At 43.5% G+C, this 72,089-nt stretch overlaps 1 protein-coding gene and 1 non-coding gene across 2 annotated transcripts; one reads left to right on the top strand and one right to left on the bottom strand.

The window, feature by feature from the left end:
• Positions 1 to 5,971: 5,971 nt before the first annotated feature.
• On the top strand, positions 5,972 to 49,551 carry LOC147423812 (protein COFACTOR ASSEMBLY OF COMPLEX C SUBUNIT B CCB4, chloroplastic-like). Its single transcript, XM_086502067.1, has 10 exons — positions 5,972 to 6,234; positions 47,427 to 47,538; positions 47,643 to 47,809; positions 47,905 to 48,004; positions 48,088 to 48,161; positions 48,460 to 48,635; positions 48,780 to 48,850; positions 48,925 to 49,008; positions 49,119 to 49,182; positions 49,313 to 49,551. The coding sequence occupies exons 1-10, from the start codon at positions 6,209 to 6,211 to the stop codon at positions 49,330 to 49,332; spliced, it is 894 nt and encodes a 297-aa protein (XP_086358193.1). The 5' UTR covers positions 5,972 to 6,208; the 3' UTR covers positions 49,333 to 49,551.
• A 4,986-nt stretch (positions 49,552 to 54,537) lies between these two features.
• On the bottom strand, positions 54,538 to 54,640 carry LOC147423813 (U6 spliceosomal RNA). Its single transcript, XR_015186709.1, has one exon. It is a non-coding gene; the product is annotated as a U6 spliceosomal RNA (small nuclear RNA).
• Between the last annotated feature and the right edge of the window lie 17,449 nt (positions 54,641 to 72,089).

Below are 72,089 nucleotides of genomic sequence, written 5' to 3' on the forward strand. Positions count from 1 at the left end.
ATCTCCAAAGCCTACATAACCAACTCAAATTCTAGTTTTAGCATCTTGTATTGATAGACAATCAGTCTTCTTATGAAAAGCTACAATTTTTTTAATCTTTGGAAAAATTTGAAGGGCATTTGGGGAATTGTTGAAATTTGAGGCGTATTTGGGGTATTTTGGTAAATTTTTCCCAATTTTAAGCTATTCTCTCTGTCTCTCTTTCTCTCTCTCTCTCTCTCATCGTCTCACGCACAGAGTTCCAATTTCCGCCTATCGCTTCTCTGTCTCTCTCGAGTCTCACACACGCACACACACTGTGCCCATAGCATGCAACTGCGGTAGCGATCATTTATCTCTCTCTCTCTCTCTCTCTCTCTCTCTCTCTCTCTCTAGTTTCACACACGCGCACACCGTAGACTGTTGTGGACAACAGCGCGTCACAGCAGGTCTCTTAACTCTCTTAATCGTCGAGCTCGCCGGTGGCTTCTGCATTGCCCACAGACACACACTACACGTACGAACTCATATCGTGCACACTGCAGGTGACTGCACATCACTTCTCGGCGCTCATTCTCTCTCGACTCTGGAGTCTCTAGGTTCTCTCTCTCTCTCTCTCTCTCTCTCTCTCTCTCTCTCTCTCTCACACACACACACACACACACACACACACACACACACACACTTGTTCAAAGTGTTGCTTACAAAAAAAAAGAGTATATCATAAATAAGAGCAGATAAACCGCCTAGGTTCCTCTTACATCACGGTTAAGCCATCCATTACATGATCACACATACAACTATCGCAATAGAAAGATATGGGTGGTCGTTCAGTAAGGGGCAGGATACGATTAGCTAATGCCACGCTTAAACCTCTAGTTCGGGGAGAATAATCAAAGTATCCTCGTAAATAGGGGCCAAAATGAGGACATAGGAAGAGCTTGTGATGAGGAATAAACTGTGCCAGTAGGAATAATCGCTCTGAGAACCTGCACTTCATAGATTGCTCAATGTAATAGTACTTCGGACCTAAACCCATGGCCTCTTTTACCATTGCCAAACTAATGTTCTTCTTGAAATGCTCTCGACCCCATAATGTTACTCTGGTGAGTTTATCTTGATATGTCCACCACTGTGTTTGGGCTACAGATGTTCCCTGGTTCGGAAAGAGGATGCTGGCATATTTTTTGACAAATGATCTGCGAGCTAACTCATTAGACTGCTGCACGTGTTGGACTGCAAAAGCTAATATCAGATAAGTGTTTGTTGCCATGAAGGATAAGTGTAAAAAAGCATACTAACTTCTTGTACTAGTGTCTGATGCCACTCCAATGGCTTCCTTTCTCTTATACTAAATAGGGTATAACTCTGCTATGCCCTGACTCGGGTTAAAACACCAAACAATAGGTATGTGGAAGATATGACCTATCCTTGATAGGTATAGGGAATAATGTTTAAGAATCTTATGAATACCTTGCATGTAGTTGCTTATGAAGTGATATAACCTAGTGTTTAAAACCCTTCATCTAGTACATATGTGATGATGCCACTCCTGGCTGGGCTCTATACAAAACAAGGAAATACCTTAAAACACCTAACTTGGGTGTAGGAAAGCTTTTTTTATAAAGGGACTTGGAAATACTAATAGGCAGGGACTAATTGGTTCTTAGTACCTAAAAATATCATCGGGTATGGGGCCTTTAGCCTACCAAAGCTGTAGATATCTGGAAGATATGACTTAGCCTTGATAGATATATGGAATAATGTTTGGTTTTTCCTCTGAATACCTTGCATATAGTTGCTTATGGTATTTTTTTGCATATAATCTATTATCAAAAAACCCTTCATCTAGTACGTGTGTACTAATGCTACTCCAGGCCTGCTCTATACAGTACGAGAAAATACTATAACTTGTTTGGCCTAATCCCCTTAAAAAAAAGAAGAGAAGCACACCTAACTTGTATTGTATAGATGTTGTGGTCTTTGTATAAGGAGAACTTTGAAAAATGTGTAGTACCCTTTGAAATACTAACTGGTTGTCTACAATAGGATTGGAATAATAGTTTCTTAATAACATCATCAAAATTGGGCTGTAGCCTACCAGGGTATATTACCTTTTGTCTACCGCTCAGAACTTCAATGGTGCATGGGAATGCTAGCTTAACATGGTATTTCCTTCTTAAGGGGAATTGGTAACTACTACTTCTCATAAAAGTTTAAATTGGACTAAGAGTGGGTTATTATCTTCTGCCTTCGAGATACTTATTACTGACAACCCACACCCTGCACGGTTGTTCGATCTACACGCCATGCCTCGGCGACGATTGTGCTCGTTCATCTGCTTCTGCTTGGCTTTGTGCACATGTGTCATCCTCTCGTAGCAGTATGACAGTATGCATATCTTCTGGGATTACGGGTTGATGAATCCGATCTTGTACAATACGCTCTATATTGACACCAAGTCTATATAAAGTTGTGAGTATTTGCACTCACTTGGCATTTGTTTACTGTATATGGTAAGGGAATTTGTAAATGTTTTTACATTGAGGGGTGAGAACTGTTCTGCACTCGGATAAAATTGTCTTCTACTATCATGACAAGTGGGAAGGAAATCATCGTGGGGGCTGGACTGCCTACTACTCCGAGTTCACATGTCGAATAGCTTGTAGCTTTGTCTGTGTGGAAAATACTGTGTATTTGTTTTGGTATTATGTTTTGATTCTGATGTGGAGATAATCTTTCCATACATGTTGTTGGGTTCTAACTTACAAACTAAATGAAGTACGTATTAAGAATGATACCCTATGGGACATAGGATTGCTGTGGGTGTTTCTCCTAGCTCATGACTGGTTCGTAACTATAAAAAACTATAAAATGGTGCTTTGTTTTTATGATTAGGGGCATTTTTGTGATACATACCGTGGGGTTGTGGATCTGAGAACTGATTGTATTGTACTATGTAAGAGATCTGCTGAAAAAAATCTGGGTTAAAGGGGACTATCTCTACCTCTGTCGTATTCTGTCTGGTTTTTGATTGGCTTCTAGAAAACTTCAATATATATCTAATTGCAGGGCGAAGCCTGTGTGTTTTACAGGACATGATGAAAAAAGTGACACCTTTATGAGATTTTTTATGGGTAAAGAATCAGGCTTGCACCGTTAAAAATCTGTTTCCATAATATTTGAATAGCTAGGAGGCCTATCTTGACTTCTAAAAATAGAGATTAATGACATGGATAGGGTTTTGTGTCTCTATAACATAAAAGGCCGATAATTGGGGCACTCATGGATAGATAGTGTACGATAGGATATCTCTTAAAGCGGAAAAAATTCTGCTCTAAACCGGGATGGAGCAATTTTTGCGTTCCGGGCATCATAGAAAACCTAATTACGACCATATTAGTGACCCTGATATAAAGGTCCAGCCCGTGATCATTTGTATATTTGCCCTAGCTATGTGGTATACTAACATGCAGTAAGGCATCTCAACTGAGGACTTTTATTCAAGGATAGCTCTATTCTATGATAGAAACCAATATTCTAAACGGTTCTCTAAAAAATAGGGTAGTGGCCTTAACTGGCTGCTGTATAGTTCAGTAATAAACTACAAAATTTGGATCAAAAATGTGGTGAGCTACTAAATCCTAGGTGACTAACATGGTGCACTAGGAGATGATTGGCAAGTATTCATTTCTATATATATACTAAATTTTACTTTGCTCTCTAGTAGGAAGGAACGTAATATTTTGATGAAAATTTTTCTTCGATGATCTGGTTGTGTATGGAAGACTTGATCTCGGTGTAAAAGTATTATAGCCTGTATTGCTGCTGGGGATGCCGTCTATCTTGTGTCGGTACTGTGTGCTGAATACTTTAGGTTCATTATACTCTTGAAAATGATTGGTTAAATACTTTAAAGACATCTCAATGCTTTATAGCAAGGAAGTGAGCTACGTATTCCTAAGCAAGAAATAAGCAATATTGTGTGCATATTACAAACGTGGCTGACCTTGATTCTGGGAATTTGCTGCCTTATGCTGTGATACCTAGATCTCTACTTATGTTGTCTAAAATCTTAACGGTATGTACTGGGTTTTAAAATTGAACAAAGGCCTTAAGAAATTATGATAAAAATAAAAAAACCCCCCAACGTATGTATGTAAAAGAACCCTTCCTCTATCACTTCTAGAGGAAAAATATCGAGTATTTTACTGCATAAAATCTGTATGAGATACTTTTTTCTAAGTGTATATATATGGTGTTGTGAAGAATAAAAAGAAGAAGTATGAGATACTTTTTTCTAAGTGTATATATATGGTGTTGTGAAGAATAAAAAGAAGAAGTATAGTATCATGTGAAATTATTTTCAAAGGATCATATGGAAACACATAAAGAATTATTTGTTTTATCATTGTGACATGGATAACAATTGGGATGCCTATGCATCACCTGTATACGGTAAACAATTGCTAGCTGAGCGTTTTCTTGTTTATTATGGGTGCAGGTGAGGGCTACCTTTTTTGATTAAAATAGACTATTCTTTATGTTTTGGAATTGATGCTCGTTCGAATGGGGAGCAGCTCTACTACCATTCTTAGGGATTATATTTTTCCTATGATGTATTCTAGGTTACTGATACCATACATATAATTTATTTTCAAACATGCAAATAAATTTTTGTGCATAACCCTTATACTTGTCTAGGATCTGGTTGTCCGTGAACACTTGAGTTCGTTTGCGTGTATATGTATTTAAAACAGCAACACACACACACACAATGTCACACATACAACGTAAACGTGGATTGCAATTGCAAGTGTCCTTTCATCGACCTTGTTGGAGAGTAGGTTTACTAAGGCTGGGTTCAGACTGAACCGGCGAAAGAAACAAGGTTTCCTAAATGTGCCGCCGCCTAGTGTGAACAGTGTGGAGGAGGAAAAGTGAAAAAGAAAAGGGGGTTGAGAGAGTTCCAACTTCCGCCTGTCGCTTCTCTGTCTCTCTCGAGTCTCACACACGCACACACATTGTGCCCATATCATGCAACTGCTGTAGCGATCATTTCTCTTTCTCTCTCTCTCTCTCTCTCTCTCTCTCTAGTTTCACACACGTGCACACTGTAGACTGTTGTGGACGGCAGCGCGTCACAGCAGGTCTCTTAACTCTCTTAATCGTCGAGCTCACCGGTGGCTTCTGCATTGCCCACAGACACACACTACACGTACGAACTCATATCGTGCACACTGCAGGTGACTACACATCACTTCTCGACGCTCTCTCTCTCTCTCTCTCTCTCGACTCTCGAGTCTCTAGTTTCTCTCTCTCTCTCTCTCTCTCTCTCACACACACACACACACACACACACACACACACACACACACGATGTCACACATACAACATAAACGTGGATTGCAATTGCAACTGTCCTTTCATTGACTTTGCTGGAGAGTAGGTTTACTAAGACTGGGTTCAGACTGAACCGGCAGAAGAAACAAGGTTTTCTAAATGTGCCGCCGCTTAGTGTGAACAGTGTGGAGGAGGAAAAGTGAAGGGAATTGAGAGAGGCCATCAACTCTTCCGGGGGGGAGGGGGGGGTCGGAGAGTTATCCTTGCAGAAGAAGCAAAAACCAACATGTGGATGCCATCTTTGGGCTCAAAAAATTTAAGCCACCTTCGGCGGCCTCTCTCTCTCCCCCTCTCTCTCTCTCTTTATCGCATGCAAAGAGGCTTGTTTTAGTTTTGGACTTTAGCCTTCAGGTTGTAGATTACGACAAGTGTAAAAGACTCCTCTTTTCGCCATATTATATTAATAGATAGTAGATTGAACTTTAGCCTTTACGACAAGTGTAAAAGACTCCTCCTTTCGTCATATTATATTAATAGATAGTAGATTGAACTTTAGCCTTCAGATCGCGGATTGTGACAAGTGTAAAGGCCTCTCCCTTCCGCCTATTATGTTAGTAGATAGATAGAAGTATAGATGGTTATGCGACTAGGCTAGAAATCGCGAGGCTAGTGGACGATTGAGAAGACGAGAATTCAAACGAGTATCTCGATTCTTTCTTCTGCCTCACAGGACTAAAGGCCAACCAAGCAAGACTAGTTGTATTGAACAGTGTTCATAAGCAATCGGCGAGAGCAAGAGCTCGCTACACTCCCCCGGGCTCTCTTCTCTCTTTTTCCCTCTCTCTCACAAAAGAGCTCCTTGCCGAGGAGAGTTGCAGGTCATTTCATGGGGTACTCATCGTTGAGCTGCAGGTACTCTCTCTCTCTCTCTCTCTCTCTCTGGAGAATAGCAGGAGTTTGCAAGATAATGTCAAGAAGCCAGCAAAGAGCTTCTAATGAAGGTGTAAGATAAACTGTTGACCCAACCTGTAGACCTGTAGTCCAAGAAGAGGGTGGAAACAGCTCTATGGATGAGAAAGTCATCAACAGTGTAAAGAAAAGTTGGACCGGGAGAATTCTGTTTACACATCAGATGGGCGGGGGAGCCTTTACGCACCAGCTCGTCTCTGTCATGGAGAATCGTGTAGTCCATTGGCTGAGCAATGCAGGTGACCAATCAAGTGCAAGCTTGGCATGCCGCTTGATGTTGGACAGACAGTCTTGATTGCGTTGCCCAAACTGCTGTCCATCCTGCCTCTTGCACATCCAACCCTGTTGTGCTTGCTCTCAGCCATGTCAACATGCGCAGGCAGCCGGTGTTTAAACACCCTTATTATCAAGTTTCACGTGTTCAATGTCATGGCCTATTTATCACATTGTGTTTGTGAGAAGTACATGGCAGCATTTATGGAGGTCAAACTGATGGAATATGCAAAGGTCTGTGCTGTACTGCGCGGGAACTTTCTACACGAAAGCATTATCCAACTTTTGTACAAGTATTTGAGGCATCATTCATGTATCCCTCATGGAAAAAAATCCGGAGTTAAGGCTCTTCATGTCCTTTTCATTTGCCATCTTGCCCTTGGCCATTATAATAGACTTTAGAGTAAATCAATGAGGTGAACAAGGTGCCATGAGCAGGCCTTACACTTTTTGCTTTGGGCAGGGATTCTTTCAGCTTTACTCACACAATCATTAGCCCTCACAATTTTCTTGTGGTCATTTGCAGCCAGAACCAAGTAGTGGGTTGAAGGTTGAGCTCGCAAATGCTGTTCTTTTATATCAAATGCTTACTAGTACTTGTTACAAGGCTGACTTAAGAATTTCAAAGTCAAAATCAAATGTTTAGATTCGAAATCTTGAATCTTTGAGTCAGTGTTTGCCTTCAGAGGAATGAAGTTCTGAAGATGTTTTGTTGCTTAGCCTTGGAGCCAGAATACTTGATGAGCTTCTTTGATGCATGCTGGAGGTGCAAGACTGGCAAGAAATAGAAAGAGTGGATCATCATGTTGTACCGGTAGGTGCTCTCATGGACATGTGTGCCAAGTGTGGAGCTCTTTTCCGGGTGCATTGCTATAGTACCTGGCCACAAAGATCTGGACCAATGCAAATTGAGGGCCCTCTCCCATAAACCGGCCCGTAGGGCGGCAGACTTTTGCTTTCACCCAAAACTTTACTCTTGGCAAATAAAACCTGTGACGGGAATTAACACTTCAACATACACGACTTGAAAGCTAGTTTCACCACTCGTACCTTGTTCAAAAATGCAATGTAGCCCAGTTTCTCGGGTGATTTTCTCTTGGTGACCCCATCTAAGCATTGTGCCTTCATTGAGTTAGTTTCCTAGTATCCACCAACTTATTAAGTGTGGCGAGGGGACCTAAATGACTTTGAATTGAGCCTAGACATCCTTTTACTACTGGAATTCCAGTGCCAGCCAACTTCCCGTCCGTGGGTGAAACTACTATTTCACACTGGCCATACGATGTTCGGTCATTTGCAACTTCAAAAAGAGGGTCTCAAAAATTAAACGAAAATCATCGGAAAGAAACCAACAACTAAGGTTAGCAGTTGCCACGTCCTCGTGACACCCCATGCAATCACCTATGCTGGCATTTTGAAGGCCTCTAGAAGTTGCCATGGGCAATGAGATTGTAGTGAAAGGATGCAAGAAGGACGAGATTTAATATATTATTCTTGCATCTCAAAGGCCTGGGCCACTATGGAAAGATGTTTTGACACAAGCAAAAAGTTATGATGAGTTGCTAGTCAAGGGTTGCTATAAAAGCGTACGTGCTTGGCATTGCTTTCATTGTATTTTTTTGAGTTACTCGGACGTTCGTCGATCGCCAAAGGAAGTCTGCCCCAGTCATAGGCTCACATCAATGATCTGCTGGGTGAGCAAGCGAAAGCTTAACACGTTTAAACTCATGGCAGGTGAGACATGGTAGTTCTGCAGAAAACTTTCTTTTTTCAATACCATGTGAACCTTATTACTTTTGATTTCTATTTGCAAAGAAAAAGAGGTGTCCATCAACATCGTGTTTGGAAATGCTTTGGCTGACCTGATGCGAAATGTGATCAGTTTTTGGCTATTTCCAGCTGAGGCAAAGTGTTAAAGAGTGTACGGCATTCTTGTTGCTTCACCTTGGTGTAGGGCATACTTGTATGGCTAGTGTGTTTTCCGGGCTACCTCTCATTGCATAGCATTTAGGCTGCATCTTTGTCTGGCGACCCAGCTGAACTTGCAGGTAGGGGAAAAGGAGGAGCAGGGTGCTTTCAAACTTCTCAAAATGCTCCAGGCTTCAAAGCTAGCGTCAGGGTACCTTTCTTTTCATGCACCACTTTCGAAGCATTCCATATGATTGTTTACAACTTCAAATCAGCATGGGTTTTGCGTAGAAAATGATTCACCAGCTTTTAGGTTGCCCTATGGAGTCACAACCATAATGATCATAGTCACATTAGTCAGCACATTTTGGGACAAAACGGAGAGGCAATACTCGCGGTAGAAGCAACCTTGTCTACTGCTCTATGGATATTGTCCGTTATCTCTAGAAAGGGGTTTTGCTTGTATGTGGAAATTGTTGCTCGAGCGCTTATCCTGTAATCTCTCTTACAACACAAAGTAGAAGAAGCTTGATAATCCATTCAATCTTTCCATAGACTGATGCACAGAGTGTGAAGGAAGTTTTGTTACTTTTCCATCGACCCTTGCATCTCATAAGCTTAATGTATGCTCTGCAATACCACAACTTCAAGCAAGAGCAAAGCGCTCTTGTTAATTTTTATCAGATGATCAATATTTTTGTTCTCAGAATGATTATGCTGGCTATTGGATGTAGAGGATGTCCTGCAAGCCTCAAGTTGATAACATAAAGAGGTTCAGGGAAGATTATGAAAGTGGAGCACTTGAATGTGCAGGTTCTTCTCTTTACCTCTTCTTTCTGTTTGAGTTATGGCATCTCACTGGATTCGTCCAGTCGGTCCAAGTTCCTCCTAGGGATAGGTGTCAGGGAGTGAAGGCCGTTTTGTGGCTGTGCCTTGCCAGAGTGAGGTTTTTTTCTCATGTCGGATGTGTCTAGCCATGTTTAGCTCAAGGTTTTGGCTTGGTTCCATGGCCATTCCGCTCGAGTATTTTTCCTAGCCTTGCATAGTTTTTTCCTATAGCCCTATTGGGCTTTCGGTGCCCCATTCTCCCACTTTTCCCATTTATAGGGTCGTGAGAGTTGATTTGTGCCTGGCCGAACAACATGCTTGGGAGCATTTTTGAAATGGGCCCGTAGGGCGGTAGGCGTTGGCTTTCACCCGAAATTCTTTACTTTAGACACACACAGAGAAACCGTGCAAAGGAAACCTGTGACGGGAATTAACACTTAAGCACACACACGGCTCGGAAGCTAGAATGCTCCGAGCAGATGCCGACAACCTGTAGGCCTCAAAATTGGCGCCCCTTCCGGTATTTCTTTATTCTTTAGGAGGGTAAATTACAAAGTAGAGTCCTGTAAATCCCTTTACGTGTATCCCGCTAGATACCATCTGTTTTGGCTAAATTTCGACAGCATAACAATCCAAAAACTTGCGCGAAAACAATTCCCCTGCTGGAACTCACTTCCACTGGCGTATACCCTCTGATTCCTGCCCAAAAACAGTAAATTCAGCACGCTGTATTTACTGGTTTTGCCCTGTTTTCAGCCCCAAACAGTCCCCTAGCTGTCCTTTGCCAGTGGGGCACGATTCCCAAAGGTTGTGACGGCCGTATGGTTGAAAAACAGTCAATTTACAGTGCATACACAACGCTGATTTTACACTTGTACGGTGAGGTTATGACCCTCACTGGTGCCTGCTTTGAAGTAGCAGTTAGCTACCCCTGTTCCTGCTCAAGGAGGCTCTTGCCTCAGCACAAAAGCATGAACCCACACAGCTGTACATTGGTCAAATGAGGAGCCCTCTTGCGGGGCATCACATAACTGCACGTAGGTGGGAGAGAGAGAGCAATGTGTAGCATGTAGGACATCTCTCCTAGCACCACACTGTACATGAGAGGGAAAGAAAGCACTCCATAGCTCTTAACCTGTGACAAAAACCAAATGAGGCCTCTTCCCAGCTTAAAATTCAGCGCCACTTCTTCTTGCACGAGGAAAGTGGATAGGAATGTGCTACTCGGCGCATTTACAGACCATTTTCCGTTTCGGGGTTGTCGCCTAAAAATCTCCCGACTGGCTACCCAGTTGAGTTCGCGGCAGAGTTGTTAAATGTTCCCTTGGTCATACCGAAGGTAATGACACGAACACATTTCATGGCCCAAAATAGTAGTTCCCTAATTTCTAGAAGATGCTCCCGTTGGGCTCCCACTGTTCATCTGACCGTCTACCCTCATTGGGACCTCATCCAAAAGTGCAATGTGGCCCAACTGTCGGATACTTTTTGTCGGTAGTCCCACCTTGACTTTATGCCTTTATTGAGTTCACTTCCTAGTATCCACCAACTTGCTAAGTGCGACGAAGGGACCTACATGATCTTGTTGTGAGCCTAGACATCCTCTTACTTTACGAATTCCAGTGCCGACCACTTCCCGTCTACGGGTGAAACTTCCGTTCACATTGGCCATACAATGTCTGATTGTTTGCTATTCAAAAAGAGGGTCTCAAAAATAAAACAAAAATCATTGGAAAGAAACCAACAACTAAGGTTAGCAGTTGCACGTCCTCGTGACATAGTTAACAGCTGCCACGTCCTCGTGACATACCCCCCTCTTGAAATCGCAAACGTCCTCGATTGTATATCATAACAACACGCCATTGATGATCTTGTGCTATTAACACTCTTTTATCATCGCATGTATCCGCAAGAAAGGTCGTAACACATAGATACAAATGACTTAATGAGATCTTCATACTTTTGTCATTTCCCTCTATTACACTGAATTCATATATACATTCGATGTACTGGCCCTATCATTACTCCTCCTTTGCACACGTTGGGTTGGGGCATAAGTAGGTTGTAACCCAAAGGCTTCACGGTAAAGCTGCAATACATTTGGTGACTCTGACAGTTCATGCTCTTCCATCCACTTTGCATCCATAGGCGGATAGTTCTTGAACTTTCACCAAATAGCGTCTTGCAACTTGTCCTTTAACTTTTCTGTCCTAATGTGCCAAAACTTGCTCAGGTACCAGGATCTCATCAAGTTCCTCAACTTCTGGCTGATCCTCATCTGGCATATCTTCTGGCACATCACCCATGAAGGGTCTTAGAAGACTCACGTGAAACGCATTATGAATCTTCCACGCATTAGGCAATTTCAGCCTGTAAGCCACATCGCTGATCTTGTCAAGCACTTGAAAAGGCCCATAGTAATGCATACTGAGCTTAGGAAACAGCCGTTCCTTGCCCTTCATCTTCTTTAACCTTGCCTTTTCGAACCTTAACAGAACCCAATCACCAGGTGATAACAGCAATTCACGACGGTGACGATCAACAGTCTTTTTCTGCTTTGCCTGAGTCTTCTCCAAGGCAACTTTAATTTTCTTATACATTTCATCCATGTTCTCAACATATCGATCTCCCTCAAAGATCTTGTCCTTTGTATGCAAAATGGGAGGAACCTTTTTACCGCCTTCAACAATCTCAAAAGGTGCCTTGCCAGTAGACGAATGCACCGTATTATTGTACGCATACTCAAGCATAGGCAAATACTGTTCCTACTTACCCTTATTATCTAACACATAGCATTTCAGCAGATCTAAGACAGTAGAATTGACCTCTTCTGACTATCCATTAGTTTGTGGATGAAACGAAGACGAGAACTTGAGTGTAGCGCCCATGTTCTCAAACAATCCTCTCCAGAACAAACTGGTCATGCAAGGATCACGATCACTGACAATCGATTGTGGCATACCATGGTACTTAAACACATTGTACGTAAACAAGCGTGTCATCTGATTAGATTTTATCTTGTTCCTGACAGGGATAAAATGGGCCTGCTTGCTGGACCTGCAGATAATGGTCCATATACCATCGTTCCCTGTTGGCGTTCTTGGAAGATCAAAGATAAAGTCCATAGCAATGCTTTCCCATGGCTTATCCGGAATCGGCAGTGGTTGTAACAGCCCTGGTGCCTTTTTCGTGTCAAACTTGACCTTTTGGCACACTATGCATGCTCGCACAAAGGCATCCACATCTCTCCTCAAGGTAGGCCAATAAAAGAATGTCTCTACCGCTTTAACTGTCGTATCAATACCACGATGACTTGCATACAGTGGGACATGACTCTCTTCCACCTTATGTCGCAAACAAAGTCTGCCATGCATCATCATAAAACCATCTCTGAGGAGGTAGTGCTCATGATGTTGCCCCTCTTGCAACTGTTCAAAGATCCTTGCAAAATCTTCATCAGTAACATAATGTTTCTTCATGTCATCTAACTCATGATGATAAGGAATTGACACAGCTGAAATTTGTGGCTTCCTTGATAACGCATCAGCCACAACATTCTTCTTGCCTTCCACATGCATAATCTGGAAGTGGAACATGGAAAGAATGTTTGCCCATCGCATATGCTTTTCGGATAACTTTGACTGTGTCAAGAAGTACCACAAGGTCTGATGATCTGTTTGGACAACAAAATCAACACCTAAGAGGTAGTGCTTCTAGCTAGAAAGCGCATGAATCACGGCCAAGAGCTCTTTCTCATAGACTTGCATAGTCCTCTCTGGCCCTTGCAAAATTCGGCATTCATAAGCTACTACCCGTCCATCTTGCATTAGCACTGCTCCGATGCTACTGCCACACGCGTCACACTGGACCACAAATGACTTCTTGAGATCTGGCAAAACAATTATTGGATCTGAAGTCAACTTTTCCTTTCAGAGACTAAAAGCTGAAATCTCTTTTTGGGTCCATCTGAAAGTGACCTCTTTCTTTTGCAAAGCGTGAAGAGGAGATGCTATCTCTGCAAAATTCCTAATAAACCTTCTATAGTAGGAACATAATCCCAAGAAGCTTCCGACATCGTGCACAGTCTTCAAGTCTGGCCATGTCTTAATAGCTTCGACCTTTGCGGGATCCATTCTGACACCATCCTTTGAGACTATGTGGCCAAGAAAGTGGATCTCTTCCAAGAAGAATTCACTTTTCTTAGGATTGACAAGTAGCCTGTGGACTGCGCAGCTCTTCGAACACAATGGTCAAGTGACGCCTATGCTCCTCTTCATTCTTCGAATACACTATCATGTCATCGAAGAATGTCCCAACAAACTGTTGATGCGAGCAGAAAATCCGTTCCATCATTTTGTTGAACGTGGCAGGAGCATTTGTTAGCCCAAACGGCATCACTAGAAACTCATAAAGACCAAATGTCGTTATAAACGCAGTCTTGTGCACATCCTCTGGCCTTATACGAATCTGATGGTACCCATTCTTAAGGTCTATCCTGCTGAAAATTGCAGCACCCTCTAAACGATCGAGAATATCATCAATCGAGGGATAGGAAACCTATTCTTGATGGTATTCTTATTCAACGCACTGTTGTCAATACACATGCGCCATGAGCCAGCGCCATGAGCCATCCTTCTTCTGCACTAGGAGCACTGGGGAGCAAAAGGGTGAAGAACTAGGCTGAATCAGCCCCTTCTCTAATAACTCCTCAACCTGGCTCATAATCTCTTTCTGTTGTGCTGCACTAACCCTGTAGGGAGGTCTATTTGGTGGGCTACACCCTGGCACCAAATCTATCCGATGGTCCTCAGGTCTCTCTAGCGGCAATTGCGACGGTAATGAATAAGAAAAACAGTCACTAAACTTTTGTAAAAATGTTGACCTTTCTTTATCTAACACAGATAAATTTGACTGATCATTATCTGAGACATCACGTGCAAAAATCAAGTACACAGAAAGATGATTCTTTATTACAGAAGTGATAGCAGAAGCAGATACAATAGGGACAGACTCCCCTTTGAGCTTTACATCCAAAACATGAGTTTTGCCCCTATGCTGAAGGGTGATCGTCTTGCTGAAGACATCCAGCACGCCATGTACTTTAAACATCTAGGGAATCCCAAGTAGCGCATCGCACCCTTCCAATGGCATGATATAGAACTCTTCTGTGTCCACATATGACTGAATATGCAGACGCAGCTTTCCAATAATGGGAGTAACACACTCTGAGTGGCCAGGACATGCCAACCCTGCCTCTGCTGTGTACCCCATCTCAACAGCTCCGATGTCCAGCTTCATAGCTAACCCTGGTGAGATAAAGTTTGCTTTGGCACCTGGATCAAAGAAGATGAGTGTTGTCTGATCCCTAACTTTACCCCATCCCCTGCATAACTCACTGACATTTGTACTAGGCCTATCACCCACCATGTCTGGCACCAAACCTGTCGTGGGTTTAGGCTTCTTGCCTTTCTGGTCTTCTTTATCATCTGAGTCAGTTGGTCTTTTCCTTTGTGGATAATTGGTAGCAAAGTGACCAGGCTGCTCGCATATAAAGCATTTATTTTCAGCCATTAAGACCTTCTTTTCCTCGAGCGACTTGCGCACAAAAGGCTTCCTTTTTTGTTTCTTTGCCTGTGCTCTAGAAGTCCCGGTTGAATCCTTGTCCTTGGTGGCCTTTTCTGACCCCTGTGACCCTTCAGGAGCCGTTTTCACAAAGGGCTTCTTGGCTGAATTTTTCTTTTGTTGCCCTCCTTTCTCGTTGCTCGGAAACCCACTGTCCTCTCCTTTCAACAAAAGGCAAGACCAGTGTTCGCAACTTCCATAAGCTGAGTGAGGGTAGCCACTCTGTTCTTGGTACAGTAATCATGAAGCCCTTTAGGCAGCCCACAACAATACTTCTCTATCTGCTCTTTCAATGGCACAAATATGTAGGAGGTCACTGAGAGTAACGCTTTACAATACCTCCGATTGTACTCCAGCAAGCTCTTGCATGAAGCTGAAGTAAGCTGGTGCCAATCTGTCATGACGTCGGCTTCAAATTCGTTTGACAGCCAAGCAAATGCAAACATTTGCTTGAAGTAAACCCAAGTGGCGGGTGCCCTGCCCTTGCATTAACAATGTCGTCCACCATGTAAGCGCATTGTCCTTTAAGAAAGTGGCAGCTTTCCTAACTTTCGAGGCCTCTGTAAAATTCCCTCCTGCATGAGCTGTATTAAACTGCTGGAGAAAAGTGAGAGCCTTTGCTTTATCCTCGAAGTCGCTGAAAGTAGTCAACTTTACGGCCGCACCACCTTCTTTGCAAGCTTTTGGCTTTTCCAGTGCCCCAAAGTTGTCATACGGAATGGTCTGCAACATGGGCACTGTAGTAGGCATGATCGGCACATCCTGGCCATTTACATTTTGCGTCAGAGGTGCGATATTTGGCTGCTGTCGAGAAAAACCAGCCATGCCAAAATGACCCTGTGGCACCCCAAACTGGCCCTGGTTGCACTGAAAACCTTGCTGCATGCCGATGCTACCATACATGGGGTTTGGCATCATGCCTTGCATACCCCCAAACACTGTTCCTGGCATGTACGGCTGAGTTCCACGCGCATAACCAGCCATACTTTAGAACACTGATTCACCCCGAAGTACCCAGGATGTACCGTGGGTGGTGGAAAAACTGGGTGCATTGCCTGGTAACGAGTTCCCTGTCCATTTAAGACAGGATGTGGGCTCTGAGAGGTGGCGGGTTGCACTGGCATAACCTATGGAATAGGCGTTCTAGCCACCGGTAACTTGACACATCCAACCCTATGTGTCCGTGGACAAGCTACAGCACGACAAGGGTTCAGTCAGTCCAGTCAGTCTAGATTTAGAAGTGATCTGACACTTTTGTGAGTCTGTTCGCAGACCGTGCATGTCTAGTCACTTAGTGTAGATGCATATCCTCTGGTTGCACACAGCATGATCATAGGCATTCCCATCAGAATCCATCAGAATCCTTCAGGGGAATTTTCTAGTGCATTTAGCCTATTTTACCTATTTTTGACATTTTTCACTTATTATTTTTAAGTGACTTTTGTTGGAAAGTAGGTAGAGCAAATTGAGTAAGTTTGTATATAAGCAAACCTAAGCTAGCACTAAATGGTAGAAGAGGCAACAGGAGCCAAGCTCAATAGGCAACTTCTCAAGCAAAAACCTTGGTGGTTTTCCCTCCAAGCAAGATCCCATCCTTGGCGTTTTCATCAAGGTGATCCTCGCCATACACCCCCAGCACTTGGCGTTTCTAGATCTCCCGCATCAGCCTCAGCCTAGCGTTTTCCTTCAAGCAAGAAGTACTCGCCAGCAGACCCCAGCATCTAGCGTTTTCCCAAATCTGCAGCCCTAGCGTTTTTGGATATTCCTAGCGTTTGCAGATTTTCAGCCTTTACAGATTTCAGCCTTGGCTATTTTCAGCCATGAAGACCTGCAATTTCAACAATGAAGACCTGCAGTTTCAGCCCTAAAAGATCATCAGTTTCAGCCCTAAAGAACATCAGTTTTCAGCCGCAGCAGATTTCAGCCCATAGCGTTTTGGACAGCAGATAAAAGATTGCAGATTTCAGCCCTTAGGTCGGTCTCACCATCACCGTCGTCATCGCCGACATAGCCTAGACTTGCATCAGTCACATGCATTCAGTTTGTATTAGTTTGTGCAATCATAAGTAGACTACTCTCGCCGACGAAGTGGGGCCTTCGGAGGAGGGTTTTACAACGTCTCTGGTGTCGTGTTTCTCTTCTCTCTCTATCTCTCCTCGGAGGAGGGTTTTACAACATCTCTTGTGTCGTATTTCTCTTCTCTCTCTATCTCTCAGTCTCATACACTTGCACGCACAATGTCCATTCACTTTGTTTGTGATCATAGCACTCTCTCATTAAGAACGGAAGGCTCTTCCTTCCATAAGAACAAAAGGAACCTTGAGCACAGTTCGGAGCACTCATCTTGAGCAAAGTTCAAACATTCATTCCGCTGCACCTAACATTGGTATCAGAGCTTTGGCAGTGTTCTGTATCACTCAAGGAAAGAACCACAAGAATCACAAGAATTTTTTTTGCTTGTTGCGGTCGCACAAACCTCGCTTGGGCATGTTGATTCCTAATTGTGTTTTTGAAGAGTGACAGGAATCCCAAGAAAGAAGAGCTTGTCCAGCCTCACCTTGTGTCTCTTTTCACTCTTTGAGAGCGGACCGTGCACTTAGCGGCCGGCCAATCGACGTGAAGTGGGAAAAAGCAACCTTGGTGTGAGAGCAAGGCCGCCAAGGGGTGCGCCCACGGAAAGGAGTAGAACTCGGGTGAAGAGAAGATCCTTCTCAAACACGGTTTGCAAGCGAAAGAAAACCTCAAGAACCTCAAGAACCCAAGAACCCAAGACCCTCAAGAACCCAAGTTCCTCGTGAACTTAAGAACCAAAGATCATAGTGCATGGTCCTCACCCGAAGTGGAATGGATACTTCGTATACAGGTGATGAGCATGGGAGTTGCGAAGAAGAGCTTTCCCCACTTGGAGACTTTCCCGACCCTCCCCCTTCCCCATCTACGCCACGAGTTGTACCAAATTCTATGGAGGTGATGGTCAAGTCGATGATGGAGATGATGGCACAACTAGAAAGAAAAACAGAACGACAGGAAGCCAAGGACCGCGAGCGCGAAGAACGAAAGGAAGCCAAGGACCGCGAGCGCGACGAACAAAACGAAAAAACGGCAATATAACAAGAAGCGACTCGCATTGCCTTGGAACGCGAGCGCGAAGAACGCAACGCAAGAATTGCCATACAACAAGAAGCGATCGCATTGCCTGGGAACGTGAGCGCGAGGAACGAAAAGAAAGGAAAGCACAAAGACAAGCGGAATCTGAAGCAAGATGAGCGGCCTTGGAGGCCGAGCGTGAGGCTCAAAGAGAACTCCGCACTCAAGAATTGGTTCGACAAGTACTTGCCTTGAAGTCCGAACCAGCCAAAGATTGTGGGAGTTCCTTAAGTGGCGCAATCTACGATGCGGATTCCATCAACCCAGTCACAGAGAAGTTGACTTTCAGTAAGTATGATGGTAAGATGGATGCTACGGTTATTCATTCTTGGATGCATCAATTTAATGCTTATTTTGCGACAACTAAGAAGACAGGGAATAGCAAGGTTTTGACGGTAGCTATGTACCTTGCTGGTGATGCCATCAATTGGTACCACGCATGGCAAGAGGCACAGCTAGCCGCGTACCTAGAGGAAGTTGAGGAATTCACGCCCCTTCCCTTCAATTGGGCTGATTTCCAAGACAAGCTCAAGGCGTGGTTTATGCCACCTCAGTACCTCGCACGATTGAAGGACGATTGGCGTGCTCTTAAGCAAATGGTATGCCGGTTATGTCTTTTTCTAATCGTGTTTTGCAGCTAGGTACCCAATTACGCAAGTCGGATGATGAACACAAAGAGGCATTCCTTTATGGATTGGACGAGTATATCAAGTACGATGGGTGCTCGATCTCAACAAGGCGGTAGCGATTGCTCTCGCATAGGAGATGAAGCACAACAAGGGAAAGTCTAAGGAGAACAAGACTTCCACAAGTATCTCTCAGACTTCTCAGAACCCTCAGAACGGTAAGAACGGTAACTCTTCAAACCAATCTTCCAACAGTCTGTCAGATCTAAGGGTAAGGCTAACACAATTGCTAAACCTAAGCTCACTCCAGATGAAAAGGTAGCACAAGGAATTTTAGGAGGATACATCACGTCGGAAGAGCAAAGTACTTATTCTAAGGAAGGTCGTTGTTTTCATTGTCACATTAAGGATAACATAAAAAGAACACGTCCTAAGCTTGAATCGAATGAATCTAAAGAATCCACAGAACCCACTTCCTCTGTCAATGCAATTACTGATAACACGAGTGTGCCCTAAGTTGCTCTCGACCCTCCCATTGATGATTCTCTCATTAAATGTTATGGTCATATGACAGGGCACCGTTTTGTCATATTGTTTGACCCAGGTAGTATGCATGATGTGATTAGTCCCTCTCTTGTTGAGAGAGCCCGCCTAGAGGTTAGTCAGAAGTCTCCTCTCGAGGTCTCTAGCTTTGTTCCCGATATGGACTCTCTCATCATACAAGAGTGTCTTGGTGTGTTGTTTTCAAATCAACAAGCTAATTTCCGTAGAAGATTTTTTGTTAGGTGCAACGGAATAAATGTTGTATTTTGTCAAGATTAGTGATCTTTATTGCTCAAGGTTCCTTTTAGTTCTTTAGGGAAAGAGAGAGCTTTCTGTTGCTAAATTGGCTTTATCTTACAGAAAAAGAATTATTGGATTTATAAGTGAGAGGGTTTTCTCGCTTGGAACACCAAGGAAAAATAATTATAAATGAATTATTGGAATTTTAAGTGAGAGGGCTTTTCTCACTGGAGACATCCGAGTACAGAGTATTCCTAGTGCGTCATTCAAAGTAATGACGGGAGCACTGAGAACGGGAATATCTGTAAGGCCACCAGGAACGGGTACTTCTGATGCGTCACATCGGATGGGTGACAGGGAGCATCGAAAAGAAGTATCCGACCATCCGGGAACGGACATCTCTGATGCGTCATAGGATGGGTGACATAGAGCATCGTGAAGGAGATTGTACCGTAAGTTCGGTAGGAAAGGACTAGGTGATGGGTATTCCTAATGCGTCACAAGGTGGGTGACGGGTGCATCGGAAAGGGAATATCCATAGTCGGGAGGAAATTCCGAACTGTGTTAGAATTGTGCACAAGGAAAAGCAAGCACTTGAATGAAGATGGGTTCAGAGGAAACTTTGAGGAAAAGCAGATGCTTTCTGAGAAAGCGGGATTGCTTTTCGGGAAAGCAGATGCTTTTCCGCGAGGAAGTCTATGTCTGCATTGCAACTGTGCGTGTGATTGCATCCAGGGACGCCTGGGAAGTGCTGTGAAAGCATTGTTTTTAACTTATAAGGTTTTATTGAGTTTTTGGGCAGGTTCAGACTATTTTTAAAATACGCCGGCCGCCCACTTAATAAGTGGGCAGCCATCTGATAAATAAGGCAACAGATCAGCCAGCGTTTTCTCTCTCTCTCTCTCTCTCTCTCTCTCTCTCTCTCTCTCTCTCTCTCTCTCTCTCTCTCTCTCTCTCTCTCTCTTTCTGGTAGAACAAAAAAAAATGAAAAAAAAAAAAAAAAAAAAAACGGCCGCGATCTCTACGCGAGCAGCTTTTCGTGCCCGTGGCTAGGAGCTATAAAAGCATCACATGCCCTCACTCAGAGGGGAGGACCAATCTTTGCAAGGAGGAGATGCTACTGCAGATTTCAGTCGTAAAGAAGACGTTGCCGGTGATGCCCATGGCTGCCCCAAGTGTACCAGATGTCGCCAAGACCCAGTGCGCGAGTTCCCTCGCGAAGAAGTGCCTACGAAGCGTGTTTCCATCGCGACAAGTTACTGTTTTTCTCTGTTTTCAGCCCATAAACGTCGTAGACGGGGCTGATTTACGAGAAGGAACCCGAGAACACACCTCTTTTGTGTGTAGGATTGGAAGAGAGGATTTTCTGTGGAGAGATCTCTTCCAAGGAATTGCTTTTCGAGAATCGAGTTGCGTTTCGAGCGTCGAGACTTTGAAGGTAACGATTTTCATGTTCTGATCTTTGAGTATTTGATTGCAGGTGTACTTCCTCTTCGTGAGGGAGTAGGAGCAGAGGAAGGTACGAGCCTCTGCAGGAGAAAAGCGCTCTGAGGAACTAGAGCCAGATCAGCCCAAGGGTTTCGTACCCGAGTTTGGGAAGTAGATCCACGGATCGGAGAGAGGTAGTCTCTCAAGTTGTGATCCGGGAGTTGGGATTCCCAAGTAAGGACTTCGTGTCCAGGAAAGCAGAGTTGTTCTGCGGGAAGAGGACTCTGGAAAGAGAGTTGAAAAAGAGTTGCAGGGATGCCATGCCCTGAGTCTGGAAGGTGAGATCCAGAGGCGAGAACCTTGATTCTCGAGGAATTGGAATAAGGAACAGAAGTTCCTTGGAATAGGGTTTTGCCCTAGGAATCGGAAGCAGAGGCTTTCGGGAACCATCAAGTCTTATTCTAGAACGAACGTGGTAATACGTTCGGTTCAAGTGCTTGTATAGACTTCTCCTCAGTAATAAAGATACTATTACAGGGGGGGACCAGCCCATCTTCTGGTCCCAGTACTGTGTCGATCTTCTCACTCTCTATTTATTTCTCTCTATATCCTCTGGCTTCAGTAATAAGTGATAAATCCTATTTATCCGAATGTATTTTATATTGTTATGCACTCTTGTTTGTGACACTTTCTGTCTTGTAGAGTGTTGTGGTCACGAACAAAGTGGGTGGATATTGTGTGTGCAAGTGAATGAGACTGAGAGAAGGAGAGAGAAGAGATACGACAACCGAGAGGTTGTAAAACCCTCCTCTGAAGGCCCCACTCTCGTCGGCGAGAGTGGTCTATTCTTTGATTGCACAAAGGTGTACAATGCGTATGCAATGGACTATGCAACTTGGTCTATGTCGATGACGACGACGGTGACGACGACGACGACGATGGCTGAAATCTGTGGGTTTCTAGTCGCTGAATTCGGGGACTGATTCGGGGCTGAAATTCTCTGTTTTTGTCGAAGGTTCTATGCTGAATATAAACGCTGCGGTGATGCACCTTAGGGCTGCGTTTTTTGGTCAAAGTACTAGGCTGAAAAACGCTGGATTAGCAGGGTTTTTCCATGCTGAAAATGGCAGCATCTGCAAGTCTTCTAGTGTTAGTGGCTGGTTGGATCATCTGCTGTAAAATGCTACCATAAGCTGTGTTTTGCAAGGAAGAAAAGCTGATGAAAACGCTCGTATTTGCTGCTGATAGGCAATCCAAAAACGCTGGCATTTGGGGCTGCTGCTGCTGACGGTCAAAACGCTAAGGGCTGAGGCCTGTGGGTCGCGGAAAACGCCAGAGAATGGCACTTGATGGCGATGCTCGATCTGGGAAACTATGGGAGAAAAACGCCAAGGAAGGGAAGCTTCATGGCGATGGAGATCTTGCGATGGGTCATATGGGGGGTACTGCTGAGAAGTTGCCTATTGAGCAAGGTGCTTCTGCTGCCTCTTCTGCCAAAAAGTGCTAGCTCTAGTTTGCTTATATACAAACTTAGCAAAATTGCTCTACCTACTTTTGTAGGAAAGTCATTAAAAAATAATAAGTGAAAATCCCAATAAATAGGAAAATAGGCTAAATGCACTGGAAAATTCCCCTAACTGATGCGAATGGATTTTGATGGGAATTCCGATGATCATGCTGTGTGCAACCGGAGGATATGCATCTATGCTAAGTGACTGGGTATGCACGGTCTACCGATAGACTCACAAAAGTGCCAAATCACTGCTAATCTAAATTGACTGAACCCTGCTTGTTACCATATACATGTGGTAGTGATGTGTGTGAACACACTAGGACCGCCGGGGCATTTTTTCCCTCTTTAGGAGGTTTTTTCCCCCGTGCATTGTATATACGCCCATCACTCTAGGGCTATCTATCTTTCCATTGCACACTAAGGAATACACTCTCTATTGTGTGCCTTGAGCTTCCTTCGTCTTCTCCAAGCTGTGTGTGTTTCTCTGCAACCCTAATTCCAACAATTGGTATCAGAGTAGGTCACGTCCTCCCGGGCTTAGTCGCCAGCTGCTCCAGCACACGCCTGCTCACTTTCTCCGATTTCAGTGAGCTTTGGCAAGCGTTCGCAGGTCGACAAATATTTTGGGAAAGCTCGAAGAGCTTGGTCAGCTCAAAATTTTGATTTGGGCTCATTTCGGCCTCCGTTTCCACTACGGGCAGTACTGTACAGGTTATTTCGTCATTTTGTGCAGATTTTCTGTCAGTGCCGTTTTCTGCATAACAGGTGCCTTATAGTCTTCTACGGTTTGTGCTATATAGCACAAGTTGTTTCCGCTCCATTTCTCCTATTTTCGGGCAGTTTTCACATCAGGTGCAGCATTTACCATGGCTGACAACAACAACACAGATGTGTTCAAGATGTTTGCTGCTGAGGACAGGTTGGATGGGGACAACTACCCTATGTGGGCTTATATGATGCAACACGTTCTTGTGTCAAAAGGTGTCTGGAACATTGTGCAGGGCATTGATGTACGTCCTGGTTCTGAAGATGTAGGCGATATTGAGGATGTTGCAGGTCTTGCTGCAAGGATTGCAGCTGTTAGAGTTGTTTTGCCTACAGCAGAACAAGCTCGTTGGGATGTTAAGGATGCGCAGGCTCATGCATTGATTGCGTTGTCTGTGAAGCGCACCATTATTCCTCACATCCGTTCAGCAAAATCTGCAAAACAGGCTTGGGATATTCTAGCAGGTCTTTATGCAAGCCGCAATGAGGCTAAAATTGCTTTGCTGCGTAAAGAGCTAGAGTCGAAGATTATGCATGAGGAAGATGATATGGACACTTTCCTTGCTAGTGTCAAGGATATCAATGAGCAACTCATTTCTGCAGGTGAAGTCATTTCTGACAGTTCCCTTGTGCAGACTGTTCTTGATGCCTTACCAGATTCCTACCAGACTTTTGCTAGTACTTGGAGACTGATGACCCAAGGAAATCCTGAAGTTGTCAAGTTTGATGCATTATGCACATTGCTGTTGCAAGAGTCACTTTCTAGAAAAAACAGGACTAGGCAGCGTGCAGTTGAACAGGCTTTTATTGCTTCTCAAAGAAAGGGTGGTAACAGTAATGCAGCCACTTCTTATGGTTCTGCTGCGAGTGGCAAAAATTCTGTTCCTAATGCTTCTGCTGGCAGCACTTCGTCTGGCAATTCTGGTGATAAGGGCAAAAAGAAGATGCGTTGCCATTATTGTAAAGCCAATGATCACTTGATCAAGTTGTGTCCTAAGTTGAAGGCCAAAGAGGCTAAGAAGAAAGAGGGTGGTTCCACTGCAAATGCTGGTTCCACTACAAATGCAGCCATTGTTGAGTCTTCTGTGAAAGGAGATTGTGATGCTGATGTTGATGCAGAATGGGCTTTTAGCGCAGAGTGCACTTACAATCCTGCTGTCCATGATGCATGCTTGTCAGTTGCTGCAGATTCACATGTGTGGTATTTCTACAGTGGTGCTACAAAGCACATTACCTCACATCGTGAATTGTTTACCTCTCTCGAGTCTGTCCCTCATGGGAATTCAGTCACTTGTGCCAACAACGCCTCTTATCCAGTTCAGGGAGTTGGAAAGATTGTGCTCATTGCTGCTAATGGCAGTTCCTTCACACTTGTTGATGCACTTTATGTACCTGGGATCAAGAAGAATCTCTTGTCTGTATCCGCACTTGCTAGACTTGGACTTGTAGTCAAATTTGTGGATGACAGATGTACAGTTCATGATCTCAGTTTTGGTGATGAAATTGTTGCATCTGGGCTTTTGTGCCGTGGGCTGTATAAGCTCACTTTGTATGACAAGTGTGGACAAAATTTTACAAATGCTGTTGTAGATTCAAGGGCTATTTCAGATGCAAAACTTTGGCATGCACGTTTTGGTCATCTGAATTTTGCCAGTTTGCTGCGTTTGCAGAAATCTGATATGGTTGCTTCTTTGCCGCCTCTTGAAACACCTATCAAACATGTTTGTGAAGGCTGTATTCTGGGTAAAATGCAGCGTTCTAAGTTTCCAAAGGATGGTTCAGTTAGGGCCACATGCAGGTTGCAGCTTGTGCATAGTGACGTTTGTGGGCCCATGCAAACTCCGTCCTTGGGCAATTACCTGTACTTCGTGACTTTCATTGATGATTACTCCAGGCATGCGTGGGTATTTCCGCTTAAAGCGAAGTCCGAAGTTTTTATGTGCTTCAAACAATTTTTGGCTATGGCTGAAAATGTCTCAAAATGTACTATGGGCACCCTCCGTTCCGATCGAGGGGGGGAGTATATGTCTCATGAATTTAATGCATTTCTGGCTAGTCGTGGGATAAAACACCAATGTACAGTGCCTTATACACCTCAGCAAAATGGTGTTGCTGAGAGGAAAAACAGGTCACTAACGGAAATGGCACGATGTATGGTCAAAAGTCAAGCTTTGCCGCATTCTTTTTGGCTTGAGGCCATCATGTGTGCCACTTATGTACTTAACAGGTGTCCTATGAAAGCTTTGCAGTCTATTACTCCATATGAAGCATGGCATGATAGAAAACCTTCTATTGAGCACATGCGTGTTTTTGGCTGTTTGGCATATGCTTTGGTGCCACAAGTGCAGCGCAGAAAATTGGATGATAAGGCTGTCAAATGTATTTTTGTTGGTTATAGTGCTGAAAGCAAAGGTTACAGGTTGTATCATCCGCAAACAAAACGTATTTTGGTTTCACGGGATGTAGTGTTTGTGGAAGATTCTGTTCAATCCTTGCTGTCATGTACTAGAGACAGTAATGTAAGCTCACAGGACATTTATGACACTTTGTTGCCTCTTTTCAGTGGTGGAAATACGAATGTAAGTTCCAATGAGGCAAATGTACAGCCTTTGGGGGTTTCTGAAAATGTTTTAGAACAGCCTATTACTGATGCAGATGTACATGATGTACTTGATGAGGAAAGGGCTGAAAATGAGCAGGCTAGAGGTATGCCAAAATGGCTGGTGCACACTTTGCGTGACAGTAAATTGGATGCACCTTTATCTAGTCGTACTTGTTGAGGCTCTCGCCATGCATCAGATTGTTATGCTTTGGCTGTGTCTAGTTTACATGATGTTGAGGAGCCTCTGTCTTTTGATGAAGCACAGAATTCAGAAAATTGGATTGCTGCCATGAAATCAGAATATGATGCACTTATAGAGAATGACACATGGACTTTATGTGATTTGCCTCCTGGCAAAAAGGCCATTGGTACCAAGTGGGTTTACAAGTTGAAACGCAAGCCGGATGGTGAGATCGATCGCCATAAGGCTCGACTTGTTGCAAAGGGTTATGCACAACAAAAAGGCATAGATTATGAAGAGACTTTTGCTTCCACTTGTCGTATGACTACTGTGCGTTTTCTATGTGCATTGGCAGCTCATTTTGGTTGGAATGTACATCAATCAGACATTGTTACTGCTTTCTTGAATGGTGACATATTTGAGGAAGTTTATGTAACGCAGCCTCGTGGTTTTGTCATAAAAGGACAAGAGGACAAAGTGTGCAAATGTAAGAAGGCTTTGTATGGGTTGAAGCAATCTCCTCGTGCTTGGTATGAGAAAGCTGACACTCATTTGGTTAAACGAGGCTTTCGTAACAGTCCAACAGAAAGCACATTGTATGTAAAGCGTGAGGATGATGTATTTCTCATTGTGGTTCTTTATGTTGATGATTTGCTGATCACTGGACCAAATGAGAGACATATTGCTGATCACTGGACCAAATGAGAGACATATTGCTGAATTTAAGGCTGATTTGAATGCTACTTTCAAGATGAAAGATTTGGGGCTGTTGTATCATTACTTGGGTATACAGTTTAAGCAGTGTGATGGTGGTATTGCCTTGTGTCAGAAAAGTTACATAGAGACATTGCTATGTAAGTTTGGACTTGAGGATTGCAAACCTATTGCCACTCCCATGGAAACAGGTTTGAAGTTGAGTCTACATGATGCTGGCGATCCTGCTGATGTCACTCTTTACCAAACTGCTGTTGGCTGCCTCATTTATGTATGCAACACGAGGCCAGATATTCAGTTTGCAGTCTCGCACGTCAGCAGATTTATGCATAGCCCAGGGTCTAAGCATTGGCAGGCTGTCAAGAGGATTTTCCGCTACCTTAGTGGCACTTTACATCTTGGCTTGTTTTATCCCAAGGGGGGATCATTGCCGCCAGACTTACATGCTTTTTCGGACTTAGAATGGGCTGGTTGTTTTGACACGCGAGTGTCCACAAGTGGTTTTTGTTTCATGCTTGGCAGTTCATGTATATCATGGTTGAGCAAGAAGCAACCTACTGTGGCCACTTCGAGTTGTGAGGCTGAGTACAGGGCAGTCTTCACAACTACGGTTGAGTGTGTATGGCTCAGACGCCTTATGGCTGACTTGGGTGTTGGACAGGACACTGCCAACACTATCTACACTGACAGTCAGAGCGCATTGGCAGTTGCGAGGAACCCAATTTTTCATGCTCGCACAAAGCACATTGAGGTGCATTACCACTATGTCAGGGAGAGGCTCGCAGCAGGAGAGATCAGCTTGGCTTATGTGCCAACACAGGACAACCTTGCAGATCTTTTCACAAAGGCATTGTCTCGTGAGAAGCTTGAAGCTTTCCGCAAAGCTTTGGGCTTACTCCCCTTTGTGGACTGATCCTGTCCTCAGGGCATGGCACTTCCCTTTACTCATGTGCTAGCTCTCGTTCACCGCATCACTCCAGGGGGGATTTGTTACCATATACATGTGGTAGTGATGTGTGTGAACACACTAGGACCGCCGGGGCATTTTTTCCCTCTTTAGGAGGTTTTTTCCCCCGTGCATTGTATATACGCCCATCACTCTAGGGCTATCTATCTTTCCATTGCACACTAAGGAATACACTCTCTATTGTGTGCCTTGAGCTTCCTTCGTCTTCTCCAAGCTGTGTGTGTTTCTCTGCAACCCTAATTCCAACACTGCTGTGGTGTAGCTTGTCCACGGACACATAGGGTTGGGATGTGTCATGTGACATCCCCTCCTTTTCAAAGTGAGGTACTGGTAGCGATCTGTATGGCGTCGAGGGAGATCGCCAACAACATTCGGAATCTTGGAAGGGACTCTTCGTCGGCCCACTCTGCTGTGTGGGTCGAACGGTACTTGAACCTCATAAAGGTCTGCAACGCTTGCTTCTTTGGGTCGCGCCGAAAGCGACACAAAGTCTTCCGAATCTCCTTTCTTGCATCAACTTCGTCTAGAGACTTGCCTCCTTTGTGTTCAAGAATCTCCATGGCTGAAAATTCCTGAAACCATCTCCAACACAAAACCATGAACATACCCATTCCATGTAAAGTGAAGGATAAAAATCTTGTCTTCTCTAAAGACTGTGTATGCAATGTAGATGAACATAGAGACGGAGCGACAACCCGTTCATGTGTTTGTTCAAGAATGTCCATGGCTGAAAATTCCTGAAACCATCTCCAACACAAAACCATGAACATACCCATTCCATGTAAAGTGAAGGATAAAAATCTTGTCTTCTCTAAAGACTGTGTATGCAATGTAGATGAACATAGAGACGGAGCGACAACCCGTTCATCAAACACATGTAAACAATGAGGTCGAATCTTTTCTGTTTGATGGAAATCAATCAACTGTGGCAAATCACAATGGAAATGCCCATGCTTGGTGCTCATACAATCATGTGCTCTTTCGGCAACTGTGTCATGCCAAGGACGAGACATGGAATGTGACTTCTTGACATACAAACTTTTCAGCTTTTCACGAAAAATCCGCATACATTCGTGCTCATCCATGATAGAAACGTGCCCAACATACAATATGTCATGCCTAGGAAAAGGGATCACATAACGATGTTGACTAAAATACATGAAACCGTCACGAATGAAACACTCGAACAATGCGTGCGTATCAATCATGCGAACACATAATACTTCCTGTGAGGGTTTTTTGGACCAAGGCTCGAGAGCCAAGATCGGTTCGTCCTGAATGATCGAATCGTCTTGTGGGGGTTCTTTGGAGCTCGACTCGAAAACCAAGATCAGATCTTCTGGATCTATCGAATCTACAACGAGGTTAGCTTCGCTAGAAAAAGCATTCACTAACACATCATCCTTGTGAACAATCACATCTTCTTCATGCAGCTCATCATGCTTGTGAGAAATCACATCTTGATCATGCAAATCATCGTGCTTGTCATTGTCATCCAAATCATTATGCAAATCATTGGCATCCAAATTATCATGCTTATCATTGTCATTCAAATCATCATGCTTAGCAATATCATTCAAATCATCATCATGCTTCAAACAATCATGCAAATCCTGTGTATCCTGCTTTGGAGAAAGAGAGACCGAGAGAATCTCCTTATCCCGAATCCTTTCAACCTTGTCCTGCATATTAGCAATGAGAGATGGAGAAGGAACAATGTCCTCTCCATGAAAGACAGTAGGAGAATCACTTTTGGCATTGATGGTTAAAGTGCTAGCCTCCCAATCAACGAGAGGGTTGATTTCACGAAACCATTTCATGCCTAAAATCATATCACATCCTGAGAGAGGAGAAACAACAAATCTTCTAGTGAAGGCAGTCTGTTGAATTGCAAACAACACATCAAGGCACTCCTTCGTGATGAGAGCGTCCATACCAGGACGAAAGCCAGAGACCTCGATAGGAGACCTCGGACTAACTTCAAGGCGGGCTCTCTCAACAAGAGAGGGGTTGATCACATCATGCATACTACCTGGGTCAAACAATATGACAAAACGGTGTCCTGACGTACGACCATAACATTTAATGAGAGAATCATCAATGGGAGGGTCCTGAGAAACTTTGGGCACAATCGTGATATCATTCATTGCATTGACAGATATAGTGGGTGCTGTGGGTTCTTTAGATTCATTCGATTCAAGCTTAGGACATGTTCTTTTTATGTGACCCTTAATGTGACAATGAAAACAACGACCTTCCTTAGAATGCGTGCTTTGTTCTTTCGAAGTGATGTAACCTCCTACAATTCCTTGTGCTACCTTTTCATCTGGAGTAAGCTTAGGTTTAGCAATTGTGTTAGCCTTACTCTTAGATTCATTGGAAGAATTCTTTGATGAGAGACTGTTGGAAGATTGGGTAGAAGAGTTATCATTCTTACCATTCTTACCGTTCTGCGGGTTTTGAGAAGTCTGCGAGGTACTTGTGGAAGTCTTGTTCTCCTTAGGCTTTCCTTTGTTGTGTTTCATCTCGTGGGCGAGAGAAATTTACCGCTTTGTTGAGATCGATTGGATCGAGTACCTCAACATTATACTTGATATAATCGTCCAATCTGTAAAGAAATGCCTCCTTGCACTTCGCATTCGATTTGCGTAATTGAGTGCCGAGCTGCAAAACCCGATAGACATAACCAGCGTACCGTTTTGCTTGATAGCTCGCCAATCGTCCTTTAGTCGTGCAAGGTACTGAGGTGGCATAAACCGCGCCTTGAGCTTGTCTTGGAAATCAGCCCAACTAAAAGAGAGGGGCGTGAGATTGTCGGCTGCCTCTAGGTGCGCGGCTAGCTGTGCCTCTTGCCAAGCCTGATACCAATTTATGGCATTAGCGGCAAGGTACATAGCTGTTGTCAAAACTTTGCTATTGCCTGTTTTCTTAGTTGTTGCAAAATAAGCATTAAATTGATGCAACCAAGAATGAATAACAATAGCATCCATCTTACCGTCATACTTACTGAAAGTCAACTTCTCTGTGACTGGATTGTGTGAATCCGCCTCGTGGCTTATGCTAGTCGACGAACTCCCACGATCTTTGGGTGATTCGGTCTTCGAGGCTAGGACTTGGGAAATAAATTCTTGTTGACGAATCTCCCTTTGAGCTTCTCGCTTGGCGTCCCTTTCTGCTTTGCGTTCTTTGCGTTCAATGCACTCGCGTTCGAGGGCAAGTCGCTGGTCTTCTTGTCTTGCGGCAATTGCAATGCGCTCACGTTCCTGAGCAAGGCGCTCATGTTCCTGAGCAAGTCGATGTTGTTCTTGTTGTGCAACAAGTTTGTCGTTTTGTTTTTCGCGCTCGCGGTCCTTGGCTTCTTGTGCACGGTTCTTTGCCGCTTGTTCATCTGCTTTGCTTGCGAGTTGTTCCAAGGCAACTCGATTCGTTTCTTGTTGTCGTGTCATCATGTCCAACATTGACTTGACCATCATCTCCATAGGAGTGAGGACAATTCGTGGCGTAGATGGCGAAGGGGGAGGGTCGGAAAAATCTCCTGGTGGGGAAAATCCTTCGTCGCCTCTCTCATGCTCATCACCTGAATGCGAAGTATCCATGCCGCTTCGGGTGACGACCATGCACTGGAATCTGTGGTTCTTAAGTTCATGAGGAACTTGGGTTCTTGAGGTTCTTGATGTTCTTGAGTCTTGAGGGTCTTGGGTTCTTGGGGTTCTTGAGGTTTTCTTTCGCTTGCAAATCGCGTTGGAGAAGGATCTTCTCTTCACCCGAGTTCTACCCTTTTCTGTGGGCGCACCCCTTGGCGGCCTTGCGCTCACACCAAGGTTGCTTTTTCCCACCTTACGTCGATTGGCCGGCCGCTAAGTGCACGGTCCGCTCTCAATGAGTGAAAAGAGACACAAGGGGAGGCTGTACAAGCCCTTCTTTCTTGGGATTCCTGTCACTCTTCAACAAAACACGATTAGGAATTGCCACGCCCAAGTAAACTTGGGTTCGTGCGATTGCAACAAGCAAAAAAGTTCTTGTGGTTCTTTCCTTGAGTAATGCAGAACACTTCCAAAGCTCTGATACCAATGTTAGGGTGCAGCGGAATAAATGTTGTATTTTCTCAAGATTAGTGATCTTTATTGCTCAAGGTTCCTTTTAGTTCTTTAGGGAAAGAGAGAGCTTTCCGTCTTGTAGAGTGTTGTGGTCACGAACAAAGTGGGTGGATATTGTGCGTGCAAGTGAATGAGACTGAGAGAAGGAGAGAGAAGAGATACGACACCCGAGAGGTTGTAAAACCCTCCTCCGAAGGCCCCACTCTCGTCGGCGAGAGTGGTCTATTCTTTGATTGCACAAAGGTGTACAATGCGTATGCAATGGACTATGCAACTTGGTCTATGTCGATGACGACGACGGTGACGATGGCTGAAATCTGTGGGTTTCTAGTCGCTGAATTCGGGGACTGATTCGGGACTGAAATTCTCTGTTTTTGTCGAAGGTTCTATGCTGAATAAAAACGCTGCGGTGATGCACCTTAGGGCTGCGTTTTTTTGTCAAAGTACTAGGCTGAAAAACGCTGGATTAGCAGGGTTTTTCCATGCTGAAAATGGCAGCATCTGCAAGTCTTCTAGTGTTAGTGGCTGGTTGGATCATCTGCTGTAAAACGCTACCATAAGCTGTGTTTTGCAAGGCTGAAAAGCTGATGAAAACGCTGGTATTTGCTGCTGATAGGCAATCCAAAAACGCTGGCATTTGGGGCTGCTGCTGCTGACGGTCAAAACGCTAAGGGCTGAGGCCTGTGGGTCGCGGAAAACGCCAGAGAATGGCACTTGATGGCGATGCTTGATTTGGGAAACTATGGGAGAAAAACGCCAAGGAAGGGAAGCTTCATGGTGATGGAGATCTTGCGATGGGTCATATGGGGGGTACTGCTGAGAAGTTGCCTGTTGAGCAAGGTGCTCCTGCTGCCTCTTCTGCCAAATAGTGCTAGCTCTAGTTTGCTTATATACAAACTTAGCAAAATTGCTCTACCTACTTTTGTAGGAAAGTCATTAAAAAATAATAAGTGAAAATCCCAATAAATAGGAAAATAGGCTAAATGCACTGGAAAATTCCCCTAACTGATGCGAATGGATTTTGATGGGAATTCCGATGATCATGCTGTGTGCAACCGGAGGATATGCATCTATGCTAAGTGACTGGGTATGCACGGTCTACGAATAGACTCACAAAAGTGCCAGATCACTGCTAATCTAAACTGACTGAACCCTGCTGTGGTGTAGCTTGTCCACGGACACATAGGGTTGGGATGTGTCACGTGACATTTTTTGTCTCTCCTCTCTCAGGATGTGATATGATTTTGGGCATTCGATGGTTTCGTGAGCTTAACCCTCTCATTGATTGGGAGGCTAACACTTTCACTCTGTATGCCAAAAGTGCCTCTTCCATTGTCATTCGTGGAGAGGAAGTTGTTCATTCTCCCTCTCTCATTGCTAATGTGCAGAACAAGATTGAACGGATTCAGGAGAAAGAGACTCTCTCAGTCTCTTCTTCTCCAAAGCATGACACACAGGATTTGCATGATTATGAGAAGCATGATGATGATTTGATTGACAATGATGAGCATGATGGTTTGGATGACAATGACAAGCATGATGATTTGCATGATCAAGATGTGATTTCTCACAAGGATGATGAGTTGCATGAAGATGGTGTGATTGTTCACAAGGATGATGAGTTAGTGGATGCTTTTTCTACCGAAGCTAACCTCGTTGCAGATTCGATCAATCACGAAGGATCGATCTTGGCTCTCGAGCCTAGGTCCCAAGAACCCCTTCAGGAAGAACCAATCTTAGCTCTCGAGCCTAGGTCCAGAGAACCATCACAGGAAGTATTATGTGTTCGCATGATTGATACGCACGCATTGTACGAGTGTTTCATTTGTGATCGTTTCCTGTATTTTAGTCAGTGTCTTTATGTGATCCCTTTTCCTAGGCATGACATATTGTACGTTGAGCACGTTTCACTCATGAATGAGCACGGATGTATGCGGATTTTTCATGAAAAGCTGAAAAGAATGCATTAAAGGAAGTCACATTCCATGTCTCTTCCTTGGCATGACACATTTGTAGAAAGAGCACATGAAAGTATGAGCACCAAGCATGGACATCTCCATTGTGAATTGCCACAGTTGATTGCTCTAGATCATAAGAGAAAGATTCGATCTCATTGTTTGCGTGTGTGTGGTGAACGGTTTGGCACTCCGTCTCTTTGTTCATCTACATTGCATGCAGAGTCTTTGAGGAAGACGAGATTTTTTCCACTCACTTTACATGGAATATGTATATTCATGGTTTTGTGTTGGAAGTGGTTTCAAGAATTTTCAGTCTCGGAGATTCTTGAAGAAGGTAGACGCATGACTATAGACGAAGTGGAAGCATTGAAGATGACTTTGTGTCGCTTTCGGCGCAGCCCAAAGAAGCAAGCGTTGCAGACCTTTATGAAGTTCAAGTATCGCACGACCCACACATCAGAGTGGGCCGGCGAAGAGTCCTTTCGAGGATTCCGGATGTTATTGGTGATCTCCCTTGACGCCATACAGTTCGGTACCAGTACCTCACTTTGAAAAGGAGGGAATGTCACGTGACACATCCAACCCTATGTGTCCGTGGACAAACTACAGCACGACAAGGGTTCAGTCAGTCCAGTCAATCTTGATTTAGAAGTGATTTGGCACTTTTGTGAGTCTGTTCGCAGATCCTGCATGTCCATTCACTTAGTGTAGATGCATGTCCTCTGGTTGCACACAGCATGATCATAGGCATTCCCATCAGAATCCATCAGAATCCTTCAGGGGAATTTTCCAGTGCATTTAGCCTACTTTACCTATTTTTGACATTTTTCACTTATCATTTTTAAGTGACTTTTGTTGGAAAGGGTAGGGCAAATTGAGTAAGTTTGTATATAAGCAAACCTAGGCTAGCATTAAATGGTAGAAGAGGCAACAGGAGCGATGCTCAACAGGCAACTTCTCAAGCAAGAACCTTGGTGGTTTTTCCTCCAAGCAAGATCCCATCCTTGGCGTTTTCATCAAGGTGATCCTCGCCATACACCCCCAGCACTTGGCGTTTCTAGATCCCCCGCATCAGCCTCAGCCTAGCGTTTTCCTTCAAGCAAGAAGTACTCGCCAGCAGACCCTAGCATCTAGCGTTTTCCCAAATCTGCAGCCCTAGCGTTTTTGGATATTCCTAGCGTTTGCAGATTTTCAGCCTTTACAGATTTCAGCCTTGGCGATTTTCAGCCATGAAGACCTGCAATTTCAGCAATGAAGACCTGCAGTTTCAGCCCTAAAAGACTACCAGTTTCAGCCCTAAAGAACATCAGTTTTCAGCCGCAGTAGATTTCAGCCCATAGCGTTTTGGACAGCAGATAAAAGATTGCAGATTTCAGCCCTTAGGTCGGTCTCGCCATCACCGTCGTCATCGCCGACATAGCCTAGACTTGCATCAGTCACATGCATTCAGTTTGTACCAGTTTGTGCAATCATAAGTAGACCACTCTCGCCGACGAGAGTGGGGCCTTCGGAGGAGGGTTTTACGCCTCTGGTGTCGTATTTCTCTTCTCTCTCTATCTCTCAGCCTCATACACTTCCACGCACAGTGTCCATTCACTTTGTTTGTGATCATAGCACTCTCTCATTAAGAACGGAAGGCTCTCCCTCCATAAGAACAAAAGGAACCTTGAGCACAGTTCGGAGCACTCATCTTGAGCAAAGTTCAAACATTCATTCCGCTGCACCTTACACCACCTGTTCAAGCACGGGAGGAACTTGTTTTGGAGCCTCTGACTCCGCACCATGCGGGTGTTCCCTATCCTGCTGAGTCGCATTAAGTACTTGGGCTTGAGCCTCAACAAGCTCCGTACGCGATGTAGGTTGCCTATTTTGCTGTTGTACTGGTGGCGCTTGCAAGAACTCCATAAACCTTGGATTCTGCACCAGTTGCGAAAAGACATTCACCGTGGCAACTAACTGAGTCCTGAACGCATCATCCTCAGGTTGCCCAGTCATAAAGCCCTGTACTACTGGAGGGACATTCACATTAACAGGAGGTACAGTCTGACGTGGCCGTGAGCTCTCGCCAATCTCGAAGACCATAGGAATTTCCTGTCTGTCCTTTGAAGAGGAACCCTCTTCCATAATGCCCTTCCCTATGTCGACCATAGTGTAATCCCGCGTTCCTGTACTCTGTGTCTTTACCCAAAACAACCGAGGTTCACTCTTTGAGGAAAAAGTGATTAATGTCCCGGCAACGGAACTTTGAAAGCGGCCCGCAGGGCAGTAGTCGTTGGCTTTCACCCGAAATTCTTTACTTTAGACACACACAGAGAAACCGTGCAAAAGAAACCTGTGACAGGAATTAACACTTAAGCACACACACGGCTCGGAAGCTAGAATGCTCCGAGCAGACGCCGACAACCTGTAGGCCCCAAAATTGGCGCCCCTTTCGGTATTTCTTTATTCTTTAGGAGGGTAAATTACAAAGTAGAGTCCTGGGAATCCTTTACCTGTATCCCGCTAGATACCGTCTGTTTTGGCCAAATTTCGGTAGCATAGCAATCCCAAAACTTGCGCGAAAACAATTCCCCTGCTGGAACTCACTTCCACTGGTGTATACCCTCTGATTCGTGCCCAAAAACAGTAAATTCAGCACACTGTATTTACTGGTTTTGCCTTGTTTTCAGCCCCAAATAGTCCCCTAGCTGTCCTCTGCCAATGGGGCAGGATTCCCAAAGGTTCTGGTGTCCGTATGGTTGAAAAACAGTCAATTTACAATGCAGACACAGCGCTGATTTCGCACCTGTATGGTGAGGTTATGACCCTCACCAGTGCTTGCTTTGGAATAGCAGTTAGCTACCCCTGCTCCTGCTCAAGGAGGCTCTTGCCTCATCACAAAAGCATGAACCCACACAATTGTACATTAGTCAAATGAGGAGCCCTCTTGTGGGGCATCACCTAACTGCACGTAGGGGAGAGAGAGCAGTGTGTAGCGTGCAGAGCATCACTCCTAGCACCACACTGTACATGAGAGGGGAATAAAGCACTCCATAGCTCTTAACCTGTGACAAAAACCAAATGAGGCCTCTTCCCAGCTTAAAATTCAGCGCCACTGTAACAGACTTGGACACTCCAAGTCAAAAATCAATGGCGACAGTACCAAATAACCACTTCAAAACAATTCACAGATCACAATAGATTTGCACTGGCCCGGCGGAGTTCCGTGCCTAGAGATATTGGCCCCAAAGACTGGCGCCCCTTTCGGTATTTCTTTTTGTATTAATCAATCATCAAAGTACAAGAGAGCGGTTAGGGTTTCACTCTCAGACTGTGCGTCCAGATGCCCCTGAGAAGTGAGGCCCTCACCACTAATTTAAAGATTACAAGGGATGTCCAAAAGCAGAGCCCCAAAAGCTTTTAAAATAAAAAGCATCCCGCTCTCTCTCTCTCTCTCTTAGAGAGTCTTTGCCAAATTCGTGTCGCTCATCATTTTCAAATTTTTAAATTTTTTTTTTTAGTAATAGTCTCCGCGATTTCTGGAAATTAGGGTTTTTGGCAGAAATTAGGGTTTGCAAGAATTTTAGGGTTTCTGGCAGAAATTAGGGTTTTTGTTGTCCGCCACGTCATCACTTTGTGACATACCCCCTTTTGAAAGCATTGTAATCGACTGCGATTATGCCTGCAAAACCGACAAAAGCCATAAACCGTCTTAGCAGACACTGACTGTTAGTACCTACGTACTAGGAACACACAACTAGCACATGTACAAAATCGACAGTCACATCACACGACATCACAGGACATCACCAGACATCATAGGACATCACATGACATTCAACATTCATTCGGATCTTAGACCATGATTTATCGGCAATGTAGCTAGCAATCACATCTAGGTCCAATCGGGACCTCATCGATGTCCGATTGACTAACCCCTATTGCAACCATGTCTATTCGAGATCAATCAGACCAAAATGCTGCAGTCATTTCGTCTATCAGTTCCTGCACTCACAAGAAGTCAAGAACAAATCAGTATCATTATCAGGAATTCCATTTCATAAAGTCATCCAGCAGAATATTGTTAGCTCTCAGTATCCCTGAAGCTCAAAGAGACATCAGCGACTTTAGTATCAAAATCGAGGCATCTGTTGACAAAGGAGTGGAGTAACTCCCCTCTTGTGCATCCCACTACACCAGATCTTCGGCCAAGCTGAGTTTCTGGGTTCCGTTTGGAGTAGACTATGCTAAACCAAAATATCGAGGTAAAGTTTCACAATCCGAGGAGTATCTGCTAGGTCCTCCTCCTCCATCCACTTCACATCAAATGCAGGAAAGTTCTTGAACTAAACCAAGAACCGCCTTCGGACTTTACCTTTCTTCGTATCGTTATGTGCCAAAATCTGTTCAGGAACAAGGATCTCCTCGTTTTCTTCCACTTCGGGTTGCTCGTCAGGCTCCCCATCATCAGGCACATCACCCTTAACAGGGTTCAAGAGACTCACATGCAATGCATTATGAATCCGGCAGTTTCAATCGGAAGGAGACATCATTTATCTTGTCAGTGATCTGGAAAGGTCCGTAGTATCGCATACTAAGCTTTGGAAAAAGCCTCTCCTTTCCCTTTTTCTTTTGTAGGCGTGCCTTCTCAAAAGTAAGAGCACCCAATCATCCTCCTTCAGTTTCAAGTCGTGACGATGGCGATCCGCTGCCTTTTTCTGTCGTTCTTGAGACTCCTGCAAAGTCTCGCGAACCTTGGCAAAAGCCGTATCCAAAACTCGCGAATATTCATCCGCTTCAAATATCTAATCTTTCGTGCTCAGGAAGGATGGAACCTTCGCAGCACTTTCAACAATCTCACATGGCGTCTTCCCCGTCGAAGAGTGTATCGTGTTATTGTAGGCAAATTCCACCCAAGGTAAGTTCTTTTCCCATTGAGTCTTCTGATCCGAGATACAAGACTTCAATAAATCTAAAACCACTGAATTGGCAATCTCAAATTGCCCGTCAGTCTGCAAGTGGAACGATGACGAGAACTGCAACCGCGTGCCAATGTTCTCCCAAATTGCCTTCCAAAACAAACTCATAAATTTGGGGTCTCTGTCGGAGACAATCGTCTCAGATGTGCCATGTAATCGGAAAATCATTGTGATCATTCTGTTTTCTTGGGAGATCAAAAATGAAATCCATTTCAATACTTTCCCAAGGGCGGGTGGGTATGGGTAAAAAGGGTGTAACAATCCTTGTGTCTTATGCCTGTCAAACTTGACCTTCTGGCATACTGCGCACAACTCTTCCACGTCCTTTTTGAGTCACGGCCAAAAGAAGTATCTCTCTACCCCTTTCATGATGGTAGCAATGCCGCGATGACCCGTAAAAGGGTGGACAGTGGCATTCAGTCATAACCTTATCCCTTAACGGCTTTGTAACGCACAACATAGTCTTTCTCATCAAGTAGCCTTCCCGAAGGGAGTATTTCGCTACTTTCTCCCCATCCCGTATCCGTGTGAAAATATCTGCAAAATTTGTATCTGTGGCATACTGATCGACCATATCCTCGAAGCTCCTATGATGTATCGCGGAAATAGCCAGAACCAACGGTTTTTGAGACGAAACATCTGCCACCACATTCTTTTGTCTCTGCACATGGACAATCTGGAAGTGGAACTGTGACAAGATGTTCGCCCACCGCATTTGCTTTTCCGAAAGCTGCTTCTGTGACAAGAAGTAGCGCAAACTCTGATGGTCTGTAAAGACAGTAAAATCCGCTCCGAGTAGGTAATGCCGCCACCACTGAGTAAGAGCATGGATAACCGCCAAAAGCTCTTTCTCATAGATCTGTGCTGTCATCTCCGGCCTAGAGAACAAACGGCTCTCGTAAGCTATGACATGGCCTTCTTGCATCAAGACCGCACCCAGACTACGACCACAAGCATCACAATATACTTCAAATGACTTCCGCAAGTCAGGCAAAGTCAAAATAGGTCCCGTAGTCAATTTCTGTTTCAATGTTCGAAAGGCAGTCACCTCTGTGGGTCCCCACGAAAAAGGTACTCCTTTCTCTGTCAAGGTATGCAAAGGGGAAGCAACCTCTGCAAACTTTCGTATGAACCGCCTGTAGTACGAACACAGTCCCAAGAAGCTTCTAACTTCATGGACATTCCTCAAATCGGGCCAATCACGGATAGTCTCTATCTTGGCCTGATCCATTTGCACTCTTGCTGCTGCTGACACAATGTGTCCCAAAAAGTGTATCTCTGGTATAAAAAATTCACTTTTCTTTGCATTAATCACTAACGTGTGATCTCGTAATGCCTGAAAGACTTGAAGCAGATGATCTCTGTGTTCTGCCTCATTCTTGGAGAAAACAATGATGTCGTCAAAGAAAGTGCCAACAAATAGCCTGTACTCTCGAAAAATCCTGTCCATCATCCGGTTAAATGTCGCAAGAGCATTGGTTAAGCCAAAAGGCATCACCAAAAACTCAAATAACCCAAAAGTCGTCCGAAAAGCTGTCTTGTAGACATCTCCTGGCGCTATCTTGATCTGATGATATCCACTCTTCAAGTCAATCCTGCTAAAGCACGAGGATCCCTGTAACCTGTCAAGTATATCATCGATCCTAGGAATCGGAAATCTGTTCTTGATGGTGATTTTGTTGAGAGCGCTATAATCGATGCACATTCTCCAAGATCCGGATTTCTTTAAAACCAACAACACTGGAGAGCAATACGATGAAGTACTAGGCTGGACAAGACCCTTTTCCAAGAGGTCTTTCACTGGGTTCATAATCTTTTCATTCTGTACTCGGCTCACACGATAAGGTGGCCGATTCGGTGGCGTGCTTCCAGGTATCAGATCAATGGTTTGATCTTCAGGCCCTCTGAAGAGCAATCGGCATGAGTGTGGAGAAAAATCTTGGCGTTCTTTTGATCAGGTCAAAACATATTCAACCTTTATCCAGCGTTCAGTTCTCTCCCAAAAGAATGAGTAAGAAATTGAAGTTCATCAAGTACAATCTCTAAGCCCTTCATTTATCAAAGTCGCTTTCTCGGCCCGGTAGTCAACCACGGCGTAGTTCTTGTGGTACCAAGGGATCCTGAGTAGAACATCACTCGCGTGCCCTGAACACCCCTGTCATTGCAAACGAAGTTTGCCAATGCTCGGTGTAATGGCAACATCCCATCCAGGTGCCAGTCGAACTACCTCCGCCTGTGGCGTCAGTCTGTCGGGCGTAATTCCAAATCGAGCCGCCAATTCCAAGTGAAAAGAAGTTGGCCTTGGCTCCTTCAAAAGAGCTTCCCGATCCTTCACTTTGCCCCAAAAGCAGCAAATTTGTACTTTCATTCATTAGATTCGGTGCAGGTCCCACGCCATGTGGTACCAGTTTTGCTTTTCTATCTGCCTTTTCTGCCACATTCCTCAGTTGCTCTCGAACTCTCAGACCTGTCGTCGTCTTTATCATTCTGTTCTTTCTGTGCCTTATTAGGGCACTTCGCGGAGATATGTCCCTTTTCCTGCATCCAAAGCACTTCCCCTCTCTGATGAAGCGAGCTCTCTCCTCAGGAGTAAGCTTGGGTCGTGCATCATTTTTCTCTGGGTTGCTCTTTTCCTTTCTACTTTCATTCCCAGAAGTCTGTTCGGCTCGTTGTGTCATGGTCTCATCTGTGGGGTAGGTCAGACTGCCAGAGTGAATGGAAAAGCCCCGCTTCGCATGACTCATCAACTCCTTAATAGAAGGTGATTTCTGTTCCAAGCAGTGATCTCAGATCTCTGTAGGTAGACCCAAGGTAAACCGCTCAATCTGTTCTCTGAACAAGATCTTCTTGAATGAAGAGGTGGGTAGAAAAGAGCTCCAGAATCTTCACAATAAGCATTGATTGTGTCTTTCTTGGTCATCCGAAGATGGTTCCAAGCAGCTCGTATATCTTGTTCATATTCTTGCGTAAACCAAGAAGAAATAAAAAGCTTTTCAAATTTCAGCCATTTAACTGGCGCACTCTTGTTTAAAAGAAGCGTGGACCACCAAGTACGAGCATTTCCCTTAAGGTAAGAGGTAGCTCTCTGAATCTTGGAGTGCTTTGAATAGCGTCCTCCCGCGTAAGCGATGTCAAACTGCTGTATAAAAGACAAAGCCTTCGAAGCATCTGAGTATCCTGAAAAGTATCAAACTTGATCGAGTGGCCACCTTCCTTAAACTCTCGGACTTTCTTGCTTTCATCTTCGAGAAAGTCATACTGGTTGGCTTTGTAAAAATTCTTCTTGTTTGTATAAAAGTTTCCATGATCAGAATCTGAGCTGTCTGTTAGACAAGTCCTCAGTAGAACTGTCACTCTCTGGGCGAGATGTAGCCTTCTTCTTGCCCTTTCCGAAGCTTTGTTTCTTGCTTCGCTTTTTACCTTTTCTGTCTTCTTCGCTCGAATCTGAAGAGCTAGAAGAAGAGCTCGAATCTGAAGAGCTAGAAGAAGAAGAAGAACTGGGTACTCCTTCAAATCGAACACGCTTCTTCTGTTTCTTTGCCTTGTCAAATGTCGACCGACGATCCAAATATCCCGGGAAGTCAGTGCCTTTCTTCTGCTTTTTGCCGTGCTTTTTGCCTTTCTTTTGCACGTCGAAAAGCTGAGCAATCCGTGCATCAACCACGTTCTCTAGTTCATTCTCCGTATATTTCTTGGAGGCAGAAGGTTTCTTGAGAGCGGGTTTCGGGAGTGGTGTTGTGGTTTTTTGCCACTCCATCTGTACCTCTTCCAAAGAGGTCTGGGTCATATATTTTGCCATCTTCGGGTCCTTGGCAAAATTGAGCATCATCTTTGTTGCATCGCCAATCAATTGACGACGCTCCATCTCTTGCTGCTCTGCCCGAGTAGGCCTAGGCGGGCCATACTCTCTGTCTGAATCTTCGTTGTGATCCTAGCCCGCATCTCCAGATGCAGAGGGAGTCGACTGATCATTGCTTGAAGCCATAGGTGCTGCGGAAAAAAAAATTCGGGGATCGGATTTCTCGTAGAAGAGAAATCGGCCGTGCTCTGATACCACTGTAACAGACTTGGACACTCCAAGTCAAAAATCAATCGCGACAGCACCAATTCACCACTTCAAAACAATTCACAGATCACAATAGATTTGCACTGGCCCGGCGGAGTTCCGTGCCTAGAGATATTGGCCCCAAAGACTGGCGCCCCTTTCGGTATTTCTTTTTGTATTAATCAATCATCAAAGTACAAGAGAGCGGTTAGGGTTTCACTCTCAGACTGTGCGTCCAGATGCCCCTGAGAAGTGAGGCCCTCACCACTAATTTAAAGATTACAAGGGATGCCCAAAAGCAGAGCCCCAAAAGCTTTTAAAATAAAAAGCATCCGCTCTCTCTCTCTCTCTTAGAGAGTCTTTTTCTCTTTTTTTATTAAAAAAAGCAAAATTCGCGTCGCTCATCATTTTCAAAAAAATAAATAAAATTTTATTATTATTATTTTTTAATAGCCTCCGCGATTTTTGGAAATTAGGGTTTCTGGCAGAAATTAGGGTTTTTGTTGTCCGCCACGTCATCACTTTGTGACAGCCACTTCTTCTTGCATGAGGAAAGTGGACAGGAATGTGCCACTCGACGCATTTACAGACCATTTCCCGTTTTAGGGTTACCGCCTAAAAATCTCCCGATTGGTTGCCAAGTTGACTTCGCGGCAGAGTTGTTAAATGTTCCCTTGGTCATACTGAAGGTAATGACGCGAACACATTTTATGGCCCAAAATAGTAGTTCCCTAATTTGAGGAGATGCTTCCGTTGGGCTCCCATTGGTCATCTGACCATCTATCCTCATTGGGACTGCATCCAAAAGTGCAATGTGGCCCAACTGTCGGATACTCTCTGCTGGTAGTCCCACCTTGACTTTATGCCTTTATTGAGTTCACTTCCTAGTATCCACCAACTTGCTAAGTGCGACGGGGGGACCTACACGATCTTGCTGTGAGCCTAGACATCCTCTTACTATACGAATTCCAATGCCGACCACTTCCCGTCTGTTGGTGAAACTACGGTTCACATTGGCCATACAATGTCTGACCGTTTGCTACTTCAAAAAGAGGGTCTTAAAAATAAAACAAAAATCATTGGAAAGAAACCAACAACTGAGGTTAGCACCATGTCCTCGTGACAAAGTTAACAGTTGCCACGTCCTCGTGACAATTTACCTGTGGGTAGATTACCATAGGAGCAGTGTGTGCACAGAGCCCTTGGGTGCAGGCGCCCCTAGGAGAGGGGGCGGAGAGGAGATCAACATGCTAGCATTTTTGATCAGCTTTTGCTAGTGTTTTCTTCAGCCCTAGGGTTTTTCCTTCCCAATAGTAGCACGGAGAGGAGATGTTCCATGCTCTATGGGTGGCATCTTCTCTTTCGCTCTAGATCAGTGATCCCCACCAGAGCCTTGCTTTCTCAGGAGGATAGGGTGGCAGCCCATGTGGAGACAATGTGAGTGGTCTCATGTGCATGTGGAGATGGCAGTAGCATCGTAGTTTTGTGTACCTTGGGTCTATCCATTGGGGCATGTCAGGACCACCCTTGGTCACTTGTATGAGCAATTTGTTATTAGCATGGAGAGCCTTTCCCAGGTCTCTCTACCTTGGGTCTATCCATTGGAGCATGTCGGATCTATGCTGGACCACCCTTGGTCACTTGTGTGAGCAGTTTGTTATCAGCATGGAGAGCCTTACCCATCTCTCTCTCTCTCTCTCTCTCTCTCTCTCTCTCTCTCTCTCTCTCTCGTTATGAGATACCAGGATTAGAGATGCCTTGATCTGTATCTTTTCAAGCTATGCAGACATAGAGAGGGTCTACTGAGGGTATCAGGCGGAGAGAGATAGTCCCAAAGACAGACCACACACTTCTTCAAACTAGCTACTATGCAACTAGAGGAGCGGCCACCATTGCACATTTCAGAGTCCATCCGTACTAGAGGTATATTGATTGACCGAGCCCTTGAGCTTGGGAGATCCAGACTATGAGAGGAGCATCATGACATCAATGGGGACTATAACAGAAGATTAGGTCTATTCTACTACAGCATAGGGGACGCCCAGTCAGAGTACTTACCATGGAGGACATTGACGAGATTTGACAGCGACCGATGCTGGACATCTTGGGACACTGACGATGACGATGATGTTTTTTACCCTCACAATCCCCCTTTTTTACCCCCTTGATTCCTCATGAGATTGTATCTTTGAGAGAGCTCCTAGTCACCCCCGCACCATAGTGCCCTACAATCTTATTTTAGTTGTTTTAGTTTTTTTCTAGACATTTGATCAGATTCTCCGGAGATGTAACTTTTTGGCATAGTTACCTGGAACGAGAATGGGAACGGAAGGGTTCGGAACGGGACGGGAATTTGGGGGGCGGGGGGCGGAAGGGGAACGGGGCCGGAACGGTTGACTAAAGTAAGGCTTGAATTACCTCCATTTAGCTTAGTCCCAACTCAACTCCTAAACAACCCCAAAACTGCCCTCAAACTGCCCCAAATATGTCCCCCAAACAACCCCAAATCTACTCCCAAATGCCTACTTTTTTGCCCCCAAACGCGTACTTTTGCCTGTTCAGCCGTCCCGCCCCATGTCCCGCCCCGTTGCTGAACAACATTCTGGTTACACCCCTTTCCGGAACGGCGTTCCTTTCCTGCCCCCGGTTTTGGAACGGGACTCGTCCGGAACGCCATTTCGGAATGTTTGGGCTGCGTTCCGCCCGTTCTCTGTTACATTGCTTTTCGGGTCTCATAGGTCATTTTGGCCTTTTGAAGACGTTTAATATAACATTTCTTTTCATTTCATTCCCCCCCCCCCCCCCCCCCCCCCCCTTCCTCCTTCCCCCTTTCCACACACACACACATCGGATCAGAGGCCAGTTCTTGTCTTCATTGCATCTTCTGTTGCCTATTTTGACACTTTCTTGGCTGCTTCTTTCTTCCTTCCTCTCCTTGTTTCTCTTGCCTTCTTTTACCCCCAACAGCAGCAACCTCCTCCTTTGTCTTCTCTTCTCTTTTCTCCTCCACCTCCTTTCTGTGTTTCTTCTTTCCCTCTACGTTCTCGTCCTTCTTTCCTTCCTCGTCTTTCTTTTCCACTTGCTCCTCTGTCTTCCCATATTCCCTTCCTGCTTGTCATCTTTCTTTAGTTTCATCCTCTCAGCCTTCTCCTCCCCAAACTGTTTTGCGGTTTTCCCCCTGGATCTGGAGGTTTCACTCCAGAAAGGATTGAGCTGCTTAGCTCTGGTTTGAGTGTGTTGACTCTGCCCTTCAAAATTGATTTGCACATTCACACTTGATAAACCCTGTCCATCTTTTGGAATAAAATTGCAAAATCCAAGCATAGGTGCCACGAAACTCGTTTCTTCAATCGAAGAAACTTACAAAACGTTTAAAACGTTTTGAAACTTGTCTCGAACGTGTTAAAGGCGGATGTTTTCTCCTTGTGTCGAAGCCACATGGTCTCGTCCATGTGTGACTTTGATTGAGGTTTTCAATTGTTTTTGGATCTCATAGTCTTTTTAGGTTGATTGTGTGTATCTGTGCTATGAGTGTAAGCTGTAAGAATACACATTTATGGCTTGACATCAAAAGATTTTGATGAAACTTATATTGTGGTGTTTCATACACTAGTGAAACGGTTTTGAAACTTTGAAACTCTTTTCATACGAACCGTTTCAGAACTTTATGGATTTAGTTTCATACGAACTAAATCCAACCCCTCCAGCACAAGCTTCTGAACTCCGATGCTAACTTCCAATGCTGTTCAATCTCATCTAGCTCTTTCTTCATGTTCACAATCTGCAAGCCCCTTGTACTGCAATCTTCTTGTTTCATGCTCTCTCCGCTTGCCTCTGTAATCACCCTTGCTGTAATTGGCCGGTAATCAGAGAGCTTGTATTCTCCAAGCCATTGGACCCAGGGAACACACAAGCCGATCACACCGGCTGAAAACTTTTCTTTTGACTGCGCACACAGAAGGGGGGTGGGGAGCATCATATCGTGCGCTGCGGTGCTGCCTGTTCTTGCCCTTATTTATGCAGATGTTGGCCGCCTTTGCTTTTTGGTAAAGAATAATAGCATCAATACAAGGATGCCTTCTTTTTGAAGTCAAGGATTGGGCCTGGTGGAGCTCTCTTCTTCCAAGGTTGGCGAAATTGGTGTTGTACTAACCAAGTAAATACTCTCAGCTATAGAGAGAGCGAATTTGCAGTTTCTAGAGAGAAAATCTGCCAACAGAGGAGAAGAAATTCAGGTTATCAACTATCTATCACTTTTGTACGTTTTTCTGCAATAGGAAATCCCTCACAATTTGTTCATCAGCTATTCAAAGGTTGCATTTGGTGGGTCGACGTGAGCTACTTTGATTGATATAAGAGACTAGATATTTATTGCAAGAGCATTATACCTTAAACACTTTAGGTGATGTGCCACGGTGAGGCTTGTCTATTCTACAAGAAGGTTAAAAAATTCCTGGCGCTTAAGGACCTAAAAGTATGCCTTTTCCTTCTCTTGCTGGAAATCAAGCAATTGATATAAGGCCCTACCCAGGCCCCGCAACTTTCTTCTACAGAAAACACTATCATTAAGGAAATTATTAAGTTGCTTTGACGGATGTGTCAATGTAAGCTGACTATAACCTATAATTTGCTGCGACATTGAGTTTTTTAATCAGTTTATATGTTTATATTCAGTTGCATTGCAATTAAACACGCTCTTCACTTGTTTTGTTTATGGCAGGCTAAACTTTTTTGTAACTCCATCCCGATTCCAATTTCAAAATTCACTACCTGTTGGCATAGCATCTAGGTTTCAGAAGAGGACAAGGACATCTTTAATAATGTGCAAACAGGTGAGGTCAGCTTGTTTTGATTGAAAAATTGGTTCTCCAAATATGTGCTAGTGTAAGATTAATCAAGAACCGTTTACGTTAGTTGATGGTGAGGATCTCATCAGGCAGGCCAAGATGTGGATTCAAAATTAAGGCTTGGTTTAGATGAATGGATCAAGAAAAATGACGAAAGGGTGAGGGTTGCTCCAGCCCTTCTTGGTGCCTCCTCTTTTCTGCTTGTGCTTCTTAATAGAACCTTTTCAGGAATTGCTCCAGTTGCGGATGCAAGCAGGTTTTATTTTTTGCTGCTTATCAAAGCTTTCTGTTTTCTTTTGTAAATATGGAGTTCTTTTTTGCCACAAGTTAATTTGGAAATTTTTGTTTTAGTGCGCAGTCAAGAGCAGATGTCATAGCCGTTGTGTTATCAACAACATTGGTGCTTACAGGACTAGTGTGGATCTCCATCAAGCCCAAAAAGCTTATTCCTGTGAGCATGCTTTAATGGTTCCATGGGCTGAAGATAGGAGACCTCATATTGGTTCTGAATACTTTCTAAGACATGGTGGGCAGGTTGAACTAGATGGAATTAGCTGCCTTAGACTTGAGGAGTCATTACCGGCAAGTGCTGCAGCAGAAGTTATGTGGTATGTTGATATTGCTGTTTTGTCTACTGTCAACCCGAGATGTGCTCAAGACAACATGTGCTCTTGACATGCAAGAGCAGGATTTCTTGCTTTCAGTAAACTCGAACTTGATATACAACGAATTTTGGAAAATTTATTATTGGCATGCCAGCTTATGCCTTTGTGCAATGATGTCATGTGTGTGCCTCTGTAATATGCATGGATATTAAACAAGTAATCATCGCACAACTTATCCTTTCATTGTCTACTTAAATGAAGCCTTAGCATGAAACTGACCACAAGGTTATGAATGGTGCAGGGCCTGGGAGGCATTGAAAAGCATTTCCTGTTGCCGAGGTTTTGTCATTGTTTACAAGGGCTGCTGTGTGCTTCAAGCTGGTTTGGCATCTGTAGTTCAAGGAGAGGCAAAGACTGTAGACTCATTGAACCTGGTCAAGGGGTCTTTGTGTGAGGCGGCATGGCACTCTGGAAAGCGTATGTCTTTAGTCTTGGGTATCAAGAGCTCTCATTTGTTTGACACACATGCACCTGTATTGACACATCAAATGTATGACATGCATGTAGTTTCATGTACCTTCAGCAATGGCTTTATGTAGAGATTGTAAATGATTATGGCAGAAAGCTATTTGGCAAACCTTTCTTTGTATCCTGGGCGATTTGAGTTGAGCTTTTTTCCACCAAATACGCAGGTCGGCTGTGGATGACCTTGGCTGGATGGTTCTTACTTTTCCTAGTTTTCACACATTTTGCTTTTCTGTAGCAGGCTGTTATTCTTCAGCCACTTGGAGATGACGGCATCATGATAGTAGCAGGTGATACGGTTAGAGGTTTTGGGCCAACAGATCAGGTAAACGGTGCCTCATTTCTATCATCACGTACAAGCACTGATTTGTACGTATGGGTGTAACATTTTCCTTTTCATCCTCATGGTTGCTTACTTGCTCTAATGATATTTAGTCATGGATATTATCTATTGGTGAAAAGCTCGATGCTACTCTCGGAAAATTCCCTTTCACAACTTGTAAGTGCTTATTAGTTTTAGTCTCAGCCATTTAGTTTACTTCAATGATTAACATGTGTTCTTAAATGCAATTTAGTCTCAGCCATTTAGTTTACTTCAATGATTAACATGTGTTCTTAAATGCAATCAGGTGGTGTTAAGTCCAGATAACGAAGTAAAACGCTGGTGTTTCCCCTCGGGTGTCTTCAACAGTAAAGCCAACAAACATTTTGCAGACATTCTCAACGAACTGGCTGATGTTGCTGTTAATGCATGACAGATACTCTTGATGAATATTATTTTTGCATACATTAGTGCTAACCTGTTGAAAGCATGCATACATTATGTTGATATCCGATAAAAAATCAATTGCCTATGGATGTTGTATAAGCTTGTGTCTCATGCTAATTGGTGTCACAATCTTTTCATGGATTTCACAAGTGGGTAACCCCTCCAATTTTTTGAAAAATGTTAATGTTGAGTGCATCTTTTCACTGCCCGAGTTTTTTCAAATGATCAGCGTTCGTTCTCAAGCCTTGAGTTAGAAGAAAAGGTGTAAATTTTGGATATTGATGAGTAGGGCGGACGCAGCTGCCTACACCCTCATCTGAACCCAGCCTGACAAGCATAGTGAAGCCACGATCTGACCGCCTTTGCTCCTCGCGATCTGGTTCCCATGGAGCAAGCTGGCTGTCTCTGCTCCCCACGACCCTGCGACCATCTACACCTGTGCCATCCTACACTCTTGCCCCTCCACTTGCCCTTGTCGCAGTTGCAGCCTCTCCAGCCTGGTCCCCTCTCATCTTCAGGGACCTGGCTCCTCTAACAGATCCTATGGGCTGGTTCCCTGCTTCCCTGCGGGCAAGTCTCCCCAGTAGATCCTGGCTTTGCGACTTCAACCGGCAGCACTACCCCTCTCGGCTGTTGTCGCGTCTCCTTTGGCATCTGCATTGATTCGTCCCGTGGCCTCTTCATCAGCTTCTTCGTCTTCTTGCCCGCTTTCCAAGCTACCTCCCTACCTTTCTCAACACAGAGCCCGTTAGGATAGCCTCTGTGCCCTTGCTCCCATACCAGCCTTCCCACCTCGTGCTGCAGACTCCCTTGCACTCGTTTGGGCGTTTCTCTTGCTGGTTCATTGGTGCTTTTCAGTTTCGGGTTTGATCTTTTCTCTTTGGCTCCTATTTTGTTTTTCTTTATGGGTGTGTGTTCCCTCTGTTGGCTTGCTTCTGGGTGTGCATGAGTTTGAGTGCATGCAGATGTGTGCGTGTGGAACTTGCTAATGCCATGGTCTCACATTATTGACATGTGTTTACTGCTCCTTCTTAGCCATCTAAAGCGGTTTGTCAAGCACGACAGTTGTTGCTCTCTCATGTACAACCAATCATTTCTTCTCAGGATGCATAATGCCTTCAGGAACCTTTTACTGATTCTGAATTGCATTGGGTGTTGCTTGCATTGGGCCATTGGCGATCCCTTGGTTGGGATGGGCTTACTATGGAGTTCTTCCTATCCTATTGGGAGACTCTCAAGAAGCCTTTGCTTTTCATGATGAATGCAGCATGGGAGAAACAAGACTTGCTAGTGTCATGGAAAAGGGTTTGCTTAAATTGTTGCCTAAGCAAGCGCTTTGCAAGTAATTTTCTCATTGGCGGCCAATTACTTTGATGCTGTTGAATCAATTTCCGCAAATCAATTTCCGCAAATCGAAGCTTCTACTGTTGAATTCTTGTGATTGGCATGATCTGTTGTAGCCTCGAGAGATTGTTCCTCCGAATGTGATTGCTAGGCCATTGGGGTATCCAATTGAATGGAATGTCACTCAATTCAAAAAGTGGATTGGGTTATGCCGCGTTTGAATGTTAAATTGCATTACTGGAAACTATCCACATGGCCATTGCATTTTCGCTTGCGAATCGTTCAAAGTATCTTGATGGGTAATGTTCAATTTTATTTGCCATTGTTACATTGGCCTAGCCATTGTCTCACTTCCCTCATGTCATTGATTTTGTCTCATTTGTGGCGGACTCATGCTCACAAAAAAGGCTTGCGTTTGATGTCGATGGGGAAACTTTGCACTCCCAAGCGTTGTGGAGGCCTCAATATCTTAGACTTGCACCGGTATGTGCAAGGAAAGTGATTTGTTGCCTACTCTTGTGCAACAAGTTCAGCCTTGGCTCTTCTGCTTGCTTGCTTGTGTGGGCATGTTGTTGCTTCCTCTTTTGGTCATTGGCAGCCATCTCTTTTAAAGGTCACGTTTAGCAAGCTGTAAGACACATTCTTGGATGTCCTCTTACTTCCAATTTGATTTCTGCTTGGAAGGATGTTACAATTCACTTGTCATGGCATGGTCGACACGGAATTCGCTTCAATTGGAGAGTCTTCATTGGAGTCTGGCATTCTCTGTAACTTTGGTCGACCGTTTGCCTTGCTAGGCATACTTTCTCTCTTGTCATGACCATTGAGTGTTTGGTGATGTGGTTGATGAGATGGGCTACACTTTTAGTTTCCCTTTGCCACCCGACGTTTTGGATTGAGTATGCATTACCGTTAGCTCTGGAGAGAGATTCCGAACATGTTGATTGACTTTTTGGCCATTATGAATTTGGCTAATGGTGCTCGCATGTTTGATTGGTTTTTTGGGGAAATCGCAGCATAGTAGCTTGTATGCGGCTCCGTTTCCCCTCCATGGTCTTTCACAAAAGGTTTTGAGCTTTTGGAATTCTCCCCTACAGCATTTTGCAATCTTCTTTATGTGGGTCAGATTTTGGGCTTATTGGACCCTGTAACGTCTACGTAACGTTTGCATGTTCCTTTGATATGATGGAGATCACTTTCAGTTTTTCAAGCTTTCCCTTGGGCAATCTTTACGTTTTGCTTGGGAAGTTGGTGGTATCACTTAAAAGATGTATCAGCTTTCTTATGGATGCTTTTGATCCTCTTTCACAGATGAACGCTTCTGTGTTTGTTCTTTTGTATATGATCCTTTCTGTGGGTTTTCCTTGCCTTGAGATTTCCCACTTGTAAATTAATGCCCAAGATTTAGAGAAAAAAATTGTGTGTATGGAAGCTTTCCCTTAAGAGTCTTTTTGTGTCTATATGTGCATACGTGTAAGTGCGTGGTAGCTTGTCCTTTAGGTTGGTTTTCTCTTTTTTTTTAATAGTTTTGTTTGTTTTGTTTTCCTTCCTCTTCTTTTCGTTGGCATGGGCTGTGTGTTTTTGGGGTTTTGATTTTTGTTGTTGCTTGATGGCGGTGGGTTTGTTCAGGGTCATCTAGTTGCCCTCATATCTTCTCTCTACCAATCTTCTTCGGCAATTTTTGACCCAAATGCACTGTCAAAGCCTCCTCCATTGTCTCCATGTCGTTCCCAGCCATGGTCTTAAAGAGCCACCTTCAGCAAGTGGACTGTTCAATCTTCTGGATGAAAGAGTCTTGTCACCTCCGATGCAATGCTTTCTTACCCAGCTTGTGACCTCCTACTGAAGTCTCTTGGTGACGTTAGTTGCCTTCTCATTCTCGTCTTCGTCCCCAAAGGCTCTTCTCTCCTTTGTTCCTTGATTACCTCTCCCGCTTTCAGATTTTACCGATTGGGGGACATTTGGCCGCGACACCGAGCTTCTCGCACTTGCTCAATGTTATCTTCACTCTGATTCTTCATTTGTAATTGCTGACTGGTTGTTGGTCGAAGTGCTTATCTTTTAGAGGCTATTGATATCCCCTCTCCACTTAGCTTGCCACGACACTTTCTAATCTTGGGTTTTTCCCTGGCGAGCTTGCTATGTAAAGAGTGGTGTACTTCCTCTCTAAATAGGTACCATTTGGGTTGGGAGATTTTCAAGTAATAAAATCAGCCTCTTTTCCTTGTGCGCGCGCACACACACACACACACGGAGAAATGAAATGATATGTTAACGTTTTCAAAAGGCCAAAATGACCTATGAGACCAATCCATCACAAATTGGTGAATTGATACCATGTCTCGGTAGATACTAAAATGAATCTAGAATTGCTACTAGCTACAATCGTTGCCCAATACAAGAGGATAATATAATGGGTGATGGATCCATCCTCATTTGTACGCTAGATGTTGAGATAGTATGGCTAGAATCCTCTGCTATAGTCTCTGTGATGTTATGAAGCTCCTCTCCTCAGTCGTGAGCGTCTCGATCTCCCTAGCTCCAATTGCGGGTGTGAGTATGAGCCGAGCTTTGCAGTGGTGGTTGTTTCTCCATCTATCTAGTGTTTGGTGTGAAGAAATCGGTTATCCGTCTCTGGGATTGTCTCTCTCCAAATCTCCTCAGTAAACTATCTGTGTGTGTGTGTAACGCAAGTAAATGCAGTCCAAGACGTCTTTGATAGCTCATGGCTCTGGAGAAGGGTGTCACGTGCACATGGATCTATGTGCCACGTGGACATGCTTTCATTGACTTCTAGAGCCAGTTTTGCATCTATCCCTAGATAGGAGTGTCTAGAATCCTAGGAGGATTAGTATTGAAAATTTTGTAAGCCTCTTCGCAGGGCTTGCATGTTCGGACGAGTCTATTAGATTAAGTTCTACTTTTGGAACCCTCTTCCATAAATGGATTGTACAAGCGTTTTGAAAGATATTGTTATACTACTCCGCGTCAATCAAATTCCTAGATTGACAAATGTGCAACAATTTCACCGAGAAACTTAGCCCTGGTCATACTGATCAATAAATCATTCTAATGATTTGTTTTATAAGAATTTGACATAGGTTTTGCCCTACCTAAGCCTTACGAAGTTCATAACCAACAAAAAGCACCTATAAAAGGAGCTAGCTTGCGATTTCATTAGATCGATCAATCTAGTTCAGCCCTAACGTTTTTGCAGCGCACGCCAACTAGTGTTTTTGCTCCATATCAGTCATAGCATATCCCAACTGATCAGCCCATTCCCACGTTGGAGATGCACGAGATCTCCTAACGCTAGCCATCCAGCAACAGTGCGGTACTTCATCAGTCCTTTGAGCCTCTTCTCGGCCATTCCCTCGCGGCACCAAGTGCTCCATTATTGCCCATCATTGAGATCTGCGTTTTCAGCCCTTCATTCCTCTCACATTGGTAGCACAATTCAACCCCAAATCTAACGCTTGGTAGCCATCAACAATCCCACATCGAGACGGATCCAATGGTGCATCAAATCAGCACGGAGGTCCTTCATGTTGAGGAGTTAGCGAGGTGACATTTGCCATTCAAGTCAGTAGAGTGTGCACTTCAAGTATTGCATGTGTGTATATTCCATATATGCAATCAAAAGCGAACACCACATTGGCAACGATGTGGGGGCCCCTTGAGAGGGTTGGTTGGGACCTCATCGGGTCTCTCTCTCTCTCTCTCTCTCTCTCTCTCTCTCTCTTAAATTTGGACCATTTCTCGATTTGTTCGTGTCATCCTTGCACAGGGGCCATGCTAATCTTCTCTATATCGTTCCAATTTTATTAGATGTCCATGAAGGGATTCTCTCTCTCTCTCTCTCTCTCTCTCTCTCTCTCTCTATATATATATATATATATATATATATACACACACACACACACACACACACACACACACACACACACACACAAGTGAATCTCTTGTGAAACGTGCATGGCTTTAAACCTCCTATCCCCACCCTCCTAGTGCACGGGTTCTTTAAAAGCATGGATGCTTTGATCTCTCAAGTATGTGATGATGTTAGATTAGTCATTCAACAAACCCAATTTACTCATTGTTTTGTAGTCTCTTGCATGATGTGATATTATTTTGGGCATTAAGTGGTTTCGTAGGTTCAAGCCCTTGTTGATTGGTAGAAGTTTACGCTTCTCATCAATGGTAATGTGTCACAGTCCGTCCTCATTTGAGGTAAGAGTGGTATTTCCTTTCTCCCTCTCATCTCTCACCTCCAGGCTAAAAGAGAGCTACGTTGAGAGCGAAAGCGACAATCATCTATGTCAACCTCATATCAAGGAGCTTGGGTATTTTTGACAGATATGGTGAGTTGTTTGCCAAGTTTGAGTACCTGTTTTTCCAAGGATGATCTTCCTTCTACACTTGCTCCTAAACAACATGAGGATTATGTTATCGACATAGTGGACAAAGTACAACTTTTAATTAAGTTTCCATATCGTTTGAATAAGGCTAATTAAGAGGAGCTAGAGCGTCGACTAGGTGAGTTGTTGGATAGGGATTTTATACGTCTGATGTAAGTCCTTTTGCTACTCCAATTCTTTTTGTTCGTAAGAGAAATGGCTCATCGTGGTTATCTGTTGATTACAAGGCTCTCAATAAGATGAAGGTCAAGAATAAGTTTACTATGCCTTGCATCGAGTACATTTTGGAGAGTCTCAATGTGGCTATTGTGTTTTTTAAGATCGACTTTAAGAGTGACTACCACCAGGTAAGAATTGCAAAGCGAGACATCTCCAAGACACGTTTATTTTTGTGGATGATATTCTCATTTTCTCTCATGGGAACAACATGATATAGATGTAGAGAAAGTTTTGGTTTGATTGGATACTAATCGTCTTTGTATTGCAACAAAGAAGTTAGAACTTTTTTTGACTATTGTGTGCTGTTTGGACTACATTATCTCTTCCGTTGGCATTTAGCTTGATCCTGTTGAGGTAAGTGAGATAAGAGAGTGGCATATGCTTGAGACAACATATGATGTTTGCTCCTTTTTGGGTTTGTGTGAAGCATACAATCCTCATATCAAACACTTTGTACGTACTTCTGTACCATTATCTGATTTGTTAAAACTTGTTAAGACTAACCGCCAACGCATAGTTATAAGAGTGCTATTGAAGAGTTAACGTAGTAGTAACATATGCCCCATGCCTCGTCCTTGGCTCATGCCCTTAGCCTCACCCACATGTATCTATGATCCATTCGTACAATGTGTAGAAGTGGCTGTAACTCCTCTCTGAATAACACTGCTACCTCCCCAATCCTCTGCTCCCATGCTTAGATTTGGTGTTAGTTTGGTAGGCTTTCTCCCATCTATATCCCATCACATGTGACATTATTTGCCTAGGGACCTGATGAGTCTCTAAGAAGAATATGATGTCCGTGTCCTAAAAGTATCCTGAAAAGTGCCTACATTCAACGTATAAGATCCATTACAATTTGAGACTGCCATCTTCAGTATGGTCGCATAGGTCTCACACCATCACGTAGAGCATTACTCTACAATCACCACCCGACCATCTCTGTAGAAGGCCATCTTTCCTTTTTCCCTTGCCGCTCTAATCTCTGGCATCACCTCTCTCATGTGCTACGGGAGGGTGAGACCATCACAAAGAAAAATACATGTCTTCTTGAGGGTTGGCCTCTTTCTCAAGAACTTCTTCTCCTCCAAGGAGGGGAACGTAGCATGAGTGCTTTGTACTTTGAGGACTCTCATGGGCCTTCACTCCTCTTGCCACCCTCCATGCCTTTGTGTGTGAAGACTTCTCCATCCCTTCTCCCTTGCTGCTCTAATCTCTAGCATCACCTCTCTCATGTGAGCCAGCTGCAAGAGGGTGAGATCATCACCAAGAAAAATACTTATCTTCTTGAGGGTTGGCCTCTTCCTCAAAGAACTCCTCCTCCTCCTCCAAGGAGGGGAAACATATTATGTGTGCTCTGTCTTTTGAGGACTCTCCCAAGCCTTCACTCCTCTTGCCACCCTCCATGCCTTTGTGTGTAAAGGCTTCTCCACCCCCATCATGGGCATGAGCCTTGTGACCTCTTTTTCAACATTGTTGACATCCTTGAAGCCGGTCTCTCACATGCAAGGCGCGTACCCACCTTCTTTGCTCTTCTTTGAGGGTCATGTTAATGATGGTAGGTGTAGAAGAAGCCTCTTTATTTTTCCCTTTATTGGCGACCTTGATTCACTGCTTGGATGCCTCCACTTTGTTTTGTGTCTTGGTGATGATCTCAACCCAAGATGACTTCTTTTCCTCCTCCTCCTCGATGACCCGCACTTGTTCTTTGATTGTGTTTAGCTAACATGGAAGGCTAAAATTCCCCTTCTTCAAGTCGCCCACTTTTGGCTTCAAGAAGCTCACCTTGTAGATTTCAGCGGATGATGGAATCTTGGATGACAACTTCCTCCTCCTTGAGTGAAGCAATCCTCCTACGCATGTCGTCTCTTTCTTCACTCCATCTTTGAAGAATAGTGCTTCTCTCCTACCTCCATTCTTCCACTTCATTTCTCCATTCCCTAATTTCCTTCTCTATTGCTAACATCCTTTTCCTTGTCCGCATGAAGGAGGATTTGTGGGTGACCAGCAAGGTATGCATCTTCTTACACGTGGGGGAAACCATAGGCACTTCTCCGCCGATGGTTCCCATGAGGCTTCCCATGAGTAGTGATATCACCATTCGAATAGGAAACCCTAAGGGATGTGGCATGACAAAACCCTAAGACCAATGGCAAAACCCTAATGCCTTGTGTCCTTGCTCTGCTGCCCGTCAACTTTTGATTTGCGTCACTTGATGACCGTTGCTGTATTCATATAGGCCAGAGTTTTGTCTCAACACCTTGAACCCTCCTATTGCGGCCTTTGCACCTGTCCCGGCCCCCTACCTTGCTACCCGAATTGCCTAAAATCTACCATGCCCTGCCCAAATCTACCCGTGATGCCAAGGATACCTGAATTGGCTTGTATTGCCAAGGTCACCCAAGTATGCCCTGCCTTGCCCAATCCAATGTGCTGCCAAGGCTACCCGAATCTGTCCATGCTGATCAAGGTTGGTTGGGCCTACCCGCCATTCTCTGCAAACCAGCTTCACACACATGTTACACACACACACACACACACACCACTTTCATATGTGGCTTACTGTTTTGAGAATGGATACTTGTCGATATTTAACACTACATGACTGATAGGTATAAGTTAAAAAGATTTTAAGTAGGACATGGATAACAATTACTATGTTTGTTGACACCTGTAATGCATATTCAAGGCTTATACATATGTTATCTTGTTTATATGGATGCAGGTGAGGACTCTATCTTTACTTCGGATCTTTTTGGCTTAGCTGCTGTCTATCACTATCGAATGTGGCCTCTTTCACTTCAGGATAAGTTGTTCTTGACTATCTTATATATAAAACACTAGAATGATACCTAATCCTCACTATGATGTACAAAAATGAATTAAAGACTGAGTTGTTTTTGTGCTAATCATTGTCCTTTGCGTAAAGCTAGCTGTTTTTTGAACTATTATGTTCTTTCGTGTATAAGTCTAAAAATAGCAACACACATCCTTAACAAAAGGTTCTCCATGAAAGCTGGAAAACCATGACATTGGCTTTGGAGGATTTTGTATATAGGCTTTGATGGAATCACTGTCTATAATTTTTTGTTAGGTTGACACGTGTTAGGTGGTCTTTCCTTGACTATATATCAGATTTCTGCTCACAACTATTGTAGTCTTTGACTTTTCTGGTTTTAGGTTGCAGATTAATCCAAAATTACTTACCCTTGTGTAAATTGTTTTCTTCTTATGATTTCAAATTTTTTTAATCTATAAACAAACTACTCCTGGATTGACGGTTCGTTTGAAGACTATCCATATAAACTGGCTAAAGCATGGAAACAAATTCATGATACTTATCATTCTAGACCGGTCATTGCTCCCAATTTCGTTATCCATTATCATCGATTTCACATGTTATCTGCACACAACTAGCAAGTTCTTCCAGACAACGTTAATCTCATAAATCAAAAATCATCTTTGGAAATTCCTATTTCAAATTTCTTTATTCACACACTTAGTTCATAGTGAACACAGTGTTTCAATCATCTAGTCATCTCATCCGTCAAGAAGTCTTGATGCACCTAGATCTCTGTGTAGCCATCTCATCCCGCAGGAACTCTTGATGCACTCACCACATCATCTAGTCATCTCATTCATATGGGAATCTTGACTCTCTAGAATCATTCAACATGCATCATCATTCATTCATTCAAATTCATCATTCTTATCTCGAATTGAAAGGATATCTGATTCATTATTAAGCTTCCTTCGCTCTCAATGTCACCATCTCATCCTTGATTTCACATGCAAAATAGGCAAGAAGATGGCTCACCTCGTTGCAAAAGAGTGGATGTCCAGCTCCATGCTTCTTGATCCATACAAAAGCAAGTTCTGCTCCTATTTCCGGTTATCAGCTCTTCTTGGGAGTAAAGCTTCCGCTTTTCTGCACTCGTCTGTCCTTTCAGCTTTCGTCTCATCTTGAGAGGAGAATCAATGGCCTCACGCCATCTCGAGTGAATCTCATCAATTGGGTAACCTTTAGGTGTTTTGAAAATCTTGGGTCTCTAGAGTACTTCATCAATCTTTCCACACGTGTGTCAACTTGCAGTTGACACTTGTATTCTACTCTGGAAAACTTGTCCACCACAAAAAAGTACCCAAATATTCATTCTTTTATGCAATTGCCATGCTAGATTTCAACTTTTCTTTGCCTTCCCATTGAGAGGTGTTATCTCCATTAGATTCTTCACGAGAACCCATATGTAATCTGCGATTCTTAATGGCTTTATGCCCTGTAAGAGCGATGAAGACGGGAGCGCACCCAATGCGCAATGAAGTAAGGATGGGAGTGCCTAAAGGGTTGGGACACAGAGATTCTTCAATAACAATTTCCAGAATTGTGCCCAAGTGATCTGTCTTCTCTTTAGTAGGGTATGCTTTGAGAAAAGAAAGATTGCATGGGATTTGTTTCCTTTTGGGAACTCGAACCTCACCTGCTCTCTTGAAGTGGGGTGCACTAGCGATGTTGCTATTTTTTAAAAATTTTCCTCATTTTATCTCCCCCCCACTTACCACTTTACCACCTTGGGATCGTCCCCCTTTTGACTGGCCTTCAACCACCCTCTTTGGACTTGCTTGGGACATCCTCTCTCTCTTAAACTACCCTCTTGGCCACCCATTGAGCTCTCTCTCTATCTCTCATATGTCCCTTCCCTTCCTTGTCACTAATTGACACCTCTCTAGGGAGGTGGAATCAATGACCCACTTTAGGCGTTGCAAGGTGGGTGCAATCCGGGCCACCGTCCGATCGCCGTTTCAGCTAGGTGTGAACTAAGAGTGAACTCAAGAGGCATGTGCACCACACCAAATTTGGTAATGTGAACCAAGTGTGAGCTTGGTGTGAACTTGGGAGGGTATGCGCACCGCACCAAATTTGGTGTGAACTCAATGTGAGCACGGTGTGAACTAGATGTGAACTTGGCCGCCACGTCGTGATCTATAAACTTACCCCACACATACCTTTCAACGCACACATGATAGCTTAGCGGTTAGAGTCAATTCCAAGGAGAAGAGGGTAGCAAGTTCAAGCCCCGAAACCGGAAAAGTGGGAACCTTTTCCATTCACCAAGAAATCCAATGGTCATAATCATTTGGTGATCGTGACCCATTGATCCGACCGCCCAAAAAGAGGTGTCAATTAGTGACAAGGCCTTCCCTTGTACCCGGGGGGTCCGACCTCTCTCTCTCTCTCTCTCTCTCTCTCTCTCTCTCTCTCTCTCTCTTTCACAAGACCCTTCCCTTACCCCAAGCACTAGCAAGGTCGCTAGTAGCACTATCAAAATCTTGAATTGTTTATCGCACTCTTTTACCACGTTTCGTAGAGAGAAGGTCCAAAATCAGTTGGAGAGAGAAGAGAGAGGCGGGCGGCAGGGGGGTTTGTATTGAAATTATTACTACAAATATTTTCACGATTATTACCGTGATATATATCTCAATTATTGCTGCTACTATTACCCCGTTTATTCTCGTGGCAAGATTTAGCGCGCCTAAACTTTCAAATTCTGGCTTAAACATCCCCCCCCCCTCTCAAATTTTGGTGTTTCCCTCCTCTCATTAAAAATTAAAGAATATTTTCTCTCATCAAATTTCCTCGTTGCCCTCCTTCCTCCATGTGCTTGTTTCAATGCTTCTCTCTCTTGCAAATGCCTTGCCTTTTCCATTCTCCACAAGTCCACCCACTTGGTCATAACCTTTGCATTGAGAATACAAAAGTTATTGACCACTCGGGATAGATTCATATCTGTGTTAAATAGTTTTTCCTTTCCACTTGGCAAGTGTGAAGTCATCCTTGCATCTTCCTTGTCTGACCACATGCGAGGCATTGAAAGATCAACTTGTGCCAAATATTCTAAGATGTAAAAAAATTCCTCTTGCACGATCCATCCTTCGGCCATACATGCCTTTGGTTGAGACCGTAGCCGCATGAATGGGAAGACACATCTAAAGCTCACGATGGAAAATTGCGCAACCATTTGGAAAGAGCACTACAACAACAACTCCATGCCCTCCACCAAAAGGTATGTCAAGGTATTCCATATTTTTAAGGCTTCCATATTGGAGGGACTTAAAAATACAACATCTTCTGGATCCCATGCACATATTTAAGAATATAGCCCAAACATTGTGATACCACATTATTGGCAAGAATAACTCATTGGGTGCGAGAGAGGATTTGAGGGTCTTGAAATGTCTCCCCATCTCTGCTACTCCACGTTGTGTCCCCAATGGATATATTGTGCTTCCTAAAGCACCATGGATGCTAGCCAAAGAAGAATTACACAAAGTGAAGGGTACCATAGCATCTATTTGCACACCAACAGGATACATGAGGTTGCTAAAGGGAGATTTCACAAAAGCGAAGAAGGGTGGAAGCGTTCAATTGTATGGGTTGAAATCCCTTGATTGGCAGAAGATGCTTTAGGTAATGTACCTCTCCCTATTCTATCTATAGTTTGTGTGTGTGACTTTCTCTCACTTTCCCCTCCCCTAATTTACATTGTAGTTCATTTTGCCGGTGAGTATGTGTATATGTCGGGACAAGAAAGTCACAAATGCTATTTTCAAACTTGGAGAGCTAGTAAGGTACACCACGAGACTCCACTCAACTACAATGTTTTTATGTACACAATAATCTCAACTAGCACTTAGTGTATCCTTGTGTGTTTTCTTGCAGCACACGCCTGATGCTCTGATACCATTGTCACAAACTTGGGCACCCCAAGTCTAGAACGTGTCCCGACATGAGAGAGAATTCACTTCAAAATACTTCACAACTTTAAAATCACAGTTCAATTTGGTCGACACGGTCCAATGTAGTTATGTGCCCAGAGAGATTGACCCCAAAGAATGGCACCCCTTTCGGTATTTCTTTTATACGAATCTTTGAGCAAAGTACAACCCCTGCAAGGGCCCTCCGCTCTTAGACTCCGCGTCCAGATGCCCTGAAGAGTGTGGCCTTTAGGGATCTTTTATTCTTACAAGGGATGCCCAAAAGAAGAGCCCCAAAAGCAGTTAAACTCAAAAGCAACAGTTCCAAAAACAACTAGTCCTCAAATCTGGCAAAAATAAGCCAGCACAAATTACGAAATTTCGTACAACTACCATGTCAGCATGCCAACGCGAATTGCGAGCGTCCGTACAACTGTCACGTCATCAATTTGTGACAGTGAGGACCCTATCTTTACTTAGGATCTTTTTGGCTTAAATGCTAATCCATCATTGTCAAACGTTGCCTCTTTCACTTCAGAATAAGTTGTTCTTGAATATCTTATATATAAAAAAACTAGAATGATAGCTCATTCTCAATATGATGTACAAAAATGAACCAAAGACTGATTTGTTTTTGTGCTGATCCTTATTCTTTGTCTAAAGCCAGCTATCTTTTGAACTATTATGTTTTAAAGTATAAGTCTAAAAACAACAACAAAACACACACACACACACACACACACACACACACACACACACACACACACAACCACACACACACACACACACACACACACACACACACACACTAACTATGGTACTATAGTATTCTTTTTGGTTTTTAAAACAAACTACATCCTCCAACCCCCCCTCCCCCCCCCCCCCCCCCCCCCCCCCCCCCCCTCACTTTGATCTAGCCCGGAAACAGCTGGGTTGCATTAAGGTTACTACTTAAAATGCCATTACTATTTAGCAAGACCATGGGGCATAGCCCTTGTAATTAAAATAAGGATCTTATTAAAGATCTCTTTCTCTGGCGTGGCCAATCGTGATTGCATTCTCCCTCTTCATCACACCACGAAGGCGGCCTCTCCATCTTTGCCATGGATATCCCCACTCATGGGTATCTGCGCACCGAATAGAGCTACCACACACACACACACACACACACACACACACACACACACACACACACAGTCTCCAGGAAGGCGGCCCGGCTCACTTATGGCTCCAACTCAGAGGGCTAGCAGTCCCTCCTCCTTCCACTATTTAAATAGGTCAGGGCGCATCTCTGCCCCTCAGTTAGCCAGGGTTGTTCTGTCGTGTTTTTTCTGAAAGTCTTACTGCTTGCTTCAAAAAAGGAGCTATGGACCTAACCACTCAGGTTTCTCAGGTTTTTTTCTACCCTTCTCGCTTCGCTGCTGTTTGTGTTGGAATTTTTTTCTATAGTTTTACATTGAGCATTCATCTGTTATTGGTTGGCACAGTAAGGCAAGTATTAATAAATGTTGGACAATGGCATGGTAGCGGTATATACCTTGCTGAAAATACCTTGTTGTAGGCATCTACTGCTTGTGATCATGTGGTGTAAGGACTGGGTTTTTTAACGGCTGTCGTTAACTGTTTTTTTACTGTCATGCTATTCGCAGAGCAGGGTTCATACTTACTCCTATGATTGATATGTGGTTTTGGTTTTACCATGATACCTTGGAACATTTTAGCCTCTGCAGGTTCTTTCTGCTTGCAGACTGTGTCGGTTCATATCGTCTGACTGGTTTTTGTAAAAATAAAATGGGGTTGATCTTGGAAGTTTTAACACTGAAAGCATTGGGGACTATGGGATACTAGGCATCTGAGTTGGAATTTTTTTTTTATATCAAGGCTACTTAGACGTTTTCATGGTAAAACCCACCGTTTTGGGTTACTAATGTTAAAAAAAAGAGGGTTTTCTTGGTGTATTGAATTGGAAGGTAAGTATACGGCTGCTTGGCTTGACATTTGTATGGTAAGCATCCGATCTGGGCTAAGAAAGGGGTTACACTTGGGAGGAGTATTCTATCCTACAACGGTACTATAGTTGGTATGATTGGGTATCATGCTGTTGGTCGCTTCTGCAATCTATTAAAACCCTCTGTATAAGGAGGCGTATGGAATTTAAAAAAGAAAACCACATACACTTTGACCCTTGTACAAGGTAAGTTGGTTATTTTCTCTATATCTTGGAGGGAATATGGTTCCGTGGCATTCATAAGACCTGATCAATACTAATTTGGATGATTCGAGGCAATTTAATACGATATTGGCATTCACTTTTTAGTCGTTGTTTTTACACGGGCTATGCCGCTACCTTTTGGCTAGCTATGAGATAGTGGTCTGTTTTTTTAGGAAGAATTGAACTCCGCTTGAGGAAAAACAAAAACATTATCAGTTCTTAACTTAGAACCTACTCTATAATAAGAATCTAGGTTTGGTTACTATTCAAACCTCATTAATCCGACGGAGTATAACTCAAGTACTTTGTTTTTTGGAAGGAATATGCCACTTGGGGTTAAAGAAAAGAGGGGAAATTTGATACTTGGATTAGAAGAGATATAGTTTCTCTTTGACTAGAAACACTGTGAAAATATATATAAATGATTTACTTTGGACTTAGCTTGTAAAAGGTAAAAAAGTTTTGTAAGATGGACATGGATAACAACTGGTATAGTCCATTGATACCTGTAAAACACATCCAAGGCTAACTGAATTGTTGTCTTGTTTGGATGGATGCAGGCAAGGGACTCTATCTTATCTTAAAAGGTTTTTTTGACTCTGGCAAGCTGTCCTACATTGGATGGAACACTCACTTATGATTTGGGAACTTCCTTTACTATCTGCATACTGAAAGGGGATATCTTTCCTACAAACATTTTACTTAAATGATTTTGATACTGAGTTGTTTTTGTATTTATCTATTCTTTGTTCCATTGCCAGCTGTCTTTTGAATGTAAAAATCAATTATGTCTTATTATCTAAGATTTAACAGCTACACACACATCCTATACATAAGGTTTTTCTTTCTAAAGAAACTGGGATGCTGGCTTTGGAATTTTTCTTCGAAATTGAGTTCTAAGTTGGACCCATAGTCCATAATCCCTTGACCGGTTGACTGGTGTTAGGTGGTCCTTCATAGATTCTATTTCTGGTCCCCTGCTCAGGGCTACTATAGTCTTTGACTTTGCCGGTTGAAGATTTGCACGCCCAAAAATTAAAGTTATTGTTTCTACTTTTATCTATGTTTACACTGTTCCTTTTTCAGGATTGCTTACCCTATAGAAAGACAGCCCGCATGAGCACTAATCACAACCCTGAGAATCATGCAAAGATTCTCGAACAGATTAAGCTATACCTTAAGGACCGTAAACCAAAGAATGCTTTGGCAGTTAGAACTAGACCCTTCCTCTCTAGGAAGGCTAGAGATTGTATTACTTACTATGCTAAGTATAAGTGAACCTCACCACACTTTTTTGAAAAATTGCAGACTCTTGCTCTCTCACAAGGATTGGAATTGTCCTCGGAGCCCCTCTCAGTGGCCACATCTCTTGTACTCAGATGTATTAGCAGCTTGGATGCTTCTCAACTAATATACGATTCGGCTCTTACTTCTGACCAGAAATTATCTATCTTACATATGCTGTCTTTTAATGATTGGGTCAAAATTTTGGTAACTCTGGATAAAGACTCCATGGAAGGAGTGAATTTAATTACCCATTACATAGCCCAGCTTCCTCTATTATCCTCACAATACCAGCAAGAGCTTGCCCTATTTTCCTTCTCTAGTGCTGATCTGTCTAACTTTCTAAGGAAGTTATGTGGTCTCAATCCCTCTTTTATCTGTGTACCGGTTACTCCATCTATTCCACAAACTGGTGGAATCTTTTGTCGGGATAGTGCAGGCCTTGAAGTAGTTAAGGAATTTCAAAGTAATATTTGCTCCCACAATGACTCAAACCTCTTGGAGATGGTGCCTTAAATATCCAAAGTTTTTCCTATCTTGCATGTTAGACAAATTGAAATTGAATCCCTCGGGGTTGACTATCAGCTTTGGGTCCTGCCCAACAAAGCTTTCTTAGCACCCATTTTGAGTGAAACTTGGGTGTACCTTGCTAACCTCCCTGCCTCTACTGTGGAAGATTGCAGACTCAAGATTCTAAAAGGAGGGCAATTTTTGGACAAAGGGGAGCTTATCAAAGCACCCTTCAATCTCAATCTCATTGACCACTCCAAGTGCCCCTCCAATACTGGCCTCTACATCCGTACCAAAGGAAACATGGAATTTTCCAAGAGTAATCCTAATCTTTACACTGAATCCATCTGGAATGTCTTTCTTCCTTATGTAAAATGTGCTTGCTTTCTTGACCCTAAATCCTCTTGTGAATCCAACATCATGTGGTTCGATCATACCATTTGGTTTATTCTCAACCATAGACTTACTCTTCTTGGAAAAACCAGTGGATTTCCATCTCTTCTTCATTTGCTCTTGGTTAGGCGGCCAAGCTAAGCAAATTGTAATTGCACAGATTGCCTTCAACATCTTCCGTGGACTAATGCTTGATATCTTGAAGGAGTTGAAATCTGATGAACCCGGAATTTGCTTAACTACTTATGCTAACTTTAAAGGTGTTAAGATCATCACTAGTCTACTTAAACCTTGTATTGATGAGGATGACTCCCCTACTCTAAAAAGATATAACTCTTTGATTACCCCTAACTCCTTCACTTCCTTCCTAACACCTAGTTCATCCTCTAACCGAGGAAGAGTTCGTAGCTTCATAAGAGGAAGAGGTTGGTCTCCCACCATCAGGAGCTTCCCTGAATTTTAAACCTTGGTGATATTGCAGGTTACTACAAGCCCTTGCGGAAGAAGAACTCTCAACAAAGTGGCTCCGGACAATGGTTTCATCTACATACACCGTCTCTTTCACAATGTACTCCTCAATTGGATTCAACCAAAAGATCTTTTTTGTGAGTGCTTTGATCTGTTTTTTGGTAATAAAAAATTACTCGACAATATACTCATAGGATGGAAGTATCAACATCCCATAAAGAGGTTAATCTACAATAATGACTTTCTTCGGCAGGATTCTGTTCCCCATTGTACATGCTTTAAGTTTACCACCTTTTGCAGGAATTTTGAGGCTTTTGGTAACCATTTTGCACCTATGATCTTAACATTATTGAAAATACTAAAATACGTAGAATTTTGGCCAAAGGACTCAATCATATACCTAACTTTCCCAAAAACCCCTACCTTGCTCTATCAGCTATACTAAGCTGTCTCACTGACCTTGTCAGTGCTCTCCAACTCGAGATGACAGTCCTACCAGACTTAAGGGAAGTTGTGAAGGAATGCTTCCTTCAAAAAATATCACAACTACCTAGTAAATGGTTATCATTTGACGATTCTTGGCTTACTTCTCAGCTAACTTTTGATTTTCAAAAAATCTTTGATAAATGGTTTGTTGTCGGGCTTGACAAAAGCTCTAACTGTCCCACTATTATATGCAAATACCTTGCTTGGAAGGCCGCTCGTAATCGAGTATCTGGTAAGGAATTCTGTAATATTAAATCTCCACTACAAACAGTTACCAATAAAATTGCTAAGCACTTAGGGAATCTAGGCTACTCTGTGCTGAACACTAAGCTACCTGTGTTATTTTCCACTTAAAATTCATAAGGATAATTTTTGATGGATATCTGATGCCTCCAAGAGTATTTTTAATGATATCACCAAGGATATTACTTTTTGTCGACCTTATATTATCCGAATTTGAGCTTATTTGTGCCACTAAACAGAAAATCTGCCAGGACTTCTTACATATGCAATACAATCCCTTTTGGCTTACAAAAAACTCTACAAAAGTCTCGCTTAACCTTCCTCAACAAATCTTCCACATTTTTACTGCTGACATTACACAATGTTACGAAAATATTCCCCTTGAAAGGGATCTTGGCCCTAAGACTATTCTTGCAAAGGTGATTAAAATGGCTTTCTCCAATGCTAGAAAGAAGAAGCTTTTCTACACCTCTCTTTCCAAAAAACCCAGGTGGATAAACATATCTCACTCCGTACACTCCTTACACTTTAATGAAGCTAAGCTTTGCTCTTACATTTCCTGGCTGCTGTGTAGCTGCACTATAGTTTTAGGCAGTCTTTGCTTTAACCAATGCCTAGGCATCCGCATGGGATTCTCATGCTCTCCACTTATGTGTAATATTTACCTTGCTTTTTTTGAATACAAGTGGTGTCTCAAAACCATGGAATCGTACAAAAATAAGCTTTCACAGTTCAGATATACCTATAGATATATGGATGACTTACTCAGTGTCAACAATAGAGACTTCCTCAATGAAATTTGTCCGATTTACCCTCACTGCCTTAAAATCAAACCCACTTCTCTCCATGAGATTATCACACCCAATGGGGCTTTTTGCACATTTGTCCAATTCCTTAACCTTTCTATCTCCCTTCATATCCCATCTGTTGGTGGGTATGACTTAAGGTTTGTGTGGAAAAGGGATCTCTTGAAACTACCACATATATAATTCATAAAAAGAATAGCAATAGGCATTACAAGGCTGCTATTAGCTTTTGTATCAGCCTCCTACACTTAATTTTCTATTCTTCCTCTAACTCTTTTCTTGCCTGGGAGGAGGTCTAGCTACTAATTAGAAAGTATTGCCTTAACGGGTTTAATAGAAACTAGATCTGAAACACTATTACACTAGCTCTCACCCAACATAGTTGGCTTGGGTTATGCTTTAAACAAGAGAATCTCATTTCTCTAATTAGGTAGTAGGCCCATACACAATGGTCCTACTACCAACCCATTGTGTATGGCGCTTGGGTTAGGGCGGGTACACACACACACACACACACACACACACACACACACACACACACACACACACACACACACACACACACACACACACACACACACACACACACACACACAGTGGTACTATAGTATTCTTGTTGGTTTTAAAACAAACCACACCCTCAAAAAACCCCCCACCTGCCCCCCCCCCCCCCCCCCCCCCCCCCCCCCTTTGATCTAGCCCGGAAACAGCTGGGTTGCATTAAGGTTACTACTTAAAATGTCATTACTATTTAGCAAGACCATGGGGCATAGCCCTTGTTATTAAACTAAGGATCTTATTAAAGATCTCTTTCTTTGGCGTGGCTGAGCGTGATGCATTCTCCCTCTTCATCACACCACGAAGGCGGCCTCTCCATCTTTGCTGTGGATCTCCCCACTCATGGGTATTTGCGTGCCGAATAGAGCACCACACACACACACATACACACACAGTCTCCAGGAAGGCGGCCCCGGCTGCGGCCCCGGCTCACTTATGGCTCCCGCTCAGAGGACTGGCAGTCCCTCCTCCTTCCACTATTTAAACAGGTGAGGGCGCACTCTGCCCCTCACTTAGCTAGGATTGTTTTGCCGTGTTTTTTTGAAAAACTTACTGCTTGCTTCACAAAAGGAGCTATGGAGCTCACCACTCAGGTTTCTCAGGGTTTTTTCTACCCTTGCTCACTTCGCTACTGGTTGTGTTGGAATTTTTTGCTATAGTTTTACATTGAGCATTCATCTGTTATTGGTTGGCACAGTAAGGTAAGTATTAACAAATGTTGGACAATGGCATGGTAGCGGTATATACCTTGCTCAAAATACCTTGCTGCAGGCATTTACTGCTTGTGATAATGTGGTGTAAGGACTGGTTTAACTGTTTTTTTACTGTCATGCTGTGCGCAGCAGGGTTCATAATTACTCCTATGATTGATATGTGGTTTTATTTTTACCATGATACCTTGGAACTTTTTAGCCTCTACAGGTTCTTTCTGTTTGCAGACTGTGTTGGTTCCTACTGTCTAACTGGTTTTTGTAAAAATAAAATGGGGTTGATCTTGGCATTTTTAACACCGGAAGCATCGAGGACTATGGGATACTGGGCATCTGAGTTGGAACTATCATTTTTTTAATCAAGGCTACTTAGCCATTTGCATGGTAAAACCCACCGTTCTGGGTTATAATGTTAAAAAAAAGAGGGTTTTCTTGTTGCACTGAATTGGAAGGTACGTATATGGCCGCTTGGCTTGACATTTGTATGGTAAGCATCCGATCTGGGCTTGGAAAGGGGTTACACCTCGGAGGAGTATTCTATCCTACAACTAGTACTGTAGTTGGTATGATTGGGTATCATGCTATTGGTCGCTTTTGCAATCTATTAAAACCCTCTGTATAAGGAAGCCTAGGGATTAAAAAAAAAAGAAAACCATATACACTTTGACCCTTGTACAAGGTAAGTTGGTTACTTTCTCTATATCTTGGAGGGAATATGGTTCCGTGGCATTCATAAGACTTGATCAATATTAATTTGCATGATTCGAGGCAATTTAATACGGTATTGGCATTCACTTTTTAGTCGTTGTTTTTAGACGGGCTATGCCGCTACCTTTTGGCTAGCTATGAGATAGTGGTCTGTTTTTTTAGGAAGAATTGAACTCCGCTTGAGGAAAAACAAAAACATTATCAGTTCTTAACTTAGAACCTACTCTATAATAAGAATTTAGGTTTGGTTACTAATTAAACCTCATTAATCCGACGGAGTATAACTCAAGTACTTTGTTTTTTGGAAGGAATATGCCACTTGGGGTTAAAGAAAAGAGGGGAAATCTGATACTTGGATTAGAAGGGATATAGTTTCTCTTTGACTAGAAACACTGTGAAAATATATATAAATGATTTACTTTGGACTTAGCTTGTGAAAGGTAAAAACGTTTTGTAAGATGGACATGGATAACAACTGGTATAGTCCATTGATACCTATAAAACACATTCAAGGCTAACTGAACTGTTGTCTTGTTTGGATGGATGCAGGAAAGGACTCTATCTTATCTTGGAAGGTTTTTTGACTTTGGCAAGCTGTCCTACACTGGATGGACCACTCACTTATGATTTGGGAAGTTCCTTTACTATCTGCATACTGAAAGGGGATCTCTTTTCTACAAACATTGTACTTAAATGATTCTAATATTGAGTTGTTTTTGTACTTATCTATTCTTTGTTCCATTGCCAACTGTCTTTTGAATGTAAAAATTCAATTATGTCTTATTATCTAAGATTTAACAGCTACAAACACAACATTTGGAGAACAAGGGGTGAGGTCGAGTTTGGCCTTAGCGTTTGAGAGGAAAAGTACAAGAATTTTAAGGGAACTTTCTCTTTCTTGAGCAATCAGTACTATGGCACCATCATTCACCATATCAAAAGATCTTGAGCACAAAATCGGCGATCGTATTGAGGTTCTCCCTCAAAGTGGGATTATTGCTCGCTTGGTTGGATGTTCATATGCTCGTGTCAACGTCCGAGAGTGACTCACATGCACCCTAGTTGGTTCAAATGAAGACAATGGAGGACATAATCTTGCTCGATAGAGGTACTCTCATTGCAACAACACTCTTTTGAATTTTGCGGACATATTAGTTTTTTTGCATGCGTGGTATGAGGATTTTACATGAGATTCTTTTGAGGATAGATGTTAGGTCCCAAAGTATTCTATTAGAATATCTTTTCTAGAGTTGACTGCATAGTTTTGGTTGCCAGACATGTTGCAGTAGATGGGTTATATCTTTGACACACCATTCATGTGTTTGATTCAGATCTAGACATTTGTGGCTTCTATTATGGTGGCTACTAGTATTTCCAGATACCATCACTTTTGAGTGAAAAGGGTGTAGCAGAGGATTCTTGTTACGGGCCGATCCAACCATTTTCTTAGACGTCATGAGATGGAGCATTTGGTGAGGGATTACCCTAGAGGGCAACAACAAAGACTGACTCGCAAGAAGAGACAACC

The sequence above is a fragment of the Adiantum capillus-veneris genome, chromosome 26 (genome assembly GCF_014529385.1).
Source record: "Adiantum capillus-veneris isolate H3 chromosome 26, ASM1452938v2, whole genome shotgun sequence".
NCBI classification, from domain to species: domain Eukaryota; kingdom Viridiplantae; phylum Streptophyta; class Polypodiopsida; order Polypodiales; family Pteridaceae; genus Adiantum; species Adiantum capillus-veneris.

Excerpts from the sequence above, each read along its gene's own strand:
- LOC147423812 (XM_086502067.1), top strand. The coding sequence starts at position 6,209 with ATGGGGTACTCATCGTTGAGCTGCAG. Across the intron at positions 47,810-47,904 it reads CCAGTTGCGGATGCAAGCAG|TGCGCAGTCAAGAGCAGATG; the intron begins GTTTTATTTTTT and ends TTTTTGTTTTAG. Across the intron at positions 49,183-49,312 it reads AAAATTCCCTTTCACAACTT|GTGGTGTTAAGTCCAGATAA; the intron begins GTAAGTGCTTAT and ends AAATGCAATCAG.